The following is a 72,089-nucleotide window of genomic DNA, read 5'->3' as shown; positions in this document are numbered from 1 at the left end:
TACTTGTGGTGGTGTTTGATGTACCATATAGGCATGCTATTCCTTTCTAAAATTTGAAAGATTCAGGATTACAAAACACATTAACCTCCAAAATTTTGAGTGGGGCTTGCAGATCTGTGTGTCCTATAGGTACAGATAGTGGTAGGGACCATGGATAGGTCCCCACCCATGGCTAGGTCCCCACAGGGCACAGCCTAGAGCACCGCAGTTGTGCTCAAGTAGGAGCACGGGTTGGTTTCTGTGTGAATCAGGAGCCTGGATTTGTCTACACTTGTGGTGCTGGCTGTGGAGACGGGTAAAGCAGGAGAAGGGGCTAGTGCAAGACCCTCCCCAGAGGAGAGACACTCACTCAGACAGCTGTTAACAGAAGCCAAAAGACATGAAGTAACATCCTTGGAGGGTTGAGAGATACAACTGTCCATGTAGATACCTGGGTCCTGAAAACCTACCATTGTTCAAGTAGAAGGGCAAAAGGAAGCATTTCTATGTAAATCAAGGCTGAGGGAAGCATGGCCAGAGAACCTAAAGAACATCTCTATGACTTACTTCAGTAAAAAAGAGAACATCTGTGAAGAAATCTCAAAGAAGGTGGTGAACAAAAAGTGATGTTAGGTAAGTCTAAACAGCTGTGGTTCTTAGAACATAACAGAAGTGCTGTTTAAGGACAAAGATTCTAGTTTGTGCCCTCTTCACCCCCACAACACTTATGGCCTCACTACCAAAATCTGTCTTAGGAGCCACTAGGACTGATCCTACTACGCCCACTGTCTGTGTAGTCAGTTATCAAGAATCAGTAAGGTTAGGGCACCTGGGTGGCCCATTTGGTTGAGTGCCTGACTCTTGGCTTTGGCTCAGGTCATGATCTCAGGGTCATGAGATTGAGCCCCACATCAGGCTACTCGCTCTGCAATTAGTGGGAATCTGCTTGAAATTCTCTCCCTTCCCTAACCACCCCCCACTCCGGCCTCACCCCTCACTGCCCATCCCCCCACACATTCTCTCACCTTCTCTCAAATAAATAAATCTTCAAAAAACTTTTAAAGAGAAAAAGAATCAGGGGTGCTTTGGTGATTCAGTGGGTTAAAGCCTCTGCCTTTGGCTCAGGTCATGATCCCAGGGTCCTGGGATTGAGCCCCACATCAGGCTCTCTGCTCAGAGGGGAGCCTGCCTCCCTCTCTCTCTCTCTCTGCCTGCCTCTCTGCCTACTTGTGATCTCTGTCTGTCAAATAAGTAAGTAAGTAAATAAATAAATCTTTTTAAAAAATAAAAAGAAAAAATAAAAAGAAAAGAATCGATAAGGTTCTCTTCTCCTATTGTCTCTTCTTCAGGCAAAGCCGACCAAGAGATCTATTTCTTGAAGGTTTTGTCTTTTGGGACAATTCCCTTTCTCTACCATCTTTCAGGACTCCTCCTGTGGGGAGGTATAAGGATGAAATCAGATGTTTCTGGGTGATGCTGTAGTATTGTGTGTAGCCATTTGAAAATCAGGAGTAAGTTGTTTTTTTCTCCTTAATCAACTTCCCTTGAGGCCATATTGCTCACACTAGAGGGTATGTACTTGGACCCATGTAGCTTCTTATGCGTCCAAAGAAGCCCACTTCATAAGGCCCACTCCCTGCCAAATCCCTGCTCTGTGTCTTTCATCACAACTTGAAGGGTTGTTGTGAACAAGCCTAACACTTGGGTTAGTTAGACCTGATAGCGCTCAGTCATGGTGGGTGGCTCCGTTCCCATCATCAACAGATACTCCATGATTGGGTATTGAGTGTTTCCCAAACTTCAACCTTGGACAGGAGCTGCATCTTACAAGAAAAAATTACATACAGAGTGGAACACACTTCTGTTCTAAAATTTTAGTCACTTCAAGCATCTTCCCGCAACCGCTTGTTGTAAGTTCTAATCTGCTTCGGACACATCGAGCAACATGCATATATTGAGACATATGAGGAGTAGAGCTACTCATGATCCACTTTGGGGTAAACTAGAGAGCTTTCTCTTTCTCTGAGCTCCACTCAAAGATGTCGGATTGTAGGTTCCCTTGGAGTAGGGTTGAACCATGTGTTGACCCATCAAGCACCGGGCTTCTTTTTTAGTTATAGAAGGTGCAAATTACTCAAATTTGTTCTCGCTTTGGAGTAGATATTTTGTCATGCTACAGATTATGTCCTATGGAAACTTCACTAGATAGCGGCCCTATATGTTTTTGAAGACTTATTTTTTTGCTTTCTCCCATAGGCATATCTTATAAAAACAGTTATGAATAGCTACTTCTCTCTTTTCGTTATTGTTATGTCACTAGGGAGAGTACTAGCATGATGTCCTGTGAGATGAAAAATGGTACAGTTAGCAGCCCATAATACCTACACTGTGTGCTTAGAGAATTAGCATATATATTCTAGGTAGAATTGTAAAGGTCCATAGCTATCCCTAACATAAGAAAATGAATCATTTCTAGTTTTCTGTTTAGAGAATAAAGAAAAATATTATGCAATAAATACTTCCATGTCAGATATCAAAGGCTATATTGATTTTCTCTAGTAGAAACATCTAGAATACTGTTATCAATAATCAGATTAAGTTTATCATAATATACTACTATTATCCAAGCCCTTCACTTTTTATACTCACTTAACTTGGAAAGCTAAACATGATTATGAAAAGTATAATCAATCTTGCATCTTTCTTGTGTCACAGGTCTCTGGTATCTCAATATTATTTAGTGTGGGTTAGAATTAATCCAGGTTTATGTGAGTCTCCCAAGTAAATTATTACAATTTCAGTCATCTGTCCGAGCTAACACACTGAGTGAAAAGTCTCTTTAACTGTATCCTTATCAGTAAATTAAGCCAGATTTAAAATTATGTTCTGCCCAGAAGATAAAGTTCTACAATGTTCCCCATTTAAAAAGTAACATAGGGTTGCCTGGGTGGCCCAGTCCGTTGGGCATCTGTCTTCAGCTCAAGTTATGATCTCAGGGTCCTGGGATCAAGCCTCACATCAGGCTCTCTACTCAGTGGGGAGCCTGTTTCTCCCTCTCCCACTCCCTCTGTCTACCACTCTGCCTACTTGTGCTCTCTCTCTGTCAAATAAATAAATAAAATCTTTAAAAATATTAAAAAATTTTAAAAAGTAACATAAAAGAGTAAATTCCTGCATCATAAATGCTGTATTATAGTAAACACTTAAATCAAGATGAAATGGAAAAATTTCTAGGAATGTATCAGTTAATGAAACTGACACAAAAGAGGTAGAAGCCCTGCATAGACAAATACTCATAGAAGAAATTTGAATAGTAGTCAAAAATCTGCATCAGTGAAAGGCACTAGGCCAAGATAGATATACGCATAAGCTCTACCAATGTTTCAGACCATATGACCCCCATGTTCCTTTTAAACATGCACAAATGTGAAAACTTACTCATTTGTTCCATGAAGTCAAGATCCTGATACCTCTTAAGCTGGATAGCTCCAAAAGAAAACTGTACTCAAATTTCACTTAAAAATAAATGCCAGTACAGACCAATGTCTGCTGGGAGATGGACTCTGAGGAGCTCTTGGGTTTCTACATGTCTTGCAAATGGAAGTGCTAATGACTCTTCTGCTCCAGACTGTATTTTCAAAGATGTTTGTACAGTAAACAGCTTTGGAAGATACCAATAGAACCTCCTTCCAGAACAGAGAGCAGTTTTGCTTACTGTCATGTATGTTGAAAATAATGTCTCCCTCCAGTAGTTTTGCTTATTTCCCTTTATAAAAGAGAAGCCCAGAGTTTCTTGGTTGTGAAGCAAGTTACCTGTGTGTATAGCATCCACCTGTGTTGTCCCTGTGGGGTTTGTGGGACAAGGGAAGCCAATGGGAACATGACACTTAAGTCCTTTTTCTCTGGCCCAGGAGTCTAGTGTATTCTGTCAGCTTGTGCGATGCTATGACAAGCTAACTTGTTAGCTTGCAATCAATGAGAAAAACTCAAACCTTTTACATTCTCAGTTAGGTCTTAAATAGGTTACTAGTGGGCTGAATTCAGTGTTAAAAGAGCATATATGATGGCATGATAGGATTTATTCTAGTTAGTCAAGTTTATCATCATCAAAAAATCTATTAAGGGAGCTGACTATTAAAGGACAATAAAACGAAGCATATGCTGAAAAATCATGTGTTCTTAAAATCACCTAGTGCTTGGGCGCCTGGATGACTCAGTTGGTTAAGCATCTGCCTTCAGCTCAGGTCATGATCCCAGGTCCTGGGATCGAGCCCCACATCAGGCTCCCTGCTCAGCCGAAAGCCTGCTTCTCTCTTTCCCTCTGCTGCTCCTCCTGCTTGTGCTCTCTTGCACACTCAGTCTCTCTGTCAAATAAATAAATTAAAAATCTTCTAAAAAGAAAGTCACTTAGATCTTATTAAAGCTAAATAAATCAGTGAACATCAACAAAACTATTTCCCATTGAGCTAAGGATAAAAGAAACATTCCTTAGTTTAAGAACATGATTTTGAGGCACCTGGGTGGCTCAGTGGGTTAAAACCTCTGGGTCGGGGTGCCTGGGTGGCTCAGTGGGTTAAAGCCTCTGCCTTCGGCTCAGGTCATGATCCTAGGGTCCTGGGATCGAGCCCCGCATCGGGCTCTCTGCTCAATGGGGAGCCTGCTTCCCCCTCTCTCTCTGCCTGCCTCTCTGCCTACTTGTGATCTCTATCAAATAAATAAATAAAATCTTAAAAAAAAAAAAAAAAAAACAAACCTCTGGGTCCTGGGATCATGACCCGAGCTGAAGGCAGAGGCTTGAACCCACTGAGCCACCCATGTGCCCCCAAATAAATAAAATCTTAAAAAAAAGAAGAATATGATTTTACCAGGAACTAACAACAGTATTTTTATTTTTTTTAAAGATTTTATTTATTTACTTGACACAGAGAGAGACATCACGAGTAAGCAGAGAGGCAGACAGAGAGAGAATGGGAAGCAGGCTCCCTGCTGAGCAGAGAGCCCGATGTGGGGCTCGATCCCAGGACCCTGAGATCATGACCTGAGCTGAAGGCAGAGGCTCAACCCACTGAGTCACCCAGGCACCCCACAACAATACTTTTAAAGCATTCCCATTAAAGATGGGAATGAGGAAAAAGTTAACACTGCTACCTATACTATTCAACATCAAACTGGAGTTAACTAGTCAGTAAGAACAATAAACAGGAGGCATAAATATTGAAAAAGGAGAGAAAGAGATTTGCTGTTTTATTGATGGGTAATAGTACTCTCTAAACAATACAAGAGAATTATCTAAAAATCTATTAAAGCTAATAAAATGGGCTCCCAGGTGGCTCAGTTCGTTGAGTGTCTGCCTTTGGCTCAGGTAATGATCCCAGGGTCCTGGGGTCAAGCCCCCAGTTGGGCTCCCTGCTCAGCTAGAAGTCTGCTTCTCCCCCTGCCACTCCCCTTGCTTGTGCTCTTGCTCTCTCTCTCTCTCAAATAAATAAATAAAATCTTTTAAAAAAACAACAACTAATGAAATAGTTCAGTAACACGATCACAATCAGATATAAGATTTACACACGAAAAAGTCATGGCTTTCCTAACTAGAATAATAATCAGTTAGAAAATAAAAATGAAGAGTCCATTCTCAATAACAATAAAAATCTATAAAATTCCTAGGAACAACTTGACACAGAAAAGGCAGGCTCCACATTATATGTAAATATTTTTATTAAAATCCAGAAAATATTACCGAATGTCGTAAAAAAATACTATGTTCTTAAGTACACTATATAAAGATGTCACTGTCCCCCCAAGACAATCAATAAATTTAATGCAATGCCAGTTGAAGTCCCAGAAGAATTTTGTAATGCAAGCAATGAATTCCAATGCTTATCTGGAGTAGGAAATATATGAGACAATTTTGGAAAAGAAGATATATGTATTTCCGCCCACCCCTGACCAGTTATTAAGACATAGCATTTACAGACTCCAAAGCAGTAAGCATCAAGGTGCAGGAAAATATGAATGAATCAAGGAGACAGTTTGGAGATTCTACAAAGGGACCCATCCACACACTGGAATTTAAAATATCATCAAAATGGCATTTCAAACCAGTGGGAAAAGGGAAAACACTCAAAACAAAGAGTTAGAGCCACTGAATGCTGTAAAGAAACATAAATTTAAACTCTTATGAATGACATATATAAAAATAAAGTCCAGATGAGTTAAAAAAGAAATTAATAAAAACAAATACAAAAGTTTGAAATATTACAAGATGATGTAGGAAGATATTTTCATAACCTTGGAAACAGTTTCATATGAAAAGTTAGTGCTTTCCATATATTTTGAGCAACAAATCCATCAAAAACAAATACAGAGCAGGCAATTCCCAGAAGAAATACAAGATGCTACTACCTACATAAAGATATTCAGCCTCGTTAGCAGTCAGGGACATGCAAATGAAAACAAATACTGGTGTGTTTTTTATTCGTATTAAATTGAAAAAGATCTATAATTTCAACACTGGTGATGCATAGTCTCGTACATTACCAGTACCAACATAAATTAGTTCTACTATTTAGCAATTCCAATGGCCGTATCCATATCAAAATTTAAACTACACTTGGGGTGCCTGGGTGGCTCAGTGGATTAAAACCTCTGCCTTCTACTCAGGTCATGATCCCAGGGTCCTGGGATCGAGCCCCATCAGGCTCTCTGCTCAGCAGGGAGTCTGCTTCCCTTCCTCTCTCTCTGCCTACTTCTCTGCCTACTTGTCTGTCAAATAAGTAAAAAAAAAAAAAAAAAAAAAAATTAAACTATACTTATTTTGACCCAGAAATTCCACTTCTACAAAATTATTTCAGAAGCCACTCTAAGATGTGTGCAGATGGCATCTGCTATTCACATAAAACCTTGATCTCTTCCCAGCAGCACTTCATGGTGTCTGTGGATCTGCCTTCCACAACCATAACCTTTGGAAGATAGTTTTTCTTTAAGTTATGACTTTCTCACAGCATACTGCAGATTTCATATCCGAAACATTCTGAAAACCTTGTTCTTTTGTACGTGAGCTTCTCACACGCACATTCATTTTCATACAGGTTTGATTTTATTTCTGTCACCTTATTTAATTATTTTTCTTCTTTGCTGTTTCGTTCTGTTTCATTTTTACATTGGACCATGAGGACAAATTCACAAATCCGTCTTCTTTCCTTTCTCTCCCTGTTTATTGATCCTACTTCAGTCCTGCCACTTCAACTCAGGGTCCCAGTTTCATCTTTGGCGAAATGAAAATCATAATATTTATTTCCTGTCTCTTGGGGCTTCGTCTTTGCTTCCTGACAGCTCCTTAGGAAGCCTTACTGGGTTAAAAGCTTCTGCTCCTGAATTTGGTTTCTTCAGGCTTCAAGGGAGAGAGGACCCTTTTTCCTCTGGGCTTCTGCCTGCCCTGTGCTAACCGTTGGTAATTGGTTCCTGTCAGAACAATGAACTCCTACTCCTGATTGCCTGCCAGACCTTTGCATGGAGAAGGGACCGCACAGTTTGGCTTACTTTTGAGGCTTTAAATGCTTTCTACTAGTGGAACAACTAGACAGCACCCAATCAACCAACCAAACCAAATCCCTCCCTTCTGGCAAAATCACACAGAGAAAGGCTAGGGGGCTGGTCAGGCCAATATCAGAGCCTGGTTGGAAGTCTCCCCTACCCCTTCACCCCCCAACCCCATGCCCTACCCCCATCTTCAGTTCACCCTACCTTGACCTTCCTTCTCCCTACTTCACCCTCGTTCTATCTAGACCAGAGGCACAAGCATCCCAGTCAGCTCTGTGGGAGGGAATGTGGCCATGAGCTCCACCCCAACACAGAGGAATTTGGACTTGTTACTCCAGAAGCATATACTTCTGGTGTATTTGTGGCTTCCCTCGTCACTGGAGGCCCTATCACCAGTACTTTCTGGGCCTTGCCTTTACAGTTGCCCCTCTTTAGACTGACAGTCGCTTGAAAGTTTTTTTTTTTTTCATTGCCTCCCTATCCGGGGCCTCCCTCTCACTGGTGGTCCCCCACCCAGACAAAGCAAAACTCTCTCTTCCTGTCCTAGGCTTGACCTTGGGGTTACAGGGAAATCTGTGCTACCAGCCCAGACTTCCCAGGGTTGGGACTATTCCAGGTGTAAGGCACAGGGCTGAATCTCCAGGGCTTGGCTGGAATTTGGAAAGATTTGCAAAACTCTCCCTGCAAGGAAACTCCATTCTCTGACATTCAAGGTTTGTTTTCGGGCCTCTCATTGGGGAAACTGCTCTAGCAGATAAACATCTAATTCCCAAAGTACCCTAAGGCAGTCTTTCATTCCACCCAACAGAAATCCCTGATAAAAAGGGCAGGGGGTTTTCTTCTCCTGAACTCTCTTTGTCAGAGAAAGGACCTCTTTCAGCCTGTTCTAGCTCAGGCAAACATCATCACCCTGCCCAAAGTGTGGGGTTAGGGGGTGCCCAGTATGACCTCTAGAGAGGCTGGGAAGCCATTTTGGGGTCCACTGGTTAAAGCTGCTTTACAAGACACCCTTAAGTGTGTGTTATGTTTTACCCACGCTTAGAAACAGTAATCATGGAGCGGAAGGGGAATCCTATCACAAGAGTTCAAGCCTAATGGATGGCACAGGAGGTCAGAAGAAAGGACCGTGGCTCCAGCAAACTGGGGATCAGACCCGTCCACAGACCTGGGTTGCCTCTACGTTCCTGAGCCTTTTAGGGAATTGCTGCATAGAGATTTGAGAGGTGGAGTAGGTCTAGATCAAGTGTTAGTGGACTACAGCCCTCTGGCCAGATCCCACCGGAGGCCAATTTTTATACAGCCTGAGAACAAGAATGGTTTCTTCACGTTTACATGCTGGAAAAAATCAAAATACAAGTTTGTGACACATGACCATTCTATGAAATCCAAAGTTCCAGCATTTAAGCTAAGTTTTATTGATTTTCATTTGCATATCGTCCAAAGCTACGGTGGGGCTCCCACTGCAGAGCTGAGTGGTAGACACAGACCACGAGCTCCTTCAAGCCTGAAATGTTGGCTTCCTTTTATTTATTTATTTATTTATTTATTTATTTATTTGACAGAGAGAGACACAGCGAGAGAGGGAGCACAGGCAGGGGGAGTGGTAGAGGGAGATGCAGGCTCCCCATGGAGCAGGGAGCCCAATGAGGGGCTTGATCCCAGGACCCTAGGATCATGACCGGAGCCAAAGGCAGACGCTTAATGACTAAGCCACCAGGTGCCCCTGAAATGTTTACTTTTAGGCACTTTACAGGAAAAGTGTGCCGACTGTTGGTTGAGATCATATATAAGGTAGAGTCCTTGATTTGGCATCATTGAAAGAGAACAGCTTTTACAGGTAGGTAGACCTCTGCTTAATGAAAAATGTATTATTATTATTTTATTTTGGAGAATATGCCAATAAGGTAGCCAAAGAAGCTACGACAAGGTTAGTCTTTGGTTTTGAGCATTTTTGTTTCTTCCCTCTTAGCTGTTTTTTAGTTCTTTGGGACTGTTCTTATTAGTTGTTTTTAAAAGGAACATGCAAAACTTGCAAAACAGAGCAACATTCAGGGACTCACTCAGCTCCACTCACAGGCACCGGTGCCACCTAATTGTTTGCCCCACACAAAAGGTGGATCAGAGAAAAATCACTTCTTTATTCTTCCCCTTTACATCATCTTCCCCGCACCTGGGGAGTCTGTATGCACGGGGACCAAGTACAACATGCGTCTGATGATGGGTTACACCAAAGCACACCAAGACCTAAATCCCTCCCAGATTTATGGAGATTTTCTATAGCTTAACTAGATTTCTAATTGTCCTGTCACCTGTACTGAAATGTACAGTATGTGTTCATCTCGAATTCTTTTCTGTTTCCATAATCTTTGTAAAGTTTCCTGCACTCAGAGAGTAAATCCAGTTTGGTGCATGGGTTTTTAAGAGGGAGCCAAATTCACTTTTATGCTTTACAACAGAAAGGCTTCTTGGGAGGGGTTTGGGCAGCTGAAAGGCCAGCGTAACTTCTCTTTCCTGCGGTCCCTGTGCCTTGCCTTCCAGGGTGAAAGCAGGAGTTCAGGTGTCTGTGTCTCATTTCAAGGCTGCTTGTTATCATTTGAAATGAGTTTAGGAGGAAACAGGGAAGGGTCTCTAGATATCTAGCCCACCAGCGGTTCTGCTCTCCTCCTAAGCAAACTGTTCATTGAGACATGACAACTCCTGGCTTGTTTATTTCCCGGTGGCAGCTTGGAAGGTTTGGAATGGGACCCTGGACTCAGTTCCTGTTTAGGTAACCATTTTTCTGGACACTTTTCAAGGCAACTGTATCTGAGTCTGCCATGTGACTTGAGACAAATTGTTTAAATGTCACTTTCCTTTTATGCTAAGTTGGAATTATCTGCTCTGCTCTCTCTTAAAGGTGTTTGCAGGAATTAAATCGGTTAAAATAGATAGCTATGTCCAAAAAGGTGAAATATTTTATCAGTGAGAGTGCTCAGTCCTCTTCAAAAGGAGAATTCCCTATCTTCTGATTGTTTCTTCTCTGACCCCTACTCCCTCCAGCTCCCCCAAATTAAGAGAATTATTATTTTTCCGTTGAAGACCTTGAGTTTGTCTGTCTTTAGGCAAGTTGCTTGACCTAGCATCAGTTTCTTTTTCTGGGAAGTTTCATCTTGACAAAGAATGGTATTATGTTTATGTATGTAGGATGTTATTGGGGGACGCTATAGGAACCCTACACAGGCCTTTCTTACTGTTTTGGCCTCTCTTACTTTCTGTGGATCTAAATAACTTCAAAATAAAAACTTTAAAATTACACATAAAGCACTGGACACAATCAGACATGTTTTAGAAGTTCGTATATGGTCGGTTAAGAAAATGAAGAGGTGAAAGTCCTTTTGTGCTCTGATTGTTCTACAAACTGGAGCTTGAGTAGTAACATTATTACCATTTGATATTATTATCTAAGACCATAATAACAAATAACATCTGTTGAATACTTACTATGTACCGAACACTATTTTAAGTCTCATCTTATTTTCTTCTTATAGCATCTTTGGTGAAAGTTACAAATATTACCCCATTTCATTGATGGGAAAGTGGGGGCCCAGAGAAATTAGGTAACCTGTCCCAGCTCACAAGGTTGAGAAGTTGAGGAGCCAGAATGCCAACTCAAGTAGCATGACTCTACAATTCTCATTCAAAGAAAAGGTCATTATTTAGTCATCTGTAGGAACTTTAGCCAAAATCAAGCTTCAGGGTGGGAAACCTGCACTCTATGTTCTCATTTCCCCTGATTCCTTCTAGGGTGTTCCCTGGAGGATTGTATCCGGTGGGACTTGTGAGCTACTTAAGGACCCCACCCCCCAATAATTTACCTTGTCCAACTCTCGAGCGAGTAGAAATCCCTCTGATTATGATGATCGTTCACAAACGGGGATGCCCGATTCCACATGCAGCTTCCCTGGGCTCTGTGCTAATGACTCAAATTCAGTGCTCTGGCCTGGGATTTCAGAGGTTGTATTTTTCATTTGATAAATTCTTATCATCGACCCAATTTGGGAAACAATGACTTAAGAAATTGTATTTTCCTTAAAATAACATGAGGTAAAAACTTAAAAAACCTGAACAAAACAGAAAAGATTGTATTTTCCAGAGATACCAGATATGACACATATGGTGGTGGTGGTGGGGTGCTGGGGGAGTTTGAGCCAGGGATAAACATCTTAGCAGGGACACTGAGATGAGTGGGCTGGGGAGCAGGCAGTCCTTGGTTCTAACCCTGTCTTTTCTGCTTTTGGATTGTGTGGGGCCTTTGGTTTCAGTTTTCTTTAAAATGGAGATAATTCCACCCCTCTGGGTGCTAATGTCAGAGGAAGTTCTGTGCTTTGTATATTACTATTTTTGCTATTGTTTTTAAGATTTTATTTATTTATTTGACAGAGAGATCACAAGTAGGCAGAGAGGCAGGCAGAGAGAGAGAGAGGAGGAAACAGGCTCCCTGCTGAGCAGAGAGCCCGATGCGGGACTCGATCCCAGGATCCTGAGATCATGACCTGAGCTGAAGGCAGGGGCTTAACCCACTGAGCCACCCAGGCGCCCTATTTTTGCTATTTTTAAAAAGATTTTTATTTATTTATTTGACAGAGAGAGACACAGCGAGAGATGGAACGCAAGCAGGAGTTGGCGGGGAGGTAGGAGAGGGAGAAGGCTTCCCACTGAGCAGGGAACCCAATGCAGGGCTTGATCCCAGGGCTCCAGGATCATGACCCAAGCCAAAGGCAGACACTCAATGACTGAGCCTCCCAGGTGCCCCCCCCATTTTTGCTATTGATTTACCACCTACAACCACAAAGATAGCCAAGTGGCCAGTCACCTTGGATGGTGGAGTCAGGCACCAGGGAATTTCAAGAGTATGGCACTTTTGATTAAATGGAGGAAAGTTGCCAGAGATGGGAAGACACAGAGGAGGGTCTTTTTGCAGGTGAAAGTTGAACCCTCCTGGAAAGCAGCCCTAACCGGATTTGCATCTTAAAAAGGCCACCACTGGTCAGGAGAGAAGTTGATGATGAATATCACAAATTTATTACCATTATTTAAAGAAAGACGTGAACAAAACAGGCCACTGACTCTGGGAGTAACAGTATCTTTGAGCAAAGGGACAGGACCTTTTCACCAGCCTTCGGGTGCCAGAAATGATTCCACCTTTTAGGTGAGAAACACAGCCTCTTGCCTCCAGGGATGAGGATGTCTCATCCTTATGGGCCTTGATAGAATTCAATGTCATGGCACCCAGATTCTTGGAGCTAGCAACTGAGCACAAAGAAGAGATCTCCTCATGCTTCCTTCTTCTTCTTTTTTTTTTTTTTAGATTTTATTTATTTATTTGACAGAGAGAAAGATCACAAGTAGGCCGAGAGGCAGGCAGAGAAAGAGGGGGAAGCAGGTTCCCTGCTGAGCAGAGAGCCCGATGTGAGGCTCGATCCCAGGACCCTGAGATCATGACCTGAGCTGAAGGCAGCAGCTTAACCCACTGAGCCACCCAGGCGCCCCTCATGCTTCCTTCTTAATCTGTTTCAATCTGCACATCCACAGCCGAGATCTCTTCTTATCGTCTCACAAAATCTCCACGTCAGAAAACAGTTAAATGTCTATCGAAAGCTTGAAAATCATAAGCAAGATAAAAGAGTACCTTGACCAGTAGGTAAGGTATTTCTATTTAAATTTTTCTGTCTACAGGGCTATGCTCCAAGGGGTGTCACTTATTTGGAACATCACATGAATCATTATATTGGGCAGCTGGGGAACAAAGTGGCCATGCAGGAATGCTCCCCCACATACCCACCTCCCAGTACAATGGTCTTGGATGCAGTGGGGTGTCAGAATCATCTTGGGCACTAACTATGAGGTGCCCTCACTGCACCTGGAAGGTTCTGAGCGGGAAGCTTAGCAGAGGACTCTAGACCCAGCATTTTTAAAAAAGCTTTCCCCAGTGATTCAGATGTACACCAGAATCGGAGAACCACTGTGCTAGGAGATTTTAGCATTCTTTCTGTTTGTCCAGAAAAACTTGGCAACCTTGGGGCCAGCAGATAGTTCAACTTCTCTTAGTCTTTGGCCATGTTGGGTGGTGGTTCATCCACAGCTCATTCCATAGTCCTTCTGCCCTCACAGAGATCTTGGCTGGCCCAGGCCGCTAGCCTGGTGGGGTGGCCTGATCCTTTCTTCCTAAAGGACCTAGGCCAATAACAGAGTCCTGCCTGAACTGGGCTGCTGTAGTTTTCCTTTGAATTTTATCACAGCCCCAGGGAAGCCCCCACATTCCAGACATATTCCTCCTGACCTCCATTGTGTGGATGCAGCCTGCTTTTCTCTTGAGAGTCAGGATCAATCACCCCAAACAGTACAGCGACCTGACCCCTTTGCTTGTTGATCACTGGAGTGAAGAGCCACCACGGCCAGGGGGCAGGCCCAGCTTCCACTTTTGTGGACCCCCTCCCGTGTCCCCTGTGGAACTCTTCCTTGGCAACTATGAAGAGCTCTCTGCCAGCGCGGCCCAAAGTCATGGGGTGGGAAGTGGAGGTGGGAGTTGGGAAGCCGAAGGCTGCTTATGGGTCAGGAGGGATAATAGTGAGAGGAGCCCCTGCCATTTCCACTTCTTGATCCCTTGGCCTGTGAACCCTGACCGTGGAAGAAAGGGTAGCGTGGGGCTCACTCACCGATTTAGAGCACGCCTGTCCCTAGTTCTGCCAGAAATGTCACCCATGCTGATGACACAACCGAGTCCTCAAAAGGCCGCCAATTGTTCTATGAAGCCTCTGCTTTTGAATGACAGGGAGCACGGTAAGACAAAGGAATTCTATGTTCATAAGCCCATTGCTGGCCTCATTTGCTATAAAACGAAACATCCCTGGGTCAGGAGCAGTGCTGTGTGAGTACAGGTGAACAAGGCACTGTCTAACTCCACAGGTGGTTTCAGCAGAAGCATTGTGGGAAGGAAGACACATCCATATGCAGAATTAGTGTCTATTTCAGAAAGAACGTATGTCAGTGATGTGATAAAACCTAATTCTCCCAAGAGAATATTGTCTTGATGAGCAGGGAAGTAACGTGTAAGATATCTTTCTCTCTCCCTGTTTCCATACCTACATTGACATCTATGAAAATCTCGATCAATATCGATCAATACCTACACCCACCCACACTTCCATCTGTGGAAAGCATTGCAAGGCAATGAAGAGCCACAGATATACCAGCAAACCCAGAGCTACAACACAACTAGTAACCTACATCTATTTTCATTTTTGTTATTCTATTTTCTTGCAGCTGTTCTTAGATAACCACTTTCTGAAGTTTTGCAATGATCATTTCATTGCTTTTCTTTTAATAACTTTATATTAAATTTTAAAATTGTTTCAGATGCTGAAAAAGTTGTGAAAAAAACAGAGAGAGCTCCAGTGTACCATTGACTTAGCTCCCCACACTGATAATATTTTACATAAGTGGCATACATCGTCAAAGCCCAAAAGCTAAGGTTAGTGTAATAGAATAAACTCAGGTACTGACCTTATTTGGATCTCACCAGTGTTTTTTTTTTTTTAAAGATTTTATTTATTCGTTTGACAGACAGAGATCACAAGTAGGCAGAGCGAGACAGAGAGAGAGAGGAAGAAGCAGGCTCCCCGCTGAGCATAGAGTCCAATGTAAGACTTGATCCCAGGACCCTGGGATCATGACCTGAGCTGAAGGCAGAGGCTTTAACCCACTGAGCCACCCAGGTGCCCCTGGATCTCACCAGTTTTATATGCAATCTTGTGTGTATGTGTAAGCAGCTATATGAAATTTCATTCTGTGTAGATTTAAATTACAGTAGCCATCGGCACAACTGGGATAGGACTACAACTCTAACAACAGTTAATCTCTTTTCCATCATTGCCATTTTGTCACTGCAAGAATTATTGTATAAAGAGAATCATAGTCTTATCTCAAAATGCTTCACCTGACCCCAGGGGGATGAAGACGTTCTCCTGTTTTCTTCTAAAAGTTGTATAGTTTTAAGTGTGGCATTTAAGTCTATGATCTATTTTGAGCTAATTTTTTTTTTATAAGTTATGAGACTGAGGTCAAGGTTCTACAAATATCCGGTAGTTTCAGCACCATTCGCTATCAAGATCATCCTTCCTCCACCTTTGTCAAAAATCAGCTGGCAAAACTTTGTGCCCATCCATTTCTAGACTCCACTCTGTTCTATGACCCAAGCGTCTATCCCTCTACCAATGCAGCCCTGTCTTAATCACTGTAGGTGTGTAAGTCAGTCTTAAAAGCAGGTAGTGTGATTTGTCCACTTTATTCATTTTCAAAATTGTTTTAGCTATTGTAGTTTCTTTGTCTTTCCATATAAATTTCAGGATTAGTTTGTCTATATCCACGAAGAATCTGGCTGGCACTTGGATAGATTAATCTAGGGTTCATTGCCATTTTTACTATGTTGGGTCTTTTAATTAATGAGCATAGTTTATCTCCATTTATTCAGCTTTTTTTTTTTTTTTTTTTTGCTTATTTCATCAGCATTTTGTAGTTTTTATATAGATTGGCTACATTATTGTGCTTTAATTTCTGTTTTCAATTGCTCATTGATAACATGGTTGTTAACGTGATTGCTTTTTTGTGTGTTGACTTTGAATCATAAGAATCTGCTAAACTCACTAGTTCTAGATCATGGTGGTGGTTTTTGTTTTTCATGATTTTGGGGGTTTTTTTTTGGTAGAGCTCTTGGAGTTTTTCCAGACAAGCATGTTCTCTGCAATAGGGACAGTTTATTTCTTCCTTTCCAATCTTTACTTGCACTGGAATATACTACAACTTACTTATTCTCCTCTTAATAGGAAACCCGTCCTTACTTTCTCTCACGGGCCTCTTCCGATACAAGGACAAATTCAGTCTTTATCCAGATCCCGACGATCCCAGCCATGTTTTGGAATTCTGAATTTTTTGGATTTTAAAAAGATAGCTCATTGTACTTACTGAATATTTCAAAACCCTCCCAGCAGGACCTGATGCAGCACCCTATAACCAGATACATTATTTATTTATTTATTTATTTTTGCAAAGAAATTAATGAATATTCACACAGAGTGAGATGGATAAAGTCTAAAAATAATTTCATATCATTTCTGGTCAGGTTTTGCTGCAACGAGTTTGTGCCAGACTTATGGGGAAAAAACCCACTTTCTGTTTTGAGAGCTTTTGGATTTAGGAACTGCAAAAATAAGATGGTGAATCTTCATTATCTGACTCGGAGTTTGGTGTGTCTGCGTATTTGTTTTTCCTCACTTACAGCTTTGTCTGAGCCCGTTTGGAACTTCTCCTCTCATTTATTTGTTCTTACTCATCTGTTTTCTTTCTTCATTCTGTCTTCTGGGAATTCCTCATGATCTCTGCTCTGCCAATGACATCTGTTCTCATTTCCTACGATAAGCTTTTTTTCTATGTAGATCACTTTCCTGTCATTTTAAGGTATGTGTGTTCTCATCTGCTACCTTGATCCAATACCCCATCTCATCCCGTTTTCTGCTTTTTATATTTATGATACACACACATGCTCTTGCGTGTGTACCTGCGCGCCCGCACACAAACACAGAGTATTTTCTTTTATAATGACCACACGCTACTTTTGTAATCAGTAAGTAAACATGGCCTTGAGGAAGTATAATCAGGATTCCTCTTCACCAAATCCCCAGAGCGAGGTGGGTATTAGCCACTTTACTTTGCAGAGAACCAAGGACCAAGGAAAGGAAGGGGCTTGCTCAACAGAGCTCTTTCTAGAGCTTCGCCCCTTCACAAGAGTCAGAACTCCACGAGTGAGAAAAAAAGACCGAGAGGAAATGTGCCGAAATGCGAGCGGTAGTCATCTGTGGTTGGTCAAATCACTAAAGTTATTTACTGTCTTCTACTTTTCCATATTTTCCAGATTTTCTAGTGGCCATGTAGAGGTTTTTTTTCTATGTTTGAAAATCTTTTCTATGGATTGATCAAAAATAGCTCGAGTCTCACATCTGGTTCTCTATTCAGTCAATCGTGCTACACTTTGTTGCTGAATATGTAAAGAAAAATCCACTCTGGAGATTTTCCTGGAGCAAATGGTCATTGTTGGCAAGGAGGACCTTTGGAGAATAACAGATGAATATGATATACCTCAAATAGCCTTTACTTCTGTCCTAGGAGTATATGGTTCAAGTTTTTTAATAAAAGATGCTAGAAGAGACTATGGACTCTGAAAAACAATCTGAGGGTTTTGAAGGGGTGGGGGGGGTGGGAGGTTGGGGAGCCAGGTGCTGGATATTAGAGAGGGCACGGATTGCATGAAGCACTGGGTGTGGTGCAAAAACAATGAATACTGTTACGCTGAAAATAAATTAAAAAATTAAAATAATAATAATAAAAGTTAAAAAAAAAAGATGCAAGAAGGACATGGCCATAAAAACCCTACCCCTTCCTGGGATGGAGCCCTGAGCCCTGCATTTCTGCTCAGCACGGAGCCTGCTTCCTCCTCTCTCTGCCTGCTTCTGCTTCTCCACATACTTGTGATCGCTCTCTGTCAAATAAATAAATAAATAAACAAAACAAAACATAAACCCACCCTTGCTGTAAAATATAGAAGGGAAAAACAGTGAATAATTTCAATGTCAATAGAAAAAGAAATGAGGTTCTTGGGTAAAGGAAACTATGGTATTAACATGCACGATCCATTCAGAAAACTCATGAAGTGGCCATTCAAACAGAGAGAAAATAAGATTACCTAAAAAGTTATTATTGGTTATTTCAGGACTTGAAGCCCATTTGTTTAACCCTTCGTGAAGGACATTTGTGTACACAAAAGGCAGTTCTTTATTGTCAGAAATCATTGCATGGAAAGTAAAACCCAAAATATAGCTGAGGCGGCTTTGTTCAAAGTAAACAAAATTCTATCAACACCCAGCTTACATTAGAAGTTAAAATGTAATGTTCATGAGTGACAGCCACAAATATTTCTTTTGGTTATATGCTTCTTTATTTACTTATAATTCATATGTCACTGAAGATTGTTATACCTCATAAATGTCTGTTTTTATACTTTATAAATGTCTTACATGCATTGCTATATATACGATATTTCCTTATGCTATTAAAATGTAAAATGCCATTAAAAAGAAAAAAAAGAGGAAGAAGAAGAGGAAAAGAAAAATCCAGCCTCACATGGATGTATAGTTAGAAAGGTATGGATTCACGGACATGCCGAAAGATCTTGAAAATTACCAGGTTCCTTGGCCCGCAATTCGACCATCATTTTTCTGGAAGAAGATTAGCAAATTACATACTTTTTTGAAAAGTATACAATTCAATGCCTTTTAGTATACTTACAGAGTTGCACAACGAACATTGCAATTTTAGAACATATTTTCGTCATGTCGGAAAGAAGCCCTGCACGCCATAGCCATCTAGTCCCCAGCCTTGCATTCTCCCCAGCCCTAAGCAATCACTAATTTACTTTCTATCTCTCTATATTTGCCCATTCTGGGCATTTCATATATGTGGTCATGTAGTAAATGTTGCTTATGTGTGACTGGCTTCTTAGCATAATTTTTCAAGATTCATCCATATTACATCATATATTTCATTCCATTTTCATACCAAATAATATTCTATCATATGACTATACCACTTCTGTTTATCCACTTGTCATTTGAGAGACATTTGGGTTGTTTCCGCTTTCGTGCCACTATGGATAATGCTGCCATGAACGTTCACATACAAGAATTTTTGTGGACATCTATTTTCAGCTCTCTTGGGAGAATTCCTAGGAGTGGAATTGCTGGGTCAGCAGATAACTCCTTATCCCACCATTTGAGGGTCTGCTGGATTCTGTACCAAAGTGCCTCCACCATTTTGCTACTTGAATGGCTATACCACTCACAACAGTGTAAATGATTGTGTAGATGTCTATACTAAAATACATTTGTATTTTCTTTTTCAAAAGAAAGGAAAGAAACATACCGAAATCTAATGCTGGATCTTCTGCAAAGAGCCAGTCACTTTGTCTTTATCAATAAAATGGGAACAACCAACGGTACCATCTGGAATTCTCTGACAGGCACAACAGGTCTGTGCTTGCTAAATACCATGAACAAAATTCTTTCACAGAAACTCTTTGAACCTGAAACTGAGTAGTTCTCAGTGACCATGGATCCCCAATCTTAGGAAAGCCTTAATCAGCCTTGGCCAGGGAGGCAGAACCGATACAGGAGTATGTGGGGTCTGCCCCCAACCCTCAATTAAAGGGCAGTTTATGCAACATGCCTTCTTTTTGAATCAGAGCCAGGGTCATTGTTGGGCTGAGGTAACATTAATTATTTTTCCGCTTGTCGGATTCCATGAAAAAGATGTGAAAATGGCCTGTTTGTGAAAGAGTGCAGGCAGAGGCTGTGAGCTGATTATGTCAAACCTAGTCAAAGCTTCCTTGGTGTGGGAGACTGTAATCAACAAAGCATGGCAGCATCTGCGTCTGTCACAGGAGGAGCCCCATCCCGCTTGGCTCCCCAGCAGAGACAAGAAGCCAGCTTTAACCCCTGCTGGACTGAGTCGCACTGAACTGTGGTGCAAAGAAATTTTACTCTCATCAACCATCTAGTACACATCTAGGGGCTAGAGCGGTGGAGGAGGTAATTGTCCTGGTTTTGCAGGGGGAGAAGGCATTGAATTGTGCCCCTGATGGAGCAGGACCAATTCTTTCTGTGGCTTGGGGGCAGCCATTCAGATGGGTCAAGGGACAGAGTTGCAAAACTTGAAACACACAGAAATGAATCTTTTAAAAGTCTGAAAAAGACCGCTGAGATCCTTAGCAGGTGCTCCAGTCTTTCTCCACAGGTGGGGCTTGTGCTCTGGTTGAAAGCGGTGTCCCAAAGTGGCAGCTGACCAGCACTCACTTTAGGCAAGACTCAGAAGTCTTCAGTTGTCTTCTCAGAGAACTGAGTGAGGCAGTTGATGGTGCTGTGGGCAAATGAGAGCCCATCAACCAACACTGCCCTTGGCAAATATTTTGCCCAATGATCATCAAATATGTTGGACCCAATTTTCTTTTTTTACAACCAATATCTGTAATATCCTCTTTCCCTTCCTGAAATAAAATACATTGATAATAAGGTTTATTTATATCTATAACTATGGAAAGATCATATGACATACCTGAAATATACTGTTACTGGTCTTCAGTGACATTAAACTGATACTAGAAATGAAAATCGATTATATCACTAAGCACACTATTTAGTTTAATTGACATTTTTTTTTTCATGGCAAGACTTTCCTGGTGAAGAAAGTGAGATATTGATATATGCCCTGGCCATTGGTCCTTATCAAGAGGCACACTGACATGTCAAGTAGCTTTGCTGTAGGTGATATAATGAAGTCATTGAATGCTTGCACTATAGAGTCAACGGGAATGTGACAGCTGCAAGGCATGTAACAGTAGCAATTTAATTAAAGCCTATGAATACTGTTACCATCGGTGATGTGATTTTCCAAAATGGCAGTCAAGTTCTTGGTAAGATTCTAACTGCACACAGTATAATCTTCTCTTGAAGATTGTAGTTGCATTCCTGGAAACTCCCGTGCATGTCAAACCATTTATGTGCACTTCTTGACTAGATAAGTGGTAGTAGGATTTTCTCCTCTTATCTGAATGTCCAGAGGAACATCATAAAATCATGCAATAGCCAAGACAACTCAAGTTAAGAAAATACCCTGTAACCACCAACCTCTAGCACTCATGGCTCCTACATACTCCATGTCAGTAGTGAGACCCAATCACTGACCAAAAAAAAAATGTCTTCATACATTTCCACAATGCCTATGAGTCTAATCCCAAACCCAGAATTTCACAGATGGTCTTGGAGGGAAGAGGCTTCTGTCACATCACACTGAATCCAAGGGAATCACCAGGACCAGAACTAAGGTGATTGATGTCTAATTCTGTCCTACTGTTCCCAGCCTAGAGTTTCCTTGGGACACTGCCTGCACTCAGTTCTGCACAGCTCTGTGACTGGTTACCTGTCCTACCAGCCATTAACTCACTATTGCCTGTAAAGCATTAATGACTTATAGTGTTACCTAAAGCCCTTGAACTCTCTACAGGATTTTGATAATGTGCCCTCAGATGATTCTGATGCAGAATGTCCATGACTTGCTCACACTCTGAGAATGATTCCTTAAATTTAGTGTTGGAAAATCTATTAAAAAAAAAAAAAAAAAGGAAGAAAGAAAATCTATGACAAAAAATAGTTGTAGGACACCAGAGTGGCTCAGTCAATTAAGCGTTTGTCTTTGGCTCAAGTCACCATCCCGGGGTACTGGGATTGAGCCCCATATTGGGCTCCCTGCTCAGCGGGGAGTCTGCTTCTCCCTCTCCCTCTGCCCCTCTCCCTGCTCTTGCTTTCTGTCTTTAAAATAAATAAATAAAGTTAAAAAAAAATGGTTTGTGGTCAGATAAGTTTTGGAAATCCTGGATTAGCCAAAGGTGAAAAGTTCTTTTTCAGACCCTTTAATTAGTGAACCTGAACTTAAATCTCTAAGATGGAGTATGACTTGACCCACTTTCCAAGTTCATTTGATCATGAACTGTCTCCATCCCCTGCTTTGTTGTTTTTTGGTTATATAGCCCGTTACTAATGAAATAGAGATCATTCACATCTCTACCCTCATTTTGTAGATAAAAAAGAGGACTGAATGGATACTGCCTAAAGTGAGAAATCTAAAAAGGCTATAGGAAGTTTGTGTATTATTCCAAGTAGAAAATAGAGGAGAGAGATATTTGACCCTTTTCTCTTTCATTTTCTAGGCCCCATGAAGACGAGCTCATATCTTACTTTCTTGTTGTTGGTTTGATTTTTTTCTCTTGCTTGGGCACAGAGTCTAGCCCATATTTGTTACTCAAATAATGCTTGTTAAAGAAGTTATCTAATGAATTAAATAATCAATAGCAGTCTACTTAAAAGACGATGGGATAGCGTCAGGTCATTCTGAGAAGAGGGGTGTTTTCTTATATCTCTTAGGAACAGATTGATCAGAGAACTCAGGCAAAGACTCTACAGCAAGCGCATCGCAGAGCCAGGACATCCTTTTAATCTCCACATTTAATACTAACCATAATCAGGGTGGGTAGGAACAGTTGCTTAGGTTATGCACTGCACAAACTATTGGACACCAGTCACTCTTCCCAAGAAATGTGTTTATAGCTGTGTTGGGCTGACAAGACACATTCATGGAAACAAAGAACAAACAAAGAGAGTCTGTAGTTGTTTTACATGCCAGGGGGTGCTATGGCTCAAGCTTTAGTGTATTTGTTTTTATTATTTTTATCCTTGGTTGGCTTTATGGGGTGCAAGTAGTCATGAACTACACGGAGTAGGTTGTGGGTGTTCAGCAAATCTTTCTGTGCCAAAAACTTGTAGTTCCAAACCCGCTCACTTTCTGCTTGTTAGTGCTTCCCAAACACTCGATTCCTGTGCTTTTGCCCAGGGTGCTCCTTCTCCCTACGTCACCCTTTGCTCTGGTCTTCTTGACACATTGCGGCTTATCCTCCAGGACCCACTTCAAATGTCACCTCCTCTGCGGTTTTCTGGGTCCTCTCTGGCCTTCTCCTGCCAGTGGCTGAATTCACTGTTCCCTCATATCTACGCCATCAGCACCTTTGATAGAGACTGTTAGCAAATTTATGAAAAGCAAGAGAGGGAAATGGTTAATTCTTACCATATACCCTAAGAAATTCCACCCACAAGTGAAGCCCATGCCTAGTTTGTGTAAGTAACAGGGACTGTTAGCTTCTGGATGTTTCAGTGCCAGCAGTGTTCCCTGAAACTCTTCTGCACTCCCCCAGGCTGATGGGCTGCTCTTCCCCACGCATCTTCTGTCTTCTGTCCCCTCATCTCTACCATGAAAACACTATCAACATCTTCATCTACCTCCCCAATCCGAGTCTACCTTTCCCTTTGAAATTGTTCATTTGTGGTATAGATGAACTTCAAACCCAAACATTGGGCACCTCTGCATATTCTCTTCTGACCTTTGCCAATGATTACACTTATTCATGTGAAATCAGTGTGAGACTGTTTTCTGTTTCATTTAGGTTTTGTCACTTATCCTTCTCTCTCCCTGGCTCATTATGTATTGACCATAGGTGACATCCTTGCCGTTTGAAGAATTTGTAGTTTGCTATCCTGTTAATAAGTTAGAGTTTTCTGTTTATTATTTAGTTTTGGCAGTGGGTGTTTGTTTATATTTGTCTCTATCTTGTAAATGGCACTAGTGGGAATAGCTTTGTACCTTTCGTTTTTTTGGTTATTTCCTTGGAAGTTTATTTCCCAAATAGAATTGTGTGACCACAGCTCTTGTAACATTTGCAATTTACTTATCCAACCAATTTGTGGCTACTAGAGTAATATATATGTGTAAGTGTTTTCTTATAGTCACGGAATACTATACTTTTAAATGTTTGTCATCAACTTGATAGAGATATAATAATGTCCTAAACCTATTTTGGGCTGCATTTCTTTCTCTGACAGAAAACTTGTGAATTTTTCTTTTCTTTTTTTTTTTTAAGATTTTATTTATTTATTTGACAGAGAGAGAGATCACAAATAGGCAGAGAGACAGACAGAGAGAGATGAGGAGAAGCAGGCTCCCTGCTGAGCAGAGAGCCCTATGCGGGACTCGATCCCAGGCCCCTGGGATCATGACCTGAGCCGAAGGTAGAGGCTTAACCCACTGAGCCACCCAGGCGCCCCAAACTTGTGAATTTTTCAAGGTAATCATGTACTTCCTGTTTTTTTTTGTTTTGTTTGTTTGTTTTTAAGTAGTATAAGCTATATTTAGTCACAGAATGAGTTACCTCCTTCTGGAATGCCTGGGTGGCTCAGTCAGGTAAGTGTCCGACTCTTGATTTCCGCTCAGGTCATGATCACAGGGTCGTGAGATCAAGCCCAGCATTGGGCTCTCTGCTCAGCAGGGCGCCTGCTTCCCTTCCCCCCTCTCTCTGCCTGCCTCTCTGCCCACTTGTGATCTCTGTCTGTCAGGTAAATAAATAAAATCTTAAAAAACAAAACAAAACAAAACTCCCCAAATAGGAAGACTTTCACAAAAGCCACTACATGGAAAGTGTGGTGGACAGACAGGGTTTCAAGACTCCTGAAGGCTGGCAGTGCCAACCTACAAGCCAGCATACATACGGAATAAAACCAATGTCCCTCCTGTCTTAGATTTTTTTTTTTTTTTTTAGATTTATTTATTTATTTATTTGACAGAGAGAGATCACAAGTAGGTAGAGAGGCAGGCAGAGAGAGAGAGGAGGAAGCAGGCTCCCTGCTGAGCAGAGAGCCCGATGCGGGACTCGATCCCAGGACCCTGAGATCATGACCTGAGCTGAAGGCAGCGGCTTAACCCACTGAGCCACCCAGGCGCCCTCTTAGATTTTTTTTTAATTAAAGATTTTATTTATTTATTTGACAGAGAGTGATGACAAACAGGCAGAGAGACAGGCAGAGAGAGAAGAGGAAGCAGGCTCCCCGCTGAGCAGAGAGCCCGATGTGGGGCTCGATCCCAGGACCTGGAGATAAGGCAGCAGCTTAACCCACTGAGCCACCTAGGTGCCCCCTGTCTGAGATTTTAAAATTCAAATACCTTCAGAGGCAAATGAGGAACAAAAAAACATTACTAGGCCAATAATAATGTCTTAGGAGGTGAAGACTGGAGATAATTGGCAAGTGACGCTTATCATTGAACTCCTAGTGAGGAGCATTCTTTGGGCCAAACAAAAACACATGTATGGGCCTTGGGTGCCTGGGTGGCTCAGTGGGTTAAGCCGCTGCCTTCGGCTCAGGTCATGATCTCAGGGTCCTGGGATCGAGTCCCACATTGGGCTCTCTGCTCAGCAGGGAGCCTGCTTCCTCCTCTCTCTCTCTGCCTGCCTCTCTGCCTACTTGTGATCTCTCTCTGTCAAATAAATAAATAAAATCTTTTAAAAAAAAAAAAAAAAAAAAAAAAACACATGTATGGGCCAAGTGTGGCCATTGGCCACCAGGCTGTGCCCTCGGCTTAAGGCTTTTTTTTTTTTTTTTTTTTTTTTTTAAATAAGAGCTGATCTTTCTATTTCTTTTTTAGGACTTTATTTATTTATTTGTTTGACAGACAGAGATCACAAGTAGAAAGAGAAGCAGGCTCCCCACTGAGCAGAGATACCGATGCAGGCCTTGATCCCAGGACCCTGAGATCATGACCTGAGCCAAAGGCAGAGGCTTTCACCCACTGAGCCACCCAGGCGCCCTGACTTAAGGCTTTTTTGAGAGACAGTACTCAGATGCCAGCAGGGGCCTTGCACGGATGAGGAAGATGAGGCAGACAAGTGAAATGTGGGAAAGAGTTTGGTTGCCTTTTAATACTACTAAGAAAATGAGTAGCTTAAGCCTAATGTATGGTAACTAACATTGTGCCCAATGACAATAGAGTACGGTGGGGACTAGGGCCAGTTGGAGAATGCATACCCCCCAATTTTTGCTTAACCTTTGATTATGGACATCTAAACATACGAAATAAAGGGAATAGTAGAATAAAGCCTTTGAGCCCATCAGCCAGCTCATCAGTCCCATCCAGTTCAGGAGCTTCTTGCCCATTGTGCACCTGTGAGTGGGAGCAGACAGTAGGCCCCCCCCCACCTGAAAATTGTATGCCAGAATATGCATGCCAGCCCTGCCAGGTTTTTAAAAGAAGGTAGATGTTTTGATTTTTATTTGAAACCTCCTGACTTTTATATGTCGACTTTTATATGTCGTTGTTTGAAGTTTGTACTACATTGCTAAGATCAAGATTGTGCTGCCATTTCCTGATTTTTGGTAATAACATAATGCTGGTGGTGGAACAGGAAATGCAGTCCAATGCTGAGCTGATTCTGGGTCCCTCAAATATATTTCATGTGTCCCATAAATTTTGCATGCAAAGACATTGCCCCATGGGATGGGCCACAGCTGAGCCTACACATAGCTCTTTGATGGCTCTCCTGGTGGGGTCTTACAGGGATTTGTATCCAGCCTTTCCTCTTATCTTACACAGTGAACTCCTTGGGGAAACTCCTTGAGGGAACTCACAGTCTCTCCCCAAGGCCCAGCAGATTATAATAATCAATAAAGTTTTGAGGAATGAATGAACAAATAAAAACATGAGAGCCCCCCCTTTTTTTTAAGTAGGCTCTACGCCTAACTCGGAACCTGAACTCAAGACCCTGAGATAAGGAATCAGATGCTTAACCAACTGAGCCACCCAGACGCCCCTACTTAGCATGTTTTTAAAGTTACTTCATGTTATAGCATGCATCAGTACCAAATTCCTTTTTAAGGCTGTATTCTATCTATTGCTTGGATATACCACTTTTTATTTATCCATTCATCAGTTAATGGACATCTGGGTTGGCTATGAATATATTTATGCCCAACTTTTTGTGTGGATAAACATTTTCAGTTCTTTCAGATATGTATCAAGGAGTAGAATTCTTGTCACTGTTTTCCATTCCCAGCAGCAATGAATGAGGGTTCCAGTTTCTCCACACCCTGTCAACACTTGTTATTGTCCATCTGTTTGATGATAGCCATTCTAGTAGATGTGAAGTGGTGTTTCACTGAGGTTTCACTGCGTTTCCTAATGACTAATGATATTGAGCATCTTTTCATGAGCTTAGAGGCCATTTTTATATTTCCTTTGGAGAAATGTTTATGCAAAATTTAAAAAATCAGGTTGTCTTTTTATTGTTGAGCCATCATTGTTCTTTATATATTCTGGATACTAGACTATTATCAGATACATAATGTGCAAGTATTTTCTCCTCTTTTGTTGTCGTGATGGTGTCCTTAGAAGAACAAAAAATTTTTAATTTGAGGGACGCCTGGGTGGCTCAGTTGGTTAAGCAGCTGCCTTCGGCTCAGGTCATGATCCCAGCGTCCTGGGATCGAGTCCCATATCGGGCTCCTTGCTCCGCAGGGAGCCTGCTTCTCCCTCTGACTCTGCCTTCCACTCTGTCTGCCTGTGCTCGCCCTCTCTCTCACAAATAAATAAATAAAATCTTAAAAAAAAATTTTTTTTAATTTGATAAAGTCTCATTTATCTATTCTTTTCTTTTGTTGCTCCTGCATTTGATGTCATAGTAAAGAAATCACATACTAATTCAAGGTAATGAGCATTTACATCTATGCTTTGTCCTAAGAATTTTATGGTTTTAATTCTTATATTTTGGTCTTTGATCTATTTTAAGTAAATTTTTGTATCTGGTGTAGATAGAAGTCCAAATTCATTTATTTGCATACGGATATCCAAGTGTTCCAACTCATTCGTTGAAAAAAACCATTCTTTCCCCATCAAAGGTCTTGGCACAATGACTTAGACTTTTAAAATGTTATTCTGCATAGGACCTAGCATAGGTCCTCCTTTTACCCAATAAGTAGGTAAATATGTTTGTTGAATTAAAGTGGGATTCTTTTTTTTTTTTAAGATTTTATTTATTTATTTGACAGACAGAGATCACAAGTAGGCAGAGAGGCAGGCAGGGAGAGGAGGATGCAGGCTCCCTGCTGAGCAGAGAGCCTGATATGGGGCTCGATCCCAGGACCCTGGGATCATGGCCTGAGCCGAGGGCAGAGGCTTTAACCCACTGAGCCACCCAGGCACCCTAAAGTGGGATTCTGAGTAATTGAAGCTCTTTCTTTTTTTTTCTTTAAATGTAAGAGGTAAAACTTTACAACTCACTCAAAGAAGAAAAACTTTTTTTTCAGGAGCTTGGGTACCTAGCTGTGTTCCCATTTACCCCAGGTTTGGACTAAGTCAACCCAGGAATACTGACAAACAACTTAACCAAGAGGGTTTACAGTTTGTTGCTCTGGTTTCCACTCTCCGGTGTGCACGACTGGGCTAACAGGGTGATTCTTTCCCAAGAAGACATTTACCAAGAAGAGAGAGTTCTATACTCTCCAATGCAGGCGAGCTAACCAGGGTGACACAGGGTGTGGGCACCATTTCCTGCCACCACAGTGCCCCAGCATAGCTCATGGATCGGTCCCGGCCCCCTTCCCTGCCATGTCCACAGACGATCTCCCCATCTTCCCCAACACTGGACTCAAGGCACAGCAGGCACTCAGTGTAGATGGGAACAAAAACGAAACTTGCTTGCCTAACTGCGGAATCAGAATGAATCCCCAAAGTGATATGGCAAGTTACATGATTATGTAGCTTTCCCAGAGAGCCCAACAAGTGAACAAAGCCTTTTTATTTTTAATCTTAAGCTTTTTCTTTAAATGGGGTTAAATTTTGAATTACAGTATTTGATTTTCCAAGTTCACACTAGTTTGCATTGGGCAAATTTGTTCGTGATATAATGTGCTTATTATGTAATGCCTGGCTTGGATTATAATATTTTGGGTAGGATTTCTGCTTATGTGCTAACATGTTTCTTCTTCTCTTCCCATTTAGCCTTCCGCACAGCAAGACGTCCAGAGGTAGGTGGACTTGAGGTTCTCTTTCTGTGAGGTTCTCGGGCTCTCCCACTCTCTGAGAATATGGGCTGATTATTTTTCAGTCTGTCTGTTGTCAGAGAGAACTGCCTACCCTATCCCTCCGCCCTTCCTGCAAAACGCCTGGACGCTTAGCGCCACAAGTGAGCAGATCCCCAGGGCTGCGTTGGTACAGCTGTCACCAGGCACGGGAGATCAGAGGCCACCACACAGGAGAGAGTCAGGTAAGGTGGTATCTCTATCATCCTGGCCGAAGTCTCCGTGGGCAACACCCGGCCTCCGAGAAGGGGTGCCGGGCAGGCGTGCTGTTCCTCTGGGAGTTGGCCCGGGGTGGCAGTGGTGGGAAGTGCCAGGCAGCGCAGAACGAGGGGGAGCCCAGGTAGCAATTAAGTGGGGATAAATAGCCATTACCAAGGAAGCCCGACAACTGCAGGAGACCGCAGTCTATGCACGAGCAACCGCTTATTTTCCCATTGATCCTTGGCGGGATAGGGCCCTGCCTTCTGCAGTGCCCCAAATAACAGGCTCCCAAAGCCCAGTGCTAAGAGGTGGCATCTGAGAAGAATCCGTTCAGGTCTTCCTGTCTGTTTCATCTTAAGGCCTGCCAGGAGAAGAGATAATTACGGGTCTGAGATTTTGCTCCATCACAGACAATGGAGGGATCAACAGATGCCTCTCTGAAATCAGATGAAAAAATTTTTAAAAGGTTTCGGCTCAGGAGGATCCCAGCATTTCCCACAGGTTTCAATGGGATGAAAACGGAAAAGAAGAGATGGAGAAGGAAGAAAGGAAGGGAGGGAGGCGGGGAGGGAAACCCGAATTCTTAACCATGGAAATGAGCCACGGGGAGGGTTTCCCATTGCCTCCGCTGAGATACCGTGCCCTTGGCTTGTCCCATCACCTGAAGGTTCCTCTTCAGGACTCAATTCCATTTGGAGCCGAGAATCCCCCATGACCCTTTGTGGTCACTGCCCACCCTAGCTAACCATGATCTGATTTCTACCACCATGCATCCCTTTTGCCTATTTTAGAACTTCCCATAAAAGGAATACGTAGGGGCTCCTGGGTGGCTCATAATTTAAATGGGGTTAAGCAACTTTGGGTTTTGGTTCCGACTCATGATCTCAGGGTTATGAAATCGAGCCCCACTTGGGACTCTGCGCTGGGCTTGGAGACTGCTTGAGATTCTTTCTCTCCCTCGGCCCCCTCTAAAAAAATGAAAGAAAGAAAGAAAGAAAGAAAGAAAGAAAGAAAGAAAGAAAGAAAGAAAGAAAGAAAGAAAGAATAGAAGTACATAGTATGTATTCATTTCATCTGACTTCTTTCACTCACTGTAATAGTGAGATCCATCCATGTTACTGCATACATGAACAGGTCATTGTGCTGTGTTGCTAACTCCTATCTCCTCATGTACATGTGCCTCAGCTGGTTAATCCGTTCACCTACTGATAGATGTTTGATTCTTTCCAGGTTTTGGCTATCATGGATAAAGTTACCAGGAATATTTATAAAAAAGCCATTTTGTGGATATGTTTCTACCTAGAATTTGCTGGATCCGGGAGAGGTAATATTATAAATTTATTTATTATAAAGTCACAATCTGGTTTTCAAAATGATTTATACCATTTTACTCTCCTATCATCTTTGAATGAGCTTTTGGTTGTTTCACCACCTTGTCAACTGTGGTAATTATCAGTCTTTTAAAAATTCGCTACAGCATTTTCATATGCATTTCCTTGGTAACTCATGATGTTGGATACAATTTCATGTGCTTATTAGCCATTTGTATATATTCTTTGGTGAAATCTTTGGTCAAAAGTTTGGCCATTTAAAAAAATTGGGTTGGGGACGCCTGGGTGGCTCAGTTGGTTGGGCAGCTGCCTTCAGCTCAGGTCATGATCCCAGCGTCCTGGGATCGAGTCCCACATCGGGCTCCTTGCTCCGCGGGAAGCCTGCTTCTCCCTCTGACTCTGCCTTCCACTCTGTCTGCCTGTGCTCGCTTTCGCCCGCGCTCTCTCTCTGACAAATAAATAAATAAAATCTAAAAAAAAAAAAAAAAAATTGGGTTGTTTTCTTATTGTTGAGTTGTAAGGATTCTTTTTTTTCTTTCTTTCTTTCTTTCTTTTTTTTTTTTTTTTTTAGTTTTTTAAATTTATTTGAGAGAGAGAGCATGAGCAGGGTGTGGCAGGGGGATAGTAAGAGGGAGAAGCAGACTTTGCATTAAACTTGAAGCCCAACTTGGGACTTGATCCCAGGACCCAGAGATCATGATCTGAGCCAAAGTCAGAGGCTTAACTGACTGAGCCACCCAGGCACCCTGGATTCTTTTAAATTGGAATTCAAGACTTTTGTCACAGATATGCATGGGAATATTTTCTCCCATTCTGTGGCTTGCTTTTCTACACTCTTTGAAGAATAGAAGTACTGATGAAGTCACATTTACTTCTTTCTTCTTTAGTGGTTAATATTTTTTGTGTTCTGTCCAAGAAATCTTAGCTCACCCCAAGACTGCTTTTTTTTTCTTTTTCCCTTAAAAGCTTTATAGTTTGGACTTTTCTGTTTGTTCTGTTTATTTCAAGTTAATTTTATGTGTAGAGTAAGATTGGGGTTGAGATTCATTTTTCCCCCCTCAAATATATACAGTTGTTTCAACACCATTTGTTAGAAAGATTTTCCTTTTTCCACTGAATTGAAGATGTTACAGTTGAAAATTGATTGGTCATATATAGGTGGTTCATTTTTGAACTCTGTTCAGTTTTTCTGGGAGAATGGAAATATTAGTAACATTAGAGGTTTCTAATCCATGAACGTAGCATTCCATTTCATTTCATAGGTCTTTAATTTCAGCAGTGTTTTGTTGTTTTCAGTGTAGAAGTCTTATACACCTTTTGCTAAATGTCATCCCAGATAGTTGATGTTTTTTAATGTTATCGTAAATAGTACATTTAGAATTTTTAGTTTTTACTTGTTGTTAATATCTAGAAATACAATTAATTTTTGCACATTGATCTTGTATTTTGCAATCTTGTTAAATTCACTTATAAGATCTAGTTCTTGTTCTGTAGATTCCCGTAAGGTTTTCTATGTACACACAATCAAGTTGTCTATAAATATCAACAGCTTCAGTTTTCTCTTTCCAGTCACTATGCTTTTTATTTCTTTTTGGGAGGGAGGGGGTGCTCAATTTTGAATAAAACTGGTAAAAGTAGACATCTTTGCCTTGTTCTCAGACTTAGTGGGTTTAATTCACCATGAACTATGATATTAACTGTAAGTTTTATCATTCCTTTCATCAGGTTGAGGAAGCACCCTTCTCTTAGCTTGCTGACAGCTTTGATTGTGAAAGGTGTTCAATTTTGTCAAATTATTTTTCTGTATCTACAGAAGATTTAGTATCAGGCTTATATTGGACTCATAAAACAAGTTGAGAAGTGTTTCTTCCCTTTTTATTTTTCGGGAAGAGTTGTGTACAACGGTATTATTTTTCTCTTTAATGTTTGACGGAATTAACCAGTGAAGTCATTTGGGCCTGGAGATTTCTCTGTGGGTTTTAATTATAAGTTCAGCCTATTTAATAGATAGGGAGCTATTTAGAATTTTTTTTTTTATTTCTCCTTTGTCTGTTTTGGTAAGTTATGTTTTTGAAGGAATTTATCCATTTTTGGTGGGGGGTTGGAGAATTTATCCATCTTATCAAGGTTTTTTTATTATATTGAATGAAGTTATTCATAATATCTTCAGAATATTTGTTTATAGCCACAGGATGTATTGCGAATAAAAAGAGCACTCCTACACTGAGTGGGAGTTGGCAGAAAATCTCTAAGAATCTTTCCAGTGGGAAATTCCAGGGTTAACAAACTGTCGTGGGAAGAGAGACAGGATGAGTCTTCTCTGTGGTCCTCCCCTAGTAGATTCTTAGTTCCTCAGCTGGAGACGGGAGACTGGAATACTTTTCTCACCTATTGCCACATCCTTTCCTTTCCTGCTTGCCTTTTTTGGAGGACTTGCTCCAGTCTTGAGCTTTATTGCAAATGAACCTAAAACAGCGACCGGAATTTGCAATGGGAATTTGAATGGAGTTGTTTCCTTAGCCACAAAAATTTATTTATGATTCAGACTCTTAGAGGTCTCAGAGGTCTAATTAGAATTTTTCACGGAACAATCCATTTATAACCAATACTTGGAAAACATAACATAACCTTATATCACGAGTTAAGGTGATTTTACCACAGCAGGTACGCGAGACAAGGCTTCCGCCAGCTCTCTCCCAGTGAACTTCTTGGAACTCAAACTTGCAAAAATACCTAAGGAGACAATGCCCTGGCTGAGGGCAGGTGCAACTGCTCCCTCAGCCCACTGTGTCAGCCATGGGGGAACTAGTAACCTCAGAAAAGATGGCTATTTTTCCCAGTTCCCTGACTGTTGTAACCCAATAACAGATGTTCGAAAGGTTCAGTTCCTGGGTGGGACAGGAATGCAGGACTGATCCTTCCTCGCCACCTGCCTACCCTCTACCACCAACACTCACTCACACACTCACACACACAGCAGTGTTCTGCACTGTTTCTTCTCCAAATTATCAAATTATCCTGTGGTCAAAAGGTATTCGGGCCCATCCAGTCCCTCTCAGTTTGTGGTAGGACTAATTTGTTAATGGGGCTCCAGAAGGAAAGTGCCTAATGTTCCTTCTAATTGGACATGACTGCTTCAGAATGACTGCGGCCGCCAGCCAGCTCTCACTGTCCCCGAGGCTGGATAATAAGCTTCTGCCACCAGGCCCTGGGTCCTGACCAAGACCATTTGCGGTAATGAACTTGGAAGGCTCACTGTAGATTGTAAAAAAAAAAAAAAGAAAAGAAAAAAAAGAAGGTAGGAAGAAAAGAGAGAAAAGCACAGTCCAGCTCTTGTCAGTGGGTTCAATTATGGCTTCTGTCAGTTTAACAAAAGAAATTCAGGAAAGCTAGACTAGGAAGTGGTGGGAGGGAGCAGGCAAAGATGGATGGGGGTGGGGAGAACCCATGATGGTAGCACCAGACTGAAATTCTGCCAGGACCATGGTTTCTAGAAGTTCAGAAGTTAACATGATAGGGGTTGAGTTCCCAATGTCTAAACGGGAGGCTTCATAGTGATGGCTACGTGCCACTGATCTGAGGGAACAAGCTCCCCCATGCCTCTCAAGCTCACTGTAAATCCCCATCACCCACACTGATATAGGAACAGGGCCCATTGTGCATATTTAGACTAATAATTACCCTAATAAATGCTGATTATTTATTTTCTGAGACAGAATCTTAGAGCACTAAACCCAGAATCTATCACTGAAACCATTCCAAAGATATTTTTGAAAGCCTTTTTTGTTTTGTTTTGTTTACTGTGACATATGGCAAATATACAAAAAGGTGCATCAAACATAAATGTACAGCTGGAGGTGTTATTAAAAAGAGAACATCTGTAATCAGCAGTCAGGTAAAGAAAGGGAACTTTGCCAGAAGCCCTATCCTGCCCTGTCCTGATCACAACCCTTTCCTTTACCCCTAAAGGTAAACACACCCCTGACTTTTATGCTAATAATTTCCTTGCTTTTTAAATTTTTTTAATAGTTTCATTACCTAAGTAGGCATTCCTAAACACGAGTTTAGTTTTGCCTGTTTTTGACCTGTCTGTAAATGGGGAATTCATACAGGATGTATTACCTGGTTTCTTTTGCCCCACATTGTAAGATTCATTTACATTTTTCACGTGACTTCACTGTTGCTATGGGGTATTCTATCCTATGAATGTGACACAAGATATGTATTCAGTTGTTGGATTGTGCTTGGGCTATTGGACATTTCTGACCATTACAAATAATGTCTCGAAGGACAGTCTTGTTCATAAATACACATATCTCCATATGATGTAGCTAGCAGAGAAACTGCTGGGCGATAAGCCTCCCAGAGAGATTTGACAAGACTAGTTGTTAAGTCATTGTAGATGGACAGAGAAGAAACCAATCTGCTGCTTTATGTGGTAACCAGCCACCAAGATGGCCCGGAGTTATCCTTACTTTCTGATATTCACACTTTTCAGTCGCCCCCCTCACACTGTGTCAGGGATGGTCTGGTGGAAGTGATGGGTCATGATTTCCAAGGCTAGGTCACAAAAGAAATTGTGGTTTCTACCTGGCTTCCTTGGGTCACTCCTTCTGTTGGAAACCAGCTGCCATGTTGTAAGGACATGCAAGTAGCTCTATGGAGAAACTCAGGGAGCAAACAGCTGAGATCTCCAGTCTGTTTGAATGAGCCATCTTAAAAACAGATCCCCCAGCCCCAGTCAAGCCTTCAGATGATGCAGCCCCGGCTGTCATCTTGACTGCAACTCCATGAAAGACCCTGAGCTGCAACCACCCATCTTGGCTGCTTCTGGATTTCTAACTCTCAGAAACTGGGGGATGTTGAATGTTTGTTATTTGAAGCTACTAAGTTTGGGGATAATTTGTTGTGGTGTAATAGCACCTCCGTTTATCCAGACTGACCGAGGCAGGAAAACAAAGCATTCCTATATGTCAACTGTTCAGAAATGATCTATTGTGTACAGCTGATCTCCCCTCCTAGAATGCATAGAAATTAGAATAGCAGTTACCATCAGACCATGTTTTTATTCTTGCTCCATCTTCCTTCCTCTTTGCTTTTCCTTCCTTCCTCCCTTCCTCTGCCCTAAGCCCTCTTCTTCTCAAGTTTCCAGAGATAAGACCAGGTGCTCTGTCATCAGACAACCTGGGTTTGAACTCTTGCTTCAGAACTTACAAGGTGAGTGACCTTGGGGAAGTTTCTTTACATCTCTGAGCCTTGGGCTCCAATTTCCTGAGCAGTAAAACAGAGAGAGAGTTATACCACCACCCTCACTGGAGAGGACAACATAAAAACCCACACAGTGCTTGGAATGGCTGGCACATACTAAATACCCAGTAAGTGTTCACTGTCATCTACTCCTCTCCTTCCCTCAGCTCTGCTCCCCCAACTTCTCCACTCCTCTTCCCTTCCCTCTGCCATCCCCTGTCCTTCTCTCTTTGCCCCTCTGCCTCCATTTTGTCCTCTCTTCTTCACTCCCCGCACTCATTTACTCTTCAACGCCTGTTTCCTCATCTCTCTTGTTTTCTCTCTCCTCCAATCTCCTTTACTAGACCTGCCGAGGCACAGGCAGAGCAAGCTTCCCTGTGCCTGGAACTGCCCTACTAGAAGACATGAAGCATTTCTAACCATAATGACATCCACAAATGTGGTGAACCAGCTGTACTGTCAAACAGACCTCCATCAAAAGATGGGGTGTGGGCCCGGGGTGATAAGCACCTGACTGCTAGTCCCAGCATCAGGACAGTAACTCGGCTCTTCTCAGAGAAGGTGCGGGGAGTTGCCTTAAATTGTTGGCATCTCTTTGGGGGCCCCCGGGTGGCGCAGTGGGTTAAGCCTCTGCTTTCGGCTCAGGTCATGATCTCAGGGTCCTGGGATTGAGCCCCATGTCGGGCTCTCTGCTCGCTGGGAAGCCTGCTTCTCCCTCTCTCTCTCTGCCTGCCTCTCTGCCTACTTGTGATCTCTCTCTGTCAAATATATAAATAAAATATTTTTAAAAATTGTTGGCATCTCTTTGAAAGACTGTTTCCCTAGCATGACACCAAAATGTAGATAGTTCCTCCTCCTCAAATTTATTTACACTTTTAAGAGATTTAATGGACTGTTAAGTTATTACATAAGCAATAGCTGCTGAAAGACTTTCACATAAAATAAGGATGAGTAGTGGAAACGAGTAATGTCCTCCTCCCCCCATCCTTCCATTCCCAGTTGGTGTGAGGCCTTCTGTTCTATATTCACATGGGTGCTGTGGCTTTGTTTTACTTATGTAAATGGGCCTACATGCTCCATAGTGTTCTGTGACTTTCTTTTTTCACAGGCAATATACAGTGGACCTCTGTCCACATCAGAACCTATAGACCTACCTTATTATTTTTTAATATTTTTATGTATTTATTTGAGGGAGAGAGCACACAAGCAGGAGGAGCAGAAGAGGGTGAAGGAGAAGCAGGCAACACACTAAGCAGGGAGCCTGATGCGGGGCTCTATCCCGGGACCCTGGGATCATGACCTGAACTGAAGGCAGACACTTAACTGACTGAGCCACTAAGCGCCCCTACCTTATTCTTTTCAATGCCTGCATAGTACCACAATTTGACCATTCTTCTCTTGAAGGACATTTAAATTCTCAACAACTTTTTACTCCTAACAATGCTACCATAAATATTAGGTTGTTGGGTACTATAGAAACATTCCTTCAGAATGGATTTCTAGAATTCTTTTTCATGGGTCCATGAGCAGATCTCTTACATTTTGAGGTACTGTCAAACTAACGAACCTGAGAAGAGGGCAGCTCCTCACATGAAGGAGTTTCGGGAACATACCAGGCTAAGAGACCCTGAAGGCAAAGGCCCTGGGGCAGAAGAGAGATAGACCTTTTCTAGGAATTGAAGGAAGATGGGGTGACTGGATTTAGTGAAGAAGAGGAGAGTGGCCTCAGCCGAGGTTAGTGAGATAAGCTTGACAGGGTCAAAGAGGGCCATTGCAGGATTACGTTTATTGTAAATGCTATTTAGAGCCATTGAAGAGTATTAAACAAGAGTGGCTCTATTGATGGAGATCTCTGATTACACAGTGCCTTCAGGCATTCACCTTGAAGTCAAAGCCAATCTTCAGGGTTAGGTCATTCATAGACACTAAGACACACACACACACACACACACACACACACTCACTCGAAGATACAGGAGGACTACATGGAGTGTTCTGAAGATAAACTGATTGAGCCAAGTTCCCAATACTTTTCAGCTAAATGACTCAGATGATGGCAGTACAAGTTGGTTCTGAGTTGAAGTCATGGGGCCACTAATCCTTTGAGGTTTCATGCTCTAACTAGGCTCAAACAGAGCCTTTGACTTTAAGATGGTTTGAAGGGACCCTGGAGAGGAGGAGGGAAATGCCAGTGAATCAAGAAAAGGAAGAAAACCTGAAGTCGATTGAGTGGATCAGGTGGTTCATTGCGGTATGAAATCCTGGAAAGAAGAACTTGGAAAAAGAAGGAACTCTTCCAAGGCCAATGTTTTGAGAAGGGAGTTCCCAAGATTCTATGTTGTGCTGAAACCAGAGCGTCTTGAGGGAGTGACTTTCAAACTTCTTTGCTCATGTACCCTATAAGAGAATTTTGAAAGACTGTGTACTCTTTTATATACTTTTTAAGTTGACATTAAACATTTCTTATTTGTTTAGCTGGAAAAATGGGATTTCTGAATACATATATACACACACATACATAGAGTAGACACTTAAAATGAGACTTAAAAATGTAATTATGTCATTTAAATTTAACTACTGTAATCTACATTCCATATTGATCAGCTGTTTAAAAAAATGCATAAACTTGGGGCACCTGGGTGGCTCAGTAGGCTAAAACTCTGCCTTTGGGTCAGGTCATGATCTCAGAGTCCTGGGACCGAGCCCCACATCAGGCTCTCTGCTCCTCAGGGAGCCTGCTTCTTGCTCTCTGTCTGCCTGCCTCTTTGCCTCCTTGTGATCTCTCTCTCTCTCTCTGTGTTAAATAAATAAATAAAATCCTTAAAAAGAATGCATAAACTCTTTTGTAGAGTTGGAAATTTTACATTCCACTTTTCTTCCCTGAACCTTATCTTCAGGTAATTTTTTTAAAGATTTATTTATTTGACAGAGATCACAAATAGGCAGAGAGGCAGGCTGAGAGAGAGGGGGAAACAGGCTCCCTGCTGAGCAGAGAGCCCAACCGACCAAGAGGCTTGATCCCAGGAATCATGACCTGAGCCGAAGGCAGAGGCTTTAACCCACGGAGCCACCCAGGCACTCCAGTCTTCAGGTAATTTTTGCTTAAAACTCTTTCACTGACTGTTCACTATCATATATCTCTGAAGTAAACATATTTATGTTACTTTCTTAATGTTCTATGATAATAAATCTTTCCATTAAAATATGTGGTTATTTCTACTGATTATTAAAACCTAATCGATCCAAACATCATAAAAGAATCCTAAATTTGATATTTATTAAATATAGCAAACATTTATTAAAAACACAGTATTTTTTTTGTCTGCCAATAAGTTCATTTTTCTATGGCTGTGAAGGTTAAGTTTATGTGTCCACTTGGCTAGCCTCTGATGCTGACTTGGTTAGCCAAACACCAGGATGAATATCTTGTTAGATGTGATGAGCATTTGAATCGGGAGACTTGGAGTAAAGCAGATTACTCTCCACAATGTGGGTAGGCTTCATGCAGTCAATTGATCTTTACAGCAAAGACAGTTTTCCTCAAAGATGGATTTCTTCTCAACACTCCAATATGGAAACCCAGCCTGAGCTTCCTCCCTGCTGCCTTGCAGTATCTGGATTTAAGATTCTCCAACCTGGCAGCCTGTGGTCCTATAGATCTTGGGTTTGTAAGTCACCCCAATTGTGTGAGTCAGTTCTCAAAAAATTAATCTCTGTTTCTGCCTATACATCTCTCTGTTATCTGTCTATCCATCCAACTATCTATCTACCTATATCTATCTCTGTATCTGTAACTCTTGAAGGCAACTTGTTAATGAGACCAGATTAAAAATTATTCTGATAAATTGATAATGGTGCATTTTATCATTTTTCCTGGTACCCGTGGACAAAGTTCCAAATAAACATGCAAAATTTTATTTTTACAGACAAGTTTGGAATGTCTTCCATGAGAGAAATGGACAGTTGAAAGTGATTGTAGTTTAGTAATTCATTTCATGGTTGAATTTGATTACATATAATAATAAATGATTTCCAAATCGGCTGATATAATGTCAGTTTTGCTACAATACAATGGGGATAAGGAAGTAGGTAAAGGTATAGAGAGCCCTTCCATGAGTTGGAATTTGCTGAAGTCAGATGATGCATATACGAGGTTTCACTATATGATTTTCTATTTCTAAGTATGTTTGCAATTTTCCCGAATAAAAATTAGAAAGAAGAGAAACAAACTGGTTATGTTAATAACTGTGGGGTTTTAAAAATTATTTATTTATTTTAGAGACAGAAAGCACAAGGGAAGGAGCAGAGGAGGGGGAGAAGGACAAGCAGACATCCCACTGAGTGTGGAGCCCAAATGGGATTTGATCTCCAGACCTCAAGATCAGGGCCTGAGCTGAAACCAAAAGTCAGACACTTAACCTACTGAGCCACACAGGCTCCCTGTTTATAATTATGTTTATTAATTCTATTATCATTTTAGCATTTTGGATCTACAGATGATCTACCATAGCTTTGGTAGGTCTCTAGTGCCTTCAGACAGATTTCTTCATAGCTTTTTAGTGGAAAGGCTGGTCTACAATAACATGAGCTACTATTGATAGAGTTATCCAACCTTTTTTTTTTTTTTATGGTTTCTTAATCCTTTTTCATGTTTTCAATGATCTCTTTAATTTCTTTAAACATCTTAAATATATTTATGTTGGCTCTACAGCTTTTTCTGCTGCCTCTTGGTCTTAAAACCTTGTTTTGTCATGTGTATTTCAACTGTAAACTCGTATTTGTTGGAAGGCTACCAATGGGAACCTTCTGAGGTTTCTGAAGGAGGTACATGCCTTTAGAAAGAATTTGCATTATTTTCTGGAGACAACCTGAGACGTTGCCAGATATGGTCCATTTTAGTTTACTTTTTAACTCATGATAGAAAATTTCGAACAGGGGCACCTGAGTGCAGTCAGTTAAGTGTCGGCTCAGGTCATGATCCTAGGGTCCTGGGTTCAAGTCCCACATCACGCTTCTTGCTCAGCAGGGAGCCTGCTTCTCCCTCTCTGTTCCCTGCTTGTGCTCTCTCTCTCTCTGTCAAATAAATAAATAAATAAGAAATTTTCAACAAGAATAGTATCTAATCCCCAGCTTTGACAATTGTCAGCTCATGGCCAATCTAATTTCACTGATAAACCTCCATCCACATCCCCCTCACATATCATGATGAGTAAATTCCAACATCATATAATTGTGTCCATAAATATTTCACTACATATCTCTAATAGATAAGTACTTTAAAAGACCAAAACCACAGTACCATTATCACATGCAAAAAAATGAACAGTAGTTCCTTAATACTGAATACTCAGACAGTATTCAATTCCAATTATATTATGAAAGTCATATTTTTAAAATAATTTTTAAAAATTTTCTATAAACATATAATTTTCTATAAACATAAAATTTTCTATAAACATACCCCCCAGGGGTACAGGTCTGTGAATCGCCAGATTTACAGACTTCACAGCACTCACCATAGCACATACCCTCCACAATGTCCATAACCCCACCACCCTCTCCCTACCGCCACCCCCCCCACCCACCCCCACCCGGCCCTGCAACCCTCAGTTCATTTTGTGAGATTAAGAGTCTTTTATGGTTTGTCTCCGTCCCGATCCCATCCTGTTTCATTTATTTTTTTCCTACCCCTCAAATACCCTATGTTGCATCTCCACTTCCTCATATCAGTGAGATCATACGATAGTTGTCTTTCTCCGATTTTGAAAGTCATATTTTTGTCTGTATATTTATTTGAACCATAACCTAAATAAGGCCTTCACATGGCAGTTGGTTGATATGTATATTAACTTTCTTCACGTATAAGTTTTCCCTCCATCTTTTTTTTCTTCTTGTAATCCATTCATCGAAAAAAACTGGACTCTTTGTCCAGTAGAGTTTCCCACAGTGTAGTTGTTGCAGGCACCCCTCTGGTGTATTTGGCACGAGTTCTAAACACTTGATTGGATTGAGGTTTATTTTTTTCTTTTTGCTATCTCATTTTAAAGATTTTATTTATTTATTTGTCAAAGAGAGAGCGCGAGCACATAAGCAGGCAGAAGGAGAAGCAGGGAGCTGAGCAGAGATCCTTATGTGGGACCCAATCCCAGGGTTCTGGGATCCTGACCTGAGCCAAAGGCAGATGCTTAACTGACTGAGCCACCCATGTGGCCCAACTGCTATCTCATTTTAAATTAAATGAGAATTTTTTTGACCTTGTAAATAATGTGAAGACAAGCCCATATCTGCAGTCACTCAGGCTTTTGACAGTTTTGTGAGGAAACTCTCCAGGTTCTCACCAAGAGCCAGGCCGTGACAAACTCTCCCGTACTGCCTTCTCCTGGTTCCTCCTAATTCCTCGTTTCCATAAGGTGTGGCCCTTTGTAGGAGTCCAGCTTTAAAAAGCCATCTCTGGTCTCACTCCTTGCTCTGGAGACTCTTGTCCGGTTCTCTGCGTGTGATCTCCGTGCTAAGAGCCTGGGGTGAGCAGGATAGCTTCCACTGGGGATTACCTTGCATTGCTTCTTCTCCCCAGGGTTTCCCCTTTTGTGTGTGTTTTTCCTTTTTGCAAACTCGCCATGCACTTGAAAGTGTGGAACTGTTTTGTCCTGGAGGATTTCAGTATATTGACTCTATTTCAAGAAACCCTGAACCCATACGTAAAAATCAAGTTTGAGAACTACCTTTGAACTATCCCCTAGCTACAAGTTTGGATAGAAGGAATGTTTGAGCAGAAGAGGTGTCTGATGGAGATCTGCTCCCAGAAATGATGTTAAACCTGAGACCCAACTGGTGAGTAGGAAGGAGGCCCGGACAAGTGAGGAGGAAGCGGTGGTTTGGAATTGGGGAGGAGTGTTCCAACCGGAGGAAGCATGGGCCTGAAGTCTGCGGCACAGAAGGAAGGAACAAAAAACTAGCACGGTGGCAGAGGGCCCAGGATGAGGCAGAGGGAGAGACCTAGTCCATCCGGCCTCACCAGAGAGGCTGGGCTGGAGCACTGAGATTTCCACCACACTGAAGTCATCACTGTGATCTCCCCACTCAGCCTCTCTTATCTTTCCCAAAGTTCCAGGATGTACAAAGGCCTTTTCCCCACCTCTTCAACAGGAGACAGTTAGTCTCACTGCACCAGTCAGGAAATCGAGGCTGGAAAACCTAAACTGTCCACAGGCTTCTGGATAAGCTCGGATTTAGGCTCCAAGAATATACAATGATTTTGAGCAAGTGGGCCGATCTGAGTGATCAATGCCACACCTTTGGATTTCTCTGCTCAAATGTCCCACCTTCTTTTTCTTGTGTTGTTTGGGAGGCGTTTTCCTTGTCAGGTAAATCCAGCCCCAAAGTAGCTGAGGGAGCTTGGGTGGCTTTCCCTTGGGGGGCAGCTGCCTGGGAAGCCAGCCAAGTTGCCTTTTGGTCTTCTGAGGGGAAGCCAGGGTACAGGTTGGGGCGAGGGGCTGAGGAGAGGGAGGGCTCAGCCCTCTTCATGTGCCTGCCAATAGCCTTGTACACCCCTGCCACCAGCCATCTCTTTAGAATTAAAAATACAAGTTGAACGACTCCATTAAAAATGAAAGACTTGTTGGTTAGCAGACTTTGAAAGAACTCGTTCGATGATGCCTGAATAATATTTCTCTCTTTTTGGAGAGTTTGTTTGTTTCCTAGGGCTGCTATAACAACATCCCACAGCCTGGATGACTTAAAATAACAGAATTGTCTTCTCATACAGTTCTGGAGGTAAGAAGTCCAACATCTAGATGGTTAGCAGGGTTGGTTCCTTCGGTGTTGGCAGCCATCTTGGGTGTCTGCTCATTAGATGAGATGTCCTCACAAAGCATCTCTTTGGGGCTCTGTCCTCACCTGGCCATCTTCTTATAAGGACATCAGTCACACTGAATTAAGGGCCCACCCTAATGCAGTGTGACCTCATTTCAGCATCACTAATTCCATCTGCAGTTACTGTTGGTCCAAATACAATCACATTCTGAAGTCCTGTGGGAGAGGACTTTAACATATCTTTTTAGGGGACACAATTCAACTCATGACAGGGTGGGAAAGGATAAGTAAAAGATCTGTCATATCTGTTCATTCCTCTGCAATCTGGCTAGAGGTCAGCTGCTGTTGTTAGTTTCCATCATCCTCTTGGCCACCATATCTGAGGCTACAACAGCTCAACCCTTCAAAAAGGCAAAAGAAATTCTCTAAGTTTTCCTCACTAATGGCCTCACGCAACAGCAAAGTCCAAGGGTCAGCCCTTGGCAGAGGGCTCACGTAGAGATACTCAGACTGGCTCCCTGAGGACTCTGGCAAGAAGTTATGATCTGACAAGGTGGGGAGGAGAAAAATCAGACTTTTTTGGGGATTTACTTTGGAGAATGATGTCAGATAAGGATCTCATTTTGTTGTTACAATGATATCCATCCACTTATCCTTCTGCTCATCATTGAGAACATTTGTAATATGTGGAAACCTCCTCTTGTCACATGCTGAAGCTTTATGTATGTTTGTGTCTTTCCATCCAGCATTATAACGTGTGTCTCTAGTTCAAGTGTCCTTCAGAAAGCGCTGAAGTTCTCTTCATGTACATCCTGCCCATATATTATTTTATTTTTTTGGTCTTTTCTTTGTTACTGCTCTTGGTGCCGAAAGGAGACTTTCCTCCGTTTTATTTACTAATTGCTTACTTCTAAAATTAAAGAGAAGAAAATGACTAATTTTTCTCACGTATATTTTGTTTGTTTGTTTTTTTAAAAGATTTTATTTATATATTTGACAGGTACAGATGACAAGTAGGCAGAGGCAGGCAGGGGGTGGGGAAGCAGGCTCCCCGCTGAGCAGAGATCCCCATGTGGGGCTCAATCCCAGGATCCTGGGATCATGACCCGAGCTGAAGGCAGAGGCTTTAACCCACTGAGCCACCCAGGTGCCCCTTACCTGTATGTTTTATAACAAGCCACTTTGCCAAAGACTCATAAGCCCTAATAATTTTTCAGATGATTCTTTTGTACTTTTGGTTTAGACACTCAAGTGATCTGAAAATAGTGATACTGTTCTCCAAATGTAATCTGTACATTCCTGCCTCAAGGTCTTTGATTTTGTTCTTAATTTTCTGAATTGCCATCATTCACATCTCCTAAAAGCGTTCTCTTCATCAAGACTTAATTTCTCTGTGAGACTTCAACTTCCCTGGAAAAATTAAAGTCCCTCTCCCCAAACTTCCATAAAACTTTGTGTATGCCTTTATTACAACCATACTAAACGGCATTATAATTATCTGCTTATAAAACTGCTTTCCCTCAGGACACTCAGAAAAAAAAAAAAGGGCATACATTTCTTCTCTAGGCTAATAGTCAAGTTGGAAAAGTTCTATGTGGATGACAGAGGAATGAAGCCCTTATTTCCTAAGTCTTCCCTCTTCTGCATTTTTGGTGGTTGATGCAGACAAGCGAGGGAGTGGGCCACTAAGACCGGGTGGGTAGACCAAGGAGGCCACGAGGCAGGAAGAGCTAGAAGCAGACCTCAGACCTAGGACCGTGGCTTTTCTGCCCAGATGCTGAACTCCAGCGGGGACCTCCTGTCCCCAAGGCTTTCTGCCGGCCGCTCATGTGGGGACTTGATCAACTTGGAAAGGAAATGGGCTGTCTGGTGTGTGTCCTGCGACGGTCCCAGGCCTCAGCCCTTATTCTGCGGCCCAGCCCCAGCCAGCCAGGGTTCATTGCCGGCTCTTGAGCAGACTCATGCCACCTAGAGGCGGACGGCGGAAGTCCCCCTCCCGCAAACCGATCCGGGGCTTGAATTCCAGTTCTTCCGCCGGCGTGCAGACCCTCCCAGGCGGGGCTAGGGTCCGTGGTGGAATCTTCGGTGAGGGGCTGCCTAACCTGAGAGCTCCGGGGTCCCACTTGCTGAGGTAGGAACCGGGGAGAAGGTTCCCTTCGCTGCTTCCCATTGCGAATTCCCACCTCCGCCCGCACCGGGTGAAGGGGAGAAAGGCTCAGCGCAGGGACCCCGGCAGCTCCCGCTCTCTGATCCTCCCTCCCACGGCGAAGGCCTTGCCGAGGCCCGGATTGCCAGGCGGGGGTGGGGGGGGGTGGGAAACAAGGCAGCTTTATTTTGCATAATGCCTTCGGACAAACGGCCCCAGATCGGGGCGGAGGAGGCGGCTGTCAGGCCAGGAATGCACACACCTGTACCTGGGAAGCTTCCTTTGAATTCCTGCTGCTCCGCGGTCTCCCGGGGGCTTGGCCGCTGGCGGTGGGTGGGAGCCTGGCAGCCTGTGCCCTGGGGAGGAGCGCTCCACCCAGACCTCCAAGCGAAGCGGCCACCGGGGGAGAGACGATGGCACACAACCGATTTCTAAAGTTCCCCCAAAACGCCTTCTTCTCATCCCCGGACTCCCTCCCCACTTGCAGTTCCCACCCTTCCCCGACCCCCTGACCCGACGGAAGCAAAGCTATCCCGAAAAAGAAATAGTTGGGTGGGTGACAGACTTCTCAGGGGCTTTCAGGCAAAGAATGGACCACAGAGGGCACACAGGAGGCCCCTTTATCCTGTCAGCCTGAGCCTTGCTCATAGGTTCTCTTGCTTCCAAGTTATTTATCTGGCGGATGAGGAAACCAAAGCCCAGAGCTGTTACATGCCCTTCCCAGTTCTCCAGCTGATGGATGCGTTATTTGTTTACTTTTTATAATTTGTTCTGTCGGAATTATGATTATTATTGATTATTATTTTGTTTGAGAGAGCGCACAAGCAAGGGGAGAGGCAGAGGGAGAGAGAGAGAGAAGTAGACTCCCTGCTGAGCATGGAGCCCGACCATGCTGGACTCGATCCCAGGACCCCGGGATCATGACTTGAGCCAAAGGCAGACACTCAACCAACTGAACCACCCAGGCGCCCCTCTGTCAGAATTATTTTATAACAGAGCCATGCATGACCTTATCAGATTAGTACCGCTCACGAATCAGTATTTTGGAAACCTCACATGAAAGGCCCTCAAATGTGATCAGAAGGAAATAGTGATGTGCTGACTGCACCTGGCCTAGTGCTCAAGATGGCAGCCTGGGCCCCAGCTGCAAGGAGAAATTGCACATTTTTCTTGCTTTGTGCCTGGCCCAGCTGCTGCTCCAGAAAGGGAGATGGTGAGGGCTGGCTGTGGACAGGCCAGCCTTCAGCCAGGAGGTAGCCAAAATAAGAGAGAGATGTAGAATAGAGGCTATAGTTCTACCTGTTGCTCTGCTCTAGAGTCACACAGAGGATCCATCTGAAAAGTTTATCTTTATCTCTGTGAAGTGAGGGCAAAGGGAGTTTTCTGTATTTTTTCTCCTGGGTCAGGCAAAGCAGAGGAGAGAGCTGGCACTCAGGGACTGACAGTTTTGGGCAGAGCCCAGCACAGTTCAAGAAAAAATGCGAGAAGGGGAAAAACGAGGGAGGTCTACAGGCCCCTTTGGCCCTCAGCCATGTGTCCAGGAAGCAGGGAGGGTGTGTCTCCCCTCTGCGGGGTCTAAAACAGAGGGAGCCATGGCTGTGTTCTTGAACAAGGGGTGGTACAGAAGGAGAGAGTAAATGAAGAGTATCAGCAAAGAGAAGCGGAAAGAGGAGATGGGGTGGCCATGGACTCTCACCTGACCTCTCATTAGAGGAACATTTCTTTGAGTCAAAGAACCCTGTGCAAGTTGTGGTGAGCAGGTTGGTAACAATGGAGCTGATCGTGATGGGTACCAGGAGAGGTCCCCGAGGTGCAGTGGAGGGGGGAGGGTGCGCATAGACCTCCCTCTAGGGGTGTAAAAGAGCTTGGGCTAGAGGCACCTGGGTGGCTCAGTGGGTTAGGCCTCTGCCTTCGGCTTAGGTCATGATCTCAGGATCCTGGGATTGAGCCCCGCATCGGGCTCTCTGCTCAAGCAGGGTGCCTGCTTCTCCCCCTTTCTCTGCCTGCTGCTCTGACTAGTTGTGATCTCACTCCCTCTGTCTAATAAATAAATAAAAATCTAAAAAAAAAAAAAAAAAAAAAAAAAAGAGCCTGGGCTATAGTTCTAGCCCTCAGGCCAGCACAGCTGGGCCTGTGTCTTCCAGCTGGGATAGGATATGATGGATGAGAGATTTCAGCTGGAAAACGATCCTAGATTTTTCTCATCTCTGAAAGACTTCTGAATGAACAGCAATGTTACAAACCACAGGAACTCCCCGGATGCAAAGAAGTCAGCAAAATGATCACTTTGGTTCCAGATCCGGAGACCTATCCCTGTGTCTTCTGGACCCAGGTGTGTCCCAGGCTTTACTGCTCTCACAAGGAGCCAAGGGCTGACAAGGGGCTGAGCCTAGCAATCTGAAAATTGTGTTCAAAGCACGTCATAGATTTGAGTACAGTGGCAGCCTTCATTTTCTAAAAAATGACCACAACAGTGTTTTCAGTCTCACCCACCTTCCAGAAGCTTGTCTCTCTCCAATCAAGAGATGCTGACCATTCCTCCCCCCCACCCCCCCACCCACCCCCTGCCTTGAACAAGGGCTGGCCTTGGGATTGCCTCATCTGATAAGCAGAAGTGATGATCCCTGATTTCTAAGGCTTCGTCCTTAGAAGTGATACAGCTGCCATTTGACTATCTCTCTTGGAACCTGGGAGCCCCAAGCTGGTATTTAAGAAGTTCAGTTATCCTGAAACTACCACCTAGAAAGACTATCTATCTATTCCTGTCCCTCCCTATATCTGCATCACCTCTATCAATATCGAGAGGGATGCTCGTGGAGCCCCACATGCTGTCCAGTCCCCAGATGTTTGAATCTTTCCTGCCCACGTGGCAGACATGGGAATGAGTGACCTTCAGATGGCTCCAGCTCGCACCCCTTGGCTGCCAAATGGGGCAGAGATGAGCTGTCCCTGCCAAGCCCTGCCTGGACTGCAGACTGGTGAGCAAAAAATGTTATTTTAAGTCACCAAATTTTGGAGCGGCCTGTTGTGCAGTATCAGATAGTTGAAACACACTTGTTTCTTCACCACATGTAATGCCCTGTCAGTAACTATAAGAGGTGTGTACCACCCTCCCTAATTTGTAGGCAAGAAAAGCAAGGCTCAGAAGAAATTAGTCACAGGATGTTATGGACTGACTTGTGTGCCCCCCAAATGCATATGTTGAAGCTCTAACCCCCTCTCCCCCATGTGATGGTATTTGGAGTCAGAGCTATAGGGAGATAATTAAGGTTAAACAAGGCTGTATCTGTTAAGACTGGTGTCGTTTTAGGAAGAGGAAGAGACACCAGAAGGTCTCTTGTCGTCTTCCCCGGTGTGCACACAGAGGAGAAGCCATATGAGGACACAGTGAGGAGGTGGTCATCTCAAAGCCGGAAAGAGAAGTTTCGCCAGAAACCATCCTCTGTGGCATCTTGATCTTGGACTTTTGGACTTCTGATCTGCAGAAGTGTGAGGAAATCAGCTTCTGTTGTTTGAGCAATTCAGTCTCTGGTATTTCATTATGGCCGCTGACTAAGGCACGAGAAGATGGTGTGGGCATGATTCATACTGCAAGTCTCCAACTCCAGTATTTGCAGCCTGCTCACTGCACGGCCTAACTGTCAAAACAAGACTCCGTTCATGAGTAATGGTGCTCTGTGGTCTTGATTCCCAAGTCAGGGTCCTGTTCTAAGAATCAGGCAGAACCAGAGCAGGATAACTTCTGATCTGCCTGATCAGGATTTGCCTGATCTGCTGGACCAGGCCTGGGGTCAAGGGCTAGACCCGCCAGCAGACAGTTTCCAGAAGCCAGGGGAGGTGCTCAATTCTGACCTCAGCTGGAACAGGCTTGGGGTAGACCCTAAATGATTTTTGGGACTCATACTAGATCAGGAAATAGGGATATAACCAGGATTTTTTCTTTCCCTTCTCGCTTTTTCGAAGTATTTGTTGAATGTCAGTGTTTTGCCAGGTGCTATTCTAGGCACTGGGAATAGAGTAGCAAACAAGCCAGACAAGGGCCCCGACGGCATGGGAACTTACATTCTAATAAATGCAGTAAACAGAGAAGTAAATGAGTAGACACGAAAGCAAACCAATGAGCTTCTAATTGTGATAAACGCTGTGAAAGAAATAAACAGCTGATCTTACAGAGAATGTCTTGGCAGGTGGGGGGATCCGAAGGGTGAGATTTGAGCTGGAATGTAAAGAGTGAGAAGCAGCCACAATGTAAAGAGTGGCAGGTGAATGTTCCAGAGGGAAGTACAGGTGCAAAGGCCCTGAGGTAGGACGTAGCGAGGCCCATTGGAGAAACAGAGAGAGAGGGAGTTGCTAAGATGATGGTGATGATGTGAGGCATGGTATGAAGGAAAGTTGATGGGGGGAGGCTAGACTTTACAGGCCTTACAGGCCACAGCAAGAAGTTTGATTTTAATAAACTAAAGGTAGAGTTTAGTCACCATGGTGCTGTACAAGGGTAATAAATGCACAGACACCGTGGTTGATGGAAAGCATGCTCGCCCTACCTGTGAGGGTCTGGACAGTGTCTGGTGATGAGCCCTTCGTCTATTTGCCGCCCTGGCCAGGATCCCTCTGCCACAGCTGGGGACACAGGGAAGAAATGACCACTTGCTTCTAAAATTGAATCTCAGGGCACAGGGACCTCAGAGCCCTCCGTGGCTGCTGCTGAGAGTAGAGACTGAGAGCCCAGGAAGAGAATAAAGGGAACGGCAGTGCTGGTACTCACGTCCTGGTGCTGTAATACAACAAGCTAGGTAGCTTATAACAACACAGGTTTATGGGGCGCCTGGGTGGCTCAGTCGTTAAGCGTCTGTCTTTAGCTTGGGTCATGATCCCAGGATTCTGGGATCGAGCCCCACATCAGGCTCCCTGCTTAGTGGGAAGCCTGCTTCTTCCTCTCTCACTACCTCCTGCTTGCGTTCCTGCTCTCTCTCTCTCTCTCTGTGTGTGTCAAATAAATAAATAAAATCTTTTTTTAAAAAATATTTTATTTATTTAATTGACAGAGATCATAAGTAAGCAGAGAGGCAGGCAGAGAGAGAGGAGGGGAAGCAGGCTCCCTGCTGAGCAGAGAGCCCGATGTGGGGCTTGATCCCAGGACCCTGATATCATGACCTGAGCCATAGGCAGAGGCTTTAACCCGCTGAGCCACCCAGGCACCCCTAAATAAAATCTTAAAAAAACACCGATTTATGATCTTAGGGTTCTAGAGGTCAGAAAGCAGACATGAGTCTGGTTGGGTTGAGATCAAGATATCGGCAGCGCTGAATTCCCTTCCAGAGGCCCCATAGGAAGATTAATTTCCTTGACTTTTCCAACTTCTAGTGGCTGTCTGCATACCTTGGCCCATGCCCGCCCGCACCCCCCCACCCCCGCCTCCACCATATTCAACCAGCAATGGCAGGGTAAGTCCTTTTCACACTGTCAGCTCTCTGATTCTTCTGAGGTAATGTCTCCCTCTGACAGCAGTTGGGGAAGGGTCTCCACTTCTAAGGCCCCATGTGATGAAATTAGGCCCATGTCTTAGACAGGGATGCTGCAGCAAAATACCACAGACTGAGGAGCTTCTGAAGAGCAGAAATTTGTTTCTGGTTCTGGGAGCTGGAAGTCTGAGATCAAGGCCGCCGCACTGCTGCATGCTGGTGAGGGCCCTGTCCTCTTCCCGATCAAAGATTTCTTGTATCCTCAGGTGGCGGAAGAGGTCTCTTTTGTAAGGGGACTAATCCCTGCTCACAAGCTCTCTGCCCTATGACCTCATCACCCGAAAGACCCCACTCCTAATACCCTCACCTTGGGGGTTGGATTTCAACATAGGAATTTTGGAGGGACACAAACATTCAGACCTTAGCAGTTTACCTCAGCAATCCCATGTAATCTCCCCATCTCAAGATCCTTAACTTCATCATATCTGTGAAGTCCCTTTTGTCATGTAAAGTAACAAACTCACAGTTTCCAAAGATGAAAATGCAGACATCTTTCTAGATCACTATTCGGCCTCCTGCAAGGTTCGTTAAGGGCTAAAAGAAGGATAAAAGTGGTTAAGCCTGGGGTTCCTCAGGTGGGCACATCCAGATACTCTATTTAGTAAACCTTGGTGAGCTTTTTGTCTGAAGTTTTTTTGTTTTGTTTTGTTTTAAGATTTTATTTATTTATTTGAGAAAGAGATCACAAGTAGGCAGAGAGGTAGGCAGAGAGAAGGGGGGAACTGATGTGGGGCTCAGTCCCAGGACCCTGAGATCATGACCTGAGCTGAAGGCAGAGCCTTAGCCCACTGAGCTACCCAGGTGCCCCTTGTCTGAAGTTTAATGCTTCAGGGAGACAGAAACAAACATTAAAAACAGTCATCATTTATTAGGAACCCATCATGTACCATCTGCCTTCTGTAACTATCATACTTTCTACTTACAGGAGTTTGCATTTGCATTATGAGAAGTGCTTTGCATATGCCATAAGGATGAAAACGACTTAATACTTGCAGAGCTAGCTTTATAGTGTCTCACTTCAGAAACTCCAACATCAGCTGGCTGGTGCTGACTCTCCAAAGGGTCTGGTTCCCAGGCTCACAAGGACCCTTCTCTGAGCTCAGAGATACCAGGACTCGTTAAGCAATGCCTCTTCTTAGGATTTTGAGTTTCAGCTCCTTAGTACCCCTCCTCTCTAAATTCCAGGCATTCATATTTTTAACCTCTTTCCTGTGTTCCCTTAGCCCTGGGATTGATAGAAGCTTCCTGTAATTCTTACCGTCTTGATGCCTTGAGGGTTCGGATTTACCCTTTCATTCACCTAGTTAACACATGTATACCTAGGTAACATTTTTTAATATTACATTTCCTCTATTTAAATAATGGTGCTATTTCTGTCATCTGGATGGTTCCTGACTGATACAGAAATTGGGTGTGGCTATCAGGAGGTAGAAATAAAGTGGGGCCTTTCACCGTTCTATCTAGTAACCCACTCACATAATTTTTGCTTCCCATCTCCACCATACTGAGCTCTGTTGGTTTTACAGTCTTAATTCTCAAGGGGGGAAAAAATGCTTCCACCAAAGGATACATTAGCAATTCCACTGAACTAACAGATGAAACTGCCACCTGGCCATTTTGGTCCTCTCCTGACAAAGACTCCGCAGACGAGGAAAAGTGTTACTATTCTTTGTGGAGATTAATGGGTGGTTGATCTCAATACTAAGAAAGAATGGAGTTGTTGCTGCAACACGTGAGCAGGCAGGACACATTTGGAACCCAAGAGAATCTCTGGGATATCTCTCCACTTCCATGTGCAATGGTAAAAGTCAATGAAGATGTCGACAACCCCCCAGAATGACAAGGACCCTGAAGATTCAGATCTTCCAAGAATGTACGTTTGTGTCACTTGGCCAGGTGAAAGGAAACCTAGAAGGGGCCGTGGAGAAGGAAGTTCATAAATGTCAGCTACATCTTCACGACCATTTCTAGAAGTAAGACTACCAGAGCTAAACATCTGTGCTGCCTCACTTGCCTGTGTGTGTACAGATTAATGACTTACCCCTTCTCTTTCCTCCTTGACTGATGCAGACCTCTCCGTATTTTGGAGTAAACCAGGGCTGAATCCCAAGTTTGCCTTTCTTCTATATCCCAGCTCTCACTTTAGTTAATGTTGTCTGTGGCTTTCAATCTTACTTACATGCCAGTGACTCCCAAATTCATATCTCTGGCCCTGGCCCCCACCAGAATTCCAGACATACATTTTCCTATCTACTTGATATCATCACTTGACAATTTAGTAAGTATCTCAAGCTTAACGTGGCCAAGACAGAACTCATGATTCTGTGTACTTCCTTCATACCACCTACTCAGCCTGCTTCTCCCTAGGTTTCTCCTTTGCAGTAAATTACACAACCATCCAGACAGTTCTTCATGTAAAAAAGCATAGACATGTTGATTTCTTTCTTCCCCTTACTCTCTATGTCTAATCCATCAGCAAGGCCTAATAAAGATGTCTCCAGTATATACTTTGGACTGTAAAATACAGCCACACCTCACCATGTTCTTCACTACCATTCTGGTCCAAGCCACCACATTCTTCAACCCTGACATCTGCAGTAGTCTTCTAGAAGGTATTCCATTCCTAATCGCATTCTTGTGAATCCCCTGCCCCCCATCCTCTGTATGGTAGCCAAAATGATTTTTTAGATACATAACTCAGCTTTTTTTTTTTTTTTAAGATTTTTATTTTATTTATTTGACGGAGATCACAAGTAGGCAGAGAGGCAGGCAGAGAAAGAGAGAGAGGGGGAAGCAGGCTCCCTGCTGAGTGGAGAGCTGGATAAGGGGCTCAATCCCAGGACCCTAGGACCATGACCTGAGCTGAAGGCAGAGGCTTTAACCCACTGACTCACCGAGGCGCCCCCATAATTTACCTTTAAATCCCTCTAAAGCTTCCCTGACATACACATCGTGAAATGAACATGCTTTATCCCAGTCTACAAAGCCTTACCGTACCAAATCCCTGACCATCACTCCGACCCCTCTCATGCCACTTCCTCCCTGCCTTTCCTCTTGAGGCTGAGACTTTGTGAGAGTCCGAGGGCTACATCGCAAGGAATAGAGCCTAAACAGGGAGATGCAGAGAGGAAACCCTAATGCTCGGCATCTCCCAAGTCGGTCCCTGGTGGTCTCAGCCACAGTGAATCGACTCTCCGCTACCGATTTCCCCCCTGACCTGCAGTCATCTTGAAGATGACTAACAGCTCCTGGGGCTCAACCCCCACTCCCGCTCACCTCTGTTCATCCCGCAGCACCTTATTACAGACTCTCAACAGCTGACAAGTCTTCCTATCGATTCCCAGAGAATTACAACACAGAGGAAACAGAGAAGCCGCTTGTCTTTGTCCTTTGTCATGCTCCAGCTCCCCTGACTTCTGACATGAAAGCTTCTGTCAGGATGGATACACTAACCTCTCTGAGTGTGACTGTAGGTTGTTTTGGTTCTGCCTGTTACAATTTGAAATCTTACCCGAGTTTTCAGCAAAAGATCGGGGTGCAGAAGACAGCCTGTGGGTTTCTTTTTTCTGTCAGGAATTATCCTCTTTGGTAATTGTGGTTGTTCAGGTGAACTTAATAATGAGATAATAACTAGATACATCCGTTTCACTTTGTATTGGAGACCCAAGCAAGGAGATCTATGTCGGTTGGTCTGTCAGTCAATCAGGAAACATTAGGGAAGTTTAAAAGAAAAAAAAAAAAATGAAAATGAATACTCTCCAAGCTTGGCTTTAAAGCCATGGAATCGGAATTTCCTATGCTGAAGAGATTTTCATGTGAAATTATGATTTAAAAGCTTCATGAGTGAGTGTTTTTTTTTTTTTTTTAAGATTTTATTTATTTCAGAGAGAGAGCACACGTGCATGAGCAGCGGGGAGAGGCAGAGAGAGAGGGATAAGGAGGCTCCTTATTGAGCAGAGGGCTCGATGTGGGGCTCCATCCCGGGACCCTAGGATCATGACCTGAGCTGAAGGCAGACGCTTAACTGACTGAGCCACCCAGCTGTCCCTTCATGAGTGATTCTAATGTCTCTAACATCCTGGATAAGATGGGATGCTTTACAAGGCTTCCTAGGAGTGGTTTAAGGGTTCCCGCCCTCAAAGAAGCCAAGCAGACCTCCAACTAGAATCAGAGACTCGCACCTGCTATCACATCTCATTTGAAGGTGGAGAAAAAGAGGCCCAGAGGAGTCAGCGTCATCATCCCCAGCTCACACAGCTTCCTAGTGTCAAAGCCAGGGCCTCCGCTCAGCGCTCTGAATGAAGGGGGCAGAAGGAAAGCAGAATTTATCGTGGCACAATGATTCCCTAATCCAAGAGGTCGAACTTCTAACAATAAGGAAAATTCTGCAGGGGAAAAAGGAGGAAACAAATACGGATATTTTGAAGGAAGACCAGTCCTGGGGAAGGTCAGTGAGGGGGAGAGGCAACAGGCATTCCCTCCTCTTACCCCCCCCCCTCCCCCGCTTCTGCAGCTCTGATGGATTTTCCCAGTCAGGGAAAACTCTATCTGGCAGGGGTGCTGGAAGAATGGGAAGGTAACATCTGCTGAGGGATAAAAATAAAAAGTATTATTGAGCTTTTTGAGGCCGCTCACTTGAAAGAGGAGAATAAATCATTCCTTCGCCCAGAGCCCTTATCTGTTCTTTGTGCCTTTGACTGTGGGTGTGTAGCAGGTGGGGATAGAGAAGGTGAGGAAATTTTTCCTCAGTGGAAATCCCCTTTGGGTCAGGCATCCATTTGAGGGAGATGGGGGTTGTATCCACAGTGGCTGTGTGGGGAGGAACATCCCCACAGAATAACGGAGAAACAGACATGAATGACACACGGGGAGAGGACAAAGCAGAGGGACACTGACTGACACGATGAGAGAAACAGGAAGGTCCTATAGGGAGGGGAGAAGTAGGAAAAAGAAGAAAAGAATGGGGTGGGACCTATTCGACTCCAAGTCCAATGTATATGCCTCTCTGATATTTTTGTGGCTCTCTCGGCTTCTAGACACATCTCTGGCACACTGCTTCCACATCTCCCCGGCCGTAGCTCCTTTTGGTGTCTGGTGCTTATGATGAGCTTTCTCCCAGGGTTGAGAATTTGGTTACAGATTGAAAGGCGGGACCAGGTGACCTCTGGTAGTCCCTTGGTTGTCTATGCATAACCAGGGGAGGACCCCAAAGATGCTTCTGTGCCTTGACTTCTCTCCCTGCTAGAAACTGGCATTCTTACTCACCTTTGACTTGCAGCCCTGTCCCGCGGCTGCAGCGGGGCTGATGAGATTTTTCTTTAATGTGCATCCTCTCTTCGTCAGCACAAAGGCCTCTATTCTGTTCAACCCATATCCTGCGCCTCTCCCTACAGTCAACATTTCTTTAGCCTTAATCCCTTAAAACCCCCTTAAACAACTGAAAAGCAATAAAGAGATAGTTCTTGGTTACATTTCTCCCTTTTGCTTTGTTCTTCCTAAACCTGTTCTCAGATTGCAGGCCAGAAGGTCTTTGTGTGAATGTTGACTCATCTCGTTCTAATGAGATCACCGACAGCATCGACTGGGCGGCTGGCTGCTCCTGGGCTGGGTGTTGGGTAACAGAGCCGTCTGGCGATGGGACAGACTTCCTGGAGGAGAAGCAAAGGAGGGGAACCTTCTGTGCCTGGGACTTTGCAATATCCTTAACTCCCAGGGCCTTAAGCTTGTGATCTTTGGGTCCTGCAAGACTGAGAGTCCCCAAGTGATTGGATTTCTTCTGTCCATCCCTACAGTCCCCAAACACCTACAGCCTGTAATGAGACTGGTAATCTGTCTCCCATCATACTCCTGGGGTTTGTGTTAGCCACAGGTGGAAATATGCATGGTCCTCCTTAAACTATTAACTTTAATTTGGTTTCTTAGCATGAAGGTGTTTGACAGAAATTAGCTAGGAAGGATAGATTTTTAAAAAAATATATTTAATTTATTTATTTGAGAGAGAGCGAGAGAGCGTGCACAAGTTGGGGGGGAGAGGCAGAGGGCTAAGCAGACTCCCTGCTGATTGGGGAGCAGGAGGCGGGCTTGATCCCAGGACCCCAAGATCATGATCCAAGCCAAGGTCAGACACTTAACTGACTGAGTCATCCAGGTGCCCCGGAGAGATAGATTTTAATAAAGAAAATAAGTAAGTAAGTCTTTGGACTATAGCTGAGGAGGACAAGCCTTGGCCAGGTGAAGAAATAGAAAATCCAGAGTGCAGTCTATGGGAATCTGGGGAAGGGCACCTGCGAGCACATGGTAAATTTGGACAAAGCCCCCTGCTTCTTGGAACCTGAGGACCTCATCTGTAGAACAAGGAAAATAGAATATTGCTAGGCTATGTGATAGGGGCAGGTAAAGACAAAACAACAAGTATGTTGACTATTAAGTAGTAATCAGTAGGCCAGATCGTGAAGCAAACTATGGAGGAAGTGTTAGTGGCTGGATACTACGTGCACAATTAAATTAACTGTAATCATTTGGCATCGAGCTAAGCAGTGTGGGGCCAGGGAGGGAGGCAGGAGTGAGGTGGTGGTAAAGTGGAAGGGCAAAATTTTACTCTAACCAAACAATTAAAGGTAATGAATATTGTTAATATATAATGTAATAGAACATATACATATATATATACATATTTACAGGCACATATTTATGTTCATATGTATGTTTGTATTTATTTATTTATTTATATTGATCTATGGAAGGGGGTGAATGGATAAAGGGACTAGGTGAAGGAGGTGCATAAAAAGATGTGGGCTTGAAAAAAATAGATGTCAAAATAAGATGAGGCTTTGTGTATTAGCCTATGTCACAGGTAGCGTCGACCTAAACATTGATCTCCCAGTCTACAAACATAACACATCTGTCCAGTGACTTAGGTCAGCTTTAATTTCTTTTTGCAAGATTCTGTAGCCTTCAGTATACAGATCTTGCATATCTCCACTATATTTATTTTTTGAGCATTTTTAGTTTCTTTTTTTTTTTTTTAAAGATTTTATTTATTTATTTGGCAGAGAGAGAAATCACAAGTAGACCAAGAGAGGCAGGCAGAGAGGGAGAAGCAGGCTCCCCACTGAGCAGAGAGCCCGATGTGGGGCTTGATCCCAGGACCATGACCTGAGCCGAAGGCAGAGGCTTAACCCATTGAGCCGCCCAGGCACCTTGCATTTTTAGTTTCTTCATTGCAGTTTGTATGGTGTCATTTAATAGAGTTAGGTTCATTTTAATTCTAAGTATTAGCTGCTATAATGCAAAAATGCAAGGGATTTTTGTATATTCACATGGTACTATACAATCTTGCCAAGTTATTAGTTTTCCTAGCCTATGCATAGATGCCTCAGGAATTTTTAATTTATTTTTAAGTTTAATTCCCCTCTAGAGACAATTTGGCAATGTCTGGAATTTTAGCTGTTACAACTAGAGAGGTACAAGTGGCATCTCGGATGGAGATCCAGGGATGCTGCTAAGCACAGAATGGCCATGCACAACAAGGAACTTTCCAGCTTAAGGTAGAGAAGCTCTGATATAAAAATATGTTGATTTTTTTTAAGTATGTTGTTTCATTTCCCAAAATGGGGTTGTTTTCCTAGTTACCTTAGTGCTATTGATTTCTAATTTAATTCCATTGTGGTCAAAGGAAATACTTGATATGATTTAATTTTTAGATTTTATTGAGACGGGTTGTATGGCTCAATGTGTGGTCTATTCTGGTGAACATACCATGTGTACTTGAAAAGAATGTATGTTCTGACTTGGTGGGTGTGATGTTTTATTGATATGAGTTAGGTCAAGGGGGCTGATAGTGTTGCCCATTTCGTCTGTGCATTTGTTGGTTTTATTTTATCTGATCTATTCATTGCTGAGAGAGACGTTTTAACACCTCCAAATATGAGAATGGGATTGTCTTATTCTCTCTTTAATTTTGGTTAATTTTACTTCATGTATTTTGAAGTTCTGTAATTAGGTCTACACACATTTATGACCATTAGGTCTTCTTAATGAATTGGTCTTTTTGTTATTTTGAAGTGTTCCTCTTTGTCCCATAATACTTTGTCTTGAAATGTTTCTTACCCGATATTATAGCCACTTAAGCTTTATTCAGCTTACTGTTGGAATGGCATAAACTTCCTCCACCATTTATTTTCAGCCTCTGTGTGTCTTCTAAAGAAAACATGTAGTTGTTGTCTTAGTCAGCTTGGGCTGCCCTAACCAAATACCATAGACTGGATGGCTTAAACCACAGACATTTACTTTCTCATAGTCCTAGAGGTTGAGAATGCCAAGATCAAGGTGTTGGCCAGTCAGTTGCTGGTTAGGACTTTCTTCCTGTCTGGTAGGTGGCCACCCTCTTGCTGTGTTCTCACATGATGGAGAAGAAAGAGAACAAATTCTCCAGTCTTCTCTGATTAGAACACTAATCTTTTCAGATCAGGATTCCACCGTTATGACTGTATTTAACCTTGATTAATTTATTATTCCAAATATAGCCACACTCTGTGGGGTTAGAGCTTCAACATATGAATTTGGGTTGGGGGGCACAGCTGAGTCCACAGCGGTTGGGTCTTGTATTTTTTTTTATTCTTTTGATAATTCCTGCTCTTTAAGAAGTTCTGTTCATTGATCTTTAATGTAATGGTTGATATATCATTTTATAATTTGTTTTCTCTATCTCTCTGCTTTTTTTTTCTTTTCCTCTTTTCTTGTTCCTCTTTTTTTTCATTACTTGAATATATTTTAGAATTCCAGTTTAACCTTTTTTCTTTTTAAGATTTTGTTTATTTGACAGAGATATAGTGAGAGCTAGAGAGCACAAACAGGGCAAATGGCAGAGGGAGAGGGAGAAGCAGGCTCCCTGCTGAGCAGGAAGCCCAATGTGGGGCCCAATCCCAGGACCCTAGGATCATGACCCAAACCCAAAAGCAAACACTTAACTGACTGAGCCAGCCGGGCAGCCCTTCTTCTTGTTTTTTAAGTTATACTTCTCTGCACTGTTTTTAATGGTTGTTCTGGATCATAATATACCTTTTTATCTTTTCACCAACCACTTATAGCTATTGATTTTTTACTTTCTGGAAAAAACAGAAACCTTGTAACCATATATGTCTCTTACCTCATTCCTTTAAGTTATAGCTGTCATATATCCTATATCTGTTATAGGTTATAGGTTATATGATATAGCAATCGTATATCCTATATCTATATCAGGTTATATATTAGGTTATAAATCCCACCAAAAATGTTACAAGTTTTGCTTTCGATGGTCATGTGTATAAAGAAAAGAAGAGAAAACAAAACAAAACAAAATCAGTCTTTTAATTTACCCAGATATGTACCTTTTCCAATGCTCTCTATTCATTTCTAAAGATGTTTGTTTACATCTGGTAATATTTTCCTTCAGTATGAAGACATTTTTTACTATTTTTGTGGTGAGAGTCTACTGGCAAAGAAGTCTGTATTTTACCTGCATTCTTGAAGGATATTTTTGCTAGATATAAAATTCTGGTTTGGTAGTTTTTCCTATAAAATGCCTCTTGGATCTTTATCTTTATCTTTGGGTCCACTTCTAGGGGAACTCAAACTAAGAAGTTGTAGTAGAAGAACATTGTCTATAATTCTTGCTACACAAAGTATAGTCTGCAGAGAGGTAGCATCAGACTTCACTTGGGGACTTAATAAAAGAGCAGAATCTCAGGTATCATCATCATCATCCATTATAAAAAGATCTTTGGGAACACCTGGGGCTCAATCAGTTAAGCATCTGCTTTGGGCTCAGGTCATGATCCCAGGGTCCTGGGATCGAGTCCCATATGGGGCTCCTTGCTCAGCAGGGAGTCTGCTTCTCCCTCTGCCTGCCGCTTGCCCTGCTTGCTCCCTCTCTCTCTCTGACAAATAAATAAATAAAATCTTAAAATAACAACAACAACAAGATCTTTGGATGATTTGTGTACCTATTAGTTTGAAAAGCAGTGGTCTATATGCTAACTATTCTTTCACATTTGCTGAGACTTGCTTCATGGCTACATGACATGTTTTTTTAAAGACTTTATTTATTCATTTCAGAGAGGGATAGAGAGTATGAGCAAGGGGAGGAGCAGAGAGGGACAAGAAGACTCCATGCTGAGTGTGGAGCCCAATGTGGGGCTTGATTTCACTACCCTGAGATTATGACCTGAGCCAAAACCAAGAGTCTGATGCTTAACCGACTGAGCCACCCAGGTGCCGCACATCCATTCCTTTCAAGATTGCTTGTCCTGTTTGTTCATCTTGATCTTTCCATTTTATATTGTTGGAGAATCATATCTCCAACAATAAAGAGGTCACCAGAGACTAGTAAGGTCTCTGGTGATCCTTGGTTGTCCATTCATGTTTCTATGAAAGATCCTTGCTAAGTGTTTGTAGCTACGACAAGTTCCCCTGCCAATATTCAAATCTGTTTCCCCAGCAGACCTCACCCTTGAATGGGAAGCTGAGTAGATAACGCCTACAGAGCACGTGCCTGGGGAGCAGCAGGCTGGCAGGCCACCAGGAATTCTCAGAATAGTCAAAGGAGAAGGTTTTCCAAAGCAGAAGAAACACTTCAGTGTATTTCTTTGCGGGGAGTGGGGGGGAGGGAGACCTGAGTATCTCTCAGCTTCTGTTCACCGATCATGGATGTGCAGAGTTACTAGGCTTGGCTTTGCTTCTTCTGGCTCTAATACCATGTCCCAGAGCTTCCCTCAGCAGATCCTCCAGTTCATTTGAGAGCTGTGCTCAGCTCTTGTGGATGATGCCCTCCTCGGCTGCTCTGAGAAGGAGCTGCACTGGGGATCTTTAACTAGTCATTCCCATGATTGCCTCTGGACATCCCAGCTGGTCTCTGCACTTTGAGAGGAAGAGTCGAAGTTTTCCTTAGTGACCTTCCAAAGGGGAATTCTTCACTGTATCTGCCTCAGATGAGCTTTGTCCATGAACCTGATTGCATCTGTTTCCCAATTTCCGCCAACCTCTTTTAAATTTTTGTGTTGATGGCACCATGTCTTATTTTCCAGACCTGTTCTAAATTTATTATTTGAAAATTATGCAGCCCATTATTTCACTTAAATGCATACATTCAACCCATCATGTTGAACTAGATGTTTTATTACTTTCTAAGTTTTGATTTTTAGATTTCAACTGAATTTACTCTTACAGGAAATTGCTCATTCCGTTTCTCTACCCCAATAAAACATAACTCTTTATTTAAAGAACATTTTGATAAGGAATAACATGGAGCACATGGGGAGATGGAGAGGAGAAGTGAGTTGGGGGAAATTGGAGGGGGAGACGAACCATGAGAGACTGTGGACTCTGAGAAACAAACTGAGGGTTTTGGAGGGTATAAGGGTGGTGTTGGGTGAGCCTGGTGGTGGGTATTATGGAGGACATGTATTGCATGGAGCACTGGGTGTGGTGCATAAACAATGAATTCTGGAACACTGAAAATAAATTTTTAAAAAAGAACTGTTTTGATAACCCAATCAAATTATTTTAACAACCCTAGTTAAAAAAAAAGATTCCTTTAGAACAGTGGAAGAAAAAAGAAACATCCAAGTTCCCATTTTAATTAACTGGAATAATTATTCCTATTAAGAAACTTGATTTTGAGGGGCGCCTGGGTGGCTCAGTGGGTTAAAGCCTCTGCCTTCAACTCAGGTCATGATCCCAGGGTCCTGGGATCGAGCCCTACATCGGGCTCTCTGCTCAGCAGGGAGCCTGCTTCCCCCCTCTCTCTGCCTGCCTCTCTGCCTACTTGTGATCTCTGCCTGTCAAATAAATAAATAGAATCTTTAAAAAAAAAAAAAAAAGAAACTTGATTTTGAATATTCTGTTGTAATTCAATTAGTCATATGTTCTTCCTCATCTTCCAGTACTTTACTATTTGAATTGTAATGATTCTTTTTTTTTTTTTTTGCTTTTCTCATCTAATAAGAATAAATACTTTAATTTTCTTTTCCATCATTTTCTCTACCTTATGACGCCTGTGAAACCTTACAAATTTTCCTAAATTACAATGTCCCTGACAACTTAGCTTAGTAGAAGAGATACCAATCTGGTTTTTGTATTCCACTGTTAAAGTTAATGAAAATTGAAATTTATATCTAATAGCTATACCTTTTATATGTTAATCAATACTTTGGAAATTTTCTTTAAAAGCTTCAGTTCAGGGCACCTGCGTGCCTTTGGCTCAGGTCATGATCCTGGCATCCTGGGATCCAGCCTGCTTCTTCCTCTTCCTCTCCCTCTCCCTCTGCTGCTCCCCCTGCTCGTGCTCTCTTGCACATGCTGATCTCTCTCTTTCTCTCTCAAATAAATAAATAAATAAATCTTAAAAAAAAAAAAAAAACCTTCAATTCACCAGCTTATTTCTGCATTCTGTTAAAAGATCACATTCTTTTAGCTAGAACACAAACTTTGGAGGCAAGCAAATCTACCTGTTTTAGTGGCAAACTTGAGTTTGACAGGAAGACACTCCAATATAGACAGGTGGAAATACAGATGTTTCTCAAGGCGCACATGGCACCCAGGGCTGCCCACTGTGAGTCACCTTAAAAACAGAACCTGGGGGTGGCGCCTGGGTGGCTCAGTGGGTTAAGCCTCTGCCTTCTGCTGGGGTCATGGTCTCAGAGTCCTGGGATCAAGTCCTGAATCAGGCTCTCTGCTCAGTGGAGGGCCTGCATCCCCCACTCCGCAAACCCCCCCCCCCCCGCCTCTCTACCTGAGACCACGAGGTCTCTCTTCCTCTGTCAAATAAATAAATAAAATCTTTAAAAAACAAAAGTCAAAAAAGCAGAACCTGGGGATTGTGGGCTCTGAGGCTGAGGTTCCTGGGGAGCTATTGACGTTAGTTCCTTCGTCCGCACAGGAGACTGCACTGGTTGTGCCACACAGAATAAGACATTTATTATCTGCATGATTTCCCCCAGATTCTTCAGTGTCCTCTCATGAGATGCTATAGGGCAGAACAAGACTTATTCCACTTTTTCTTTTGGCCTGGTATATAGATCTCTGTGTTCAGGGAGAGACAGAGATTATCTTCTCAGACACCCAGGAGAGGGAGGGGTAGTGTGGATGCCTGTCCCAAGCCACCTTTTCTTCTTACTGTAGTGTAATAAAAACAAACAGCATCCTAACCTCTCTGCTGGGGGAATGGGGCTGCTGTTTACAGATAAACAGAGACCTGCTGCCTGTTAGGATCCCGGGAAAGAAATTCAGTCAGAAGATTGAAAACACAATTGTGTTTACAGATCAGCAGCGACATGCCAATGTCATGTTGGTGGCAGAAGGCAAAGGTCATGTTTACTGCAAGCAGAAGTGCCGGGAGCTGCCACGGGGGCTGCCGGCAGGGGATCTTGAGCTCCGGAGGGCGGCTGCGGCTGGGAATCCGCACTTGCCTGACGCCGAGCGCCGCCAACCTCCGACCGCACCGGGAGGGATCCCAGAGATGAGGTCCCCAGGGGATCGTGTGGGAGCGGGGCGCAGCATCAGGGCCCTTCCGCGGCTGGAACGGGCCACCGTGGCCCTGTGCGCTCGCTCTGATTTTTCCAGTCCTCAGAAAATTTGTGTCTGGCCGGGGATAGCCTTCTTCCATAAAACGAAGCCACAGCAGCCTGGGGTCCCAAATGGCCTTAGGAAAGCCTCTGCCCTTTGAGCATATTACTGTGCCGGCTGCAAGACAAAAGCTCCCTCCCCCAAAGACGCGTTCCCACTGTCGGCTGGGCCAGTCCCTTTAAAGGCCAAGGGCACAGTGGTACTGAGAGCCTGTTCTGCAGTCAGAGACACCTGACGCTCTTTTGGCTCTGCCTCCCGCTTTCAGTATGACCTTGAGTCACTATTTAAGCTCTCATGGCCAGAGTTTCATCATCTGTAAAATAAAAATAAAATTTCTTGTCCCTTAGGATTAGGAAGCGGATTAACAGAAATCATAGAGGAGACTGCTTTCGGCGTTTCCTGGTGTAAGCCCTCGATAAAGGGGAGCTATTGTAACCAGCAAATTTGGGGGAGGAGCCTTGCATCTAGGAGAATTAGGGATACGTTGCTGATTCATAATGAGTTCCGATAGCTCAGGAAAATAGTCCAGCGGATCTGTGCTTTGTCTTCTCAGCTGGAGGGCTACACAAAACCCGCAGCATCAAGGTTGGAAGGGAAGGGAACCAACTCATCCCAGTTTGATTCTGGGATCGCCTCTCCTGGAAAACTCCTTGATTCCAGGCAAACCTGGATGGTTGGTCGCTCTAGAGGCCAACCAGAATTTGACTGGGGAATGATTCGAAGGAAAGTTCCTCATGGAGTATTTGCTCCTAGGCTGCCCCACTGTGATTTCAAGCCCAGACTTTTGGGGAAAGGGGCCTAACAAGGGAGAATGGTCCTTGGCTTCATTTCTCATTAATGGCTTTAATTGGAGCTGGGGTTATCTGGCAGGGCAACTTCCACCCAGCCTGCTGGGCAAATCCCCTCCCCACTGGGCCCCGTCATCAGGCAGATTTGTGTGGGGTGGCAGGGGCATGGCTTTCCCTTGCTTTTCTCCAGGGAGAAGCCCCACGGGAATGTTTAGGCGAAGCTGCGCTCTGGGGCAGGCCCATAGGACAAAGCGGGGTCTCCCATAACCCCAATCCAGCTGGGTGGTGAGCAGCTATTGCCCTCCACCCTGGAGCTCACATCTGTGGCCCTTTTGGGACTTGTCCTCAGCATCGGGAGGAGGCTAGAACTGAGATTTCCAGAAACCAGCTCGCTTAATGCACCCAGTCCAAGTGCTACAGCCTGTGATTTCCAACTTGCTGTTAGACATTTGGGGGGTAACACTACAGCCTGTCCTGATGGGGAGGAGCCACAGGTCAGCATCCCCAGGATCCTTCAGTCCTTCCCACATCCTTCCCTGAGCTCTAGGCAGGAGTAAAGAGTGCTGATTAGTATCAGTATTGGAGGAGCATTTCATATAAATGTTTTCATTGAAAGATGTGGTTTAGGAGTTGTAAAACTTAATTTTAGGCTATTGGTTTACATGAACATACTATTTCTACCGTACACATTGCATAACAGTACATAAGCTTGGGGTTCAAGGAGGCAAATGTTGTCTGAGTATAGGAATGTGTCTGTTGCCTATTGCTGCTTTAACTTAGTGCCTTTAAACAACACACATTTATTATCTCACAGTCCTGGAAGTTAGAAGTCCTAAATAGCTCACTCACCTTTCCCCCTCCCTCCAACCCTAGACAACCACTAAAATGTTTTCTGTCCCTATGGATTTGTCTCTCCTGGACATGGCATATAAATGGAATCATACAATATGTGGCCTTTAGTAAATGACTCCTTTCACTTAGTATAATGTTTCCATAGTTCACCCATGTTGGAGCATGGATGAACCCTTCATTCTTTTTTGTGGCTGAATAATATTCCACTGTATGGCCATATCATATTTTGTTTTATCCATTCATCAGCTGATGAACATTTAGGTTGCTTCCACTTGTTTGCTGTTATGAACAATGCTACCATGAACACTTTGTGTACAAATTGTATGTGAACATAATTTTCATTTCCCTTGGCTATACATCTAGGAGTAGAATTGCTGGTCATAAGGTACATCTATGTTTAACATTTTAGGAGCTGCCAAAATCTTTTCCAAAGTGATTCTACCATTTTGAATTTTCACTAGGAAAGAATGAGAATTCCTCTTTCTCTGCATCTTTGATAGAAATTGATATTTTCAGATCTAAAAGTTATATAGTAACATCTCATTTTTGCCCTAATTTGCATTCCCATAATGATATCTTTTCTTATGCTTATTTTCCATAAGCACTTTTTTTTTTTTTTTTTTTTTAAAGTAGGCTTCACAGCCAGCATGGAGTCCAATGTGGGACTGGAATTCATGACCCAGAGATCAAGACCTAACCTGAGCTGAATCAAGTGTCAAGAATCAGATGCTCAGCCCACTGAGCCATCTGGGTGTCCTTGCACATCTTCTTTAATGAAGTGTCTGTTTAGATCTCTTGCTTAATTTTAATTGGGGTGTTCATTTCTTATTGTTGAGTTTTAATGGTTCTTTGTATATTTTGCATACAAGTCTTTATCAGATATGTGATGCCCAACTGAATGATAATTTAAATATTTTATTTGATTATTTTTAAAAAATATTTTATTTATTTATTTGACAGAGAGAGAGAGAGAGAAACAGTGAGAGGGAACACAAGCAGGGGGAGTGGGAGAGGGAGAAGCAGGTTTCCTGCTGAGTAAGAAGCCCGATGTGGAACTCAATCCCAGGACCCTGGGATCATGACCTGAGCTGAAGGCAGATGCTTAATGACTGAGCCACCCAGGCATCCTTAAATATTTTATTTTTAAGTAATCTCTATACCCAGTCCAGGGCTTGAACTCACAAACCTGAGATCAAGAGTCACATGCTCCAACCAGGTGCCCCTAACCAAAAAAACAAAATGAAAAATGCATGTAAGCCAAGAGAGGAAGGTGAAAAGGTGGGGAGGGCATGGTTTCTGGAGCTGGTAATCCTGAATTCAGCTTCTGGTTCTGCTCTTATTAGTGGTATGATCTCTTGGAGTCTCAGTTTTTCCCTCTAAAGATTAAATTACATCTATCTCTGAAGGTGTATAAGATGATTACTGAAAATTGCTGGGGCTTAGTGAACGTTCACTGAATGGTAGTTTTAATTGACCTATCTAGGTTCACTTGGTCAGCAGATCGTGGAACCAGAACGCAGGATAGGGGTTTCGGTTTACAAAACCTGTGCCTTTCCCATACTACCCACTAGAGGGCAGCATTCGAAGCCCGGCCGGCCTGGGCACCAATTTTACCTGTGCTGCCTGCTATCTCGGTGACATTGGAAAAACGACTACTCTCTGAGCGTCAGTTTTCTCATTTGTGAGGTTAGATGAACGAATGTATTTTTAAAAGGAATCTAGTACTGTTTCGGGAACATAGTAGATGGTATATATTTCATTTATATACATTTTGAAAAGATACATCATGGTGCATTGGGAAGACACTGAACTAAGGGTCAGAAGTCCTAGGTTCTTGTTCTTTCTTGGCTTCACCTTACTCTGTGACCTTGAACAAGTCTTGGCCTCTCGGGACTTTGAAGGCTTCATCTTGATGAACACATTAAAACAACAAGGGGAGTGCTTTTAAAACACCAATAAAAATTATAAAATAGATGTGTGAATGGTAGGCACCAAAATCAAGAGAGCAGATGCTTCTGGGGAGGAAAGGAAAGGAAGGGGAATGCAGAAGGACACACAGAGGTTCAATTGTGTTGATGACACTTTATTTCTTAAAGAAAATTTGAGGGGTGCCTGGGTGGCTCTCAGTTGGTTGAGCCTCTGCCTTTGGCTCTGGTCATGATCTCAGGGTCCTGGGATGGAGCCCAGCAACAAACAGGCTTTCTACTCGCCAGGGAACCTGCTTCCCCCATCCTTCTGCCTGCCTCTCTGACTACTTGTGATTTCTCTGTCTGTCAAATAAATAAATAAATAATCTTGAAAAAAAATTTTTTTTAAATGTTGCAGTTAAAAAAAAGAAAATTTGACATAAATATGGCACCGATTGCTTGACTTTCATAAATCTACCTGGTAGAGTGTGGTGAACATTATTCTCTATGCTTTTTACTTATTTCCATTTAATTAATTAATTTATTTAAAGTCAGTTTTTAAAATTTAAAAAAAATCTAAAGATTTTATTTATTTGTTAGAGAGAGAACACAAGCAGGGGGAGGGGCAGAGGGAGAAGCAGACTCCCCACTGAGCAGGGAGCAGGATGTGGGACTCAATCCCAGGACCCTGGGATCATGTCCTGAGCCAAAGGCAGATACTTAACCAACAGAGCCACCAAGGTGTCCCTCTCTGTGCTTTTTAAAGGGAGAAAAGAATCTGCTGAAAAGGAGATATGGTTCATCTTTTACTTTTCATTTATAAATTCATTTATCTTTTACTTTTCATTTATAAATTAAACTTTTTCATAGTATGTATGTGCAGGAAAAAACAGAGTTCTATACTATCTGTGGTTTCAGGCATCAGGGTCTTGGAACATATCCTCCATGGGAAAAGGGAGCTACAGTATTTCTAAGGGAGAGACAAGATTTCCAGACCTACAGGAGGAATCATGTGGGAGGGAAAGAGAAGTCAAAGATAGCCCCGAGACGGTGGAACTGGGCAGCTGACCTCTTATTAACCAGAAGATAATAAGGTGCTATTGTGTAGACCACCATGTTTGTGATAATTTGTTGCAACTTCAAGAGACAACGAACCACCCATCCCACATGAAGGGGGGAAGAGAAGAGGAAGCAGCTGAGGGGGCAGCCGGTGGGGTGAGAAGAAAAGAAAGAACAGGGTTTCCTGGGAGCCAAGGAGGAGGCAGCGGGAGGCTGGGTCGTATATGGCTCAAGGTCACATAGGATGAGGATGGAGAGTCCACCATCAGTCTTAGGAACGTGAGGGGTGATTCTCTGAAGAGTCTTCTGCCAGGAGGAACAAAGAAACGGGATGGTCCTTAAGGGATGTTTGCAGGCCCTTGGGTTGTTTAAAACGGGAGAAGGAACAGTGTGTTTGTAAACTGATTGGAGTAATCTGGAGAAAGGGGGAAATGCAGAGGGCAGAGATCTGCTGGGGGAACAAGGCAGCAGCTGGTGCCGTTAGAATCCGCTTTCCAGGACAGGGCATGGCGACTGGCGGGAAAGCAGGACACCGCAGCTGTCGTGGCTGGTAGCTGGGTAGTCATGGAGGCCAGAGTCTTTGACCTTCTCTTCTGCTTGCCCCATTTTCTCAGTGAGGCAGAAGATGGGGCAGAGGACTAGGAGATTTGCCGAGAAAGACGCAGAATGAGCCTCTAGGAGAGTGGGAGCATGAATCAACTTGGGAAGACCAGTATGATTGCCGGGCAGCCTCCAAGACCCACTTCGGCGTCAAGTGTCTCCAAAGGGCAAGCAAGGAAATAGAAATCATAACCAAAGTGGATCTGCCAAGTGCAGGTTTCTCCTGATGCTAGCGATCTAATTCCCAGTCCGCCTTTGCCTGAAACAGAGGCTCTCTGCACTGGGGATTGGACTCTCTATTAGCAGCTTTTTGGCCTCTCATCTGTGAGGCCTCTGGGCTCTGTGTTGTTACCTGCCTCCCCGGAGCTAGTCTGATGAATATCCTGTTCTGTTCAAGGCCAGATGAAACGAATTTTTCTGTTTCCAGCCGCACCACACCCTTTAGCGACCTCCCACTGAGGTCTGGTTTCTGGTCTAGACAAGACACTTGGTTTTTTGGCTCATTTGCATAGCAGAGATTATTGACATCAGCCAGATCCCAATGAGTGCACAAACCTGTCTCAGCCCAGGTTCTCAGCCCCAGCCCTGCTCCAGTCTCCTCTCCCAGGTGGCATCTCTCTTTTCTTCTTCCTGTGGAGAAGTGAAAAGTCCCATGTGTACAGAACAGTGATGCATGTCCAGTAGAAATAAAGGCTAGTGAGCATCATGAGCTGTTCTTTCACAGACCTTGAGTACTCAGGAGGAAAGTGAACACCAGCAAGGGGGGAGAGGGAAGGGGAGGGAGAGAGCACCGGCTGATTTAAAAGGTGAGGTCGAGGGGGCGCCTGAGTGGCTCAGTGGGTTAAGCCTCTGCCTTCGGCTCGGGTCATGGTCTTGGGGTTCTGGGATTGAGCCCTGCGTCGGGCTCTCTGCTCGGTGGGGATCCTGCTTCCCCCTCTCTCTCTCGGCCTGCCTCTCTGCCTACTTGTGATCTCTGTCTGTCAAGTAAATAAATAAAATCTTAAAAAAAAAAAAAAAAAAAGGTGAGCTCAAAGACAAAACTTTCTTACCCAATTTGGTTACAGTCTGGCTATCAGTAGGACTGGGGGATTGAAGCTATTAAAGAAGGAAAAGACCTAGAACAGGTCAGCATCTAACTAGGAAGGTTTTTATATGCATCTGAAATAGTCTGCATTTTCCATGGAAGATTCCAGGATTCCCTCCTTTGGGCCACTGCTCTATGGGGTGTCAACTTTTTGCTGTTTTAGCTGGAGGACCTCCTTTTTCCAGAATCCCATTTACCCATTCCCTCTACCTAGAATGCTTCCTCCACTAATCTCCAACAGTCAAAATTCTTTTCGGATGTCAAGTCCTTCTTCAAAATTTACCTCCTATAATATCAAGACTTCCTTGGTTTCTTCAGCCAAAATTGTCTAAAGTTCTCCATGAACTCTTAAACAACTTCTTCTTCTCCCCCCCTCTCTCCTCCTCCCCATTCTTCTTCTTCTCCTCCTCCTCCTCCCCTCCCCCCACTTCTTCTTTTTCTTCTTCCTCTTCTATTATTACCCTACTAGGGAGACCTTTTTAGATTCTACACCCCCCACTACTACCCTGAGTAGCCTCCTGAAATTGTAATACTCAAGGTAGGGTAAGGGTGTCTAGAAGCAGGCTTTTCTCCAGGACTTTAAAGCCATGACAATAAGAAAGAAAGAATACAAGTCACATGGCTAAAGAATGGGCAGAGCTCATTTCCTCTACTGGTTTGAGTAAGGCTCTGCCCACAGGATTCTAGGTTCTTTGATTCCTTCTTTGAGCCAAAGACCAGTCATTGACACAGACACCAAAAACCTGGCTCAGATAGTCCATGTAAAGCACCATAGTACCAGAAGGAATACACAAAATGTAGAAGGGTTTGATTTCAGAAAATGATTA

Source organism: Mustela lutreola, chromosome 9 (assembly GCF_030435805.1).
Source record: "Mustela lutreola isolate mMusLut2 chromosome 9, mMusLut2.pri, whole genome shotgun sequence".
NCBI lineage: Eukaryota > Metazoa > Chordata > Mammalia > Carnivora > Mustelidae > Mustela > Mustela lutreola.
This window is presented reverse-complemented; position numbering follows the sequence as displayed.